This window comes from Rhyacophila brunnea, unplaced genomic scaffold, assembly GCF_057557595.1.
Source record: "Rhyacophila brunnea isolate RB1 unplaced genomic scaffold, BYU_Rbru_1.0 scaffold_2, whole genome shotgun sequence".
Taxonomy (NCBI): Eukaryota; Metazoa; Arthropoda; class Insecta; order Trichoptera; family Rhyacophilidae; genus Rhyacophila; species Rhyacophila brunnea.
The window spans coordinates 38180151-38245735 of NW_028232859.1; the positions used below are offsets into that span (position 1 = coordinate 38180151).

Consider the following 65585-nt stretch of genomic DNA (forward strand, 5'->3'; position numbering starts at 1 on the left):
AATTCCCGTTTTTGCGCGGGTTTTTAAATAAACATTTATTAGTAGCATCTATTTATTGTTACAAAAACCATCTTAACAATTCTTGCTTGGTAGATAAATGCACTGTCGACTATCTAAACCAAAAATGTAATTTTCGGTCTTCAATTCTTATCTGGAGATGAAAACTTTGAAAATAACGACAACATAAATTCGATACAGTAACAGCAATGCTTTCTTTACATTTGATATTTTGAATTTTATTCATGATTCATGTTAATTGCAATTAAGTTTCTACGTCAAAGTTACTTGCTATATTGCATGCATAGATAATATTTTGAACAGTACCCAACTAACAGACCATAGATAGTATAGTATAATAATCTAATAGAAAATCCATAGAGCACATCTTTTTGGTGAGTCGAAAATGTGTAAACATGCAGAAAAAAAAAAGACTCGTGCAGATATTCGTTTCTTGTTCAAAACGTACTACGGGATGGAAGCATCAGTCTGATAACATTTTAAATACCAATAAAAACAACATTGTACACATATTTTTCCGTCATGTGAACTTAACATGAGCGCACATGATGTGGTGGTTATGTGTTCGGGCCACAATGGCCTACTCATCAAGTGCAGAGGTCAGCTACCAATGTCATTAAGGGGGGACATGCTCGTCGAAGGTCAAAATTGAGTTTTTATTGTATATTCAAACCATGATCCTGGACACTCCTTAAATGTTGTAGATGATCTATTTATATAATTTTGAAGCCTTATTATCCTTTATAGTTATTTTAAACATTTGATGACTGCATGAAGTATTTTTGTTACATAAAATAGTATTCTTTTAAACCTCTCGCTCTAATGTTTTAGAATATAGTCATATTTCGGTACATAACTGTGCAGTGGTGTTAAGATTTTTTACATTTATTAATTTTTAAACGCATTTATAAAACCATTAGCATAATTTATTACGAGATAATTTTTGTAAAATATTCACGATAAAAAATTATATTGATAATCTCTGTGATCCCAAATTTGACAAGAATTAGGCATTTTATTATTCAAAAAATCGGCAAGATTAACACATTTAAAGATGATTCTAAAGATATTTATTATAAGCTATGTCTTTGACCATTCAAGTGTGATAAACATCTTATGAATAATGATTGCTTTATAATAATTATTGACCTAAGAATAAGGTAGTGTTTTTTTGAAATACGCCATTTCTTTTGTCATTCCCTAGTTGTTAAGCTACAACATACGGCCGTAGCCATAAATTGACAAACTATAATTGAAGTAGGGAGTAAAATGATATTGACGCGCGTGTTTGAACATGTACCGTTTAAAAAAAAATAAAAAAAAATTCGGTTAGGTACATGTTCAAACACGCGCGTTAACATAATTTTACTCCTTACTTTAATTATAGTTTGTCGTTTTATGGCTACGGCCGTATGTTGTAGCTTAACCACTAGGGAATGACAAAAGAAATGGCGTATTTCAAAAAAACACTACCTTATTCTTAGGTCAATAATTCCTATAAAGCAATCATTATTCATAAGATTTTTATCACACTTGAATGGTCAAAGACATAGCTTATAATAAATATCTTTAGAATCATCTTCAAATGTGTTAATCTTGCCGATTTTTTGAATAATAAAATGCCTAATTCTTGTCAAATTTGGGATCACAGAGATTATCAAAATAATTTTTTATCGTGAATGTTTTACAAAAATTATCTCATAATAAATTATACTAATGGTTTTATAAATGCGTTTAAAAATTAATAAATGTAAAAAATCTTAACACCACTGCACAGTTTTGTACCGAAATATGACTATATTCTAAAACATTAGAGCGAGAGGTTTAAAAGAATACTATTTTATGTAACAAAAATACTTCATGCAGTCATCAAATGTTTAAAATAACTATAAAGGATAATAAGGCTTCAAAATTATATAAATAGATTATCTACAACGTTTAAGGAGTGTCCAGGATCATGGTTTGAAAATACAATAAAAACTCAATTTTGACCTTCGACGAGCATGTCCCCCCTTAAGGATTTGCCATATTACAGTTCTGCTTATATTATATCTCAATAATTCAACTGTTACAAACTACTTAATGCATAACTATAATATTTATTGGCATTAAAATTTTTAGCCAATAAATTGCATATTGACACCCAAATATTTGTTTAATAAATATGTTAGGCTGATTATGTACTTATTAATTTAAGATTTTTTGTGTCAATTATTAACATTATTTTGATTTATAATTTATATGGCTTTCAGATTTTAAGCAAATAGTTATAAAAACAGAATTAATATTCACTGTATATGGGTGGAGGTCCATCGTAAACGAGCATGAGCGATACACATTCATTTTCGACAATTAGTGACATGCTGTAAAATTTTCACTATAATAGAATACATATTTGGTCAAAGAGTAATAATTTTTTTTTAAGGACATGATAATTTTCAATATTACAAGGTTTTTATAATTTTGAACATGACTGTACTTTTAAAGCTGCTATATTGGAAATATGCTGTGAGCCAACAACATCTGCATCAAAAAAAGTTAAGCAAGAGGGGCGCAGAGAACTAAATTAAACAACAAAAAGTAATCATGATTGATGGTAGCAATCATTAAAAAAAATTTTGTACGGCTGTATAATGTATCTAGTGTTTTCGAACCTCTGTTTGGTGAAACCCTTGAAGGATTTTATAAAAACTTAGGGAGCTTCTGACTGATACATATTCAGTTCCAGATAGGTAAACTTCAAAAAAAAGTTATTATAAAGTAGACATGATTAAGGGTGAAGTTCTGCGTCAAGCAGACTGAAAATGAGACCACATATTATTTCATCAGTCTCAAATTTAGCCTATTTATTCTGTGTAGCTTATCTTAAACAGACACATTCATAAAAAATCATTAAAATTATAATACATATACACATCCAGACATTAAAGGCCCACCCACATTGAGGTGCATATCGCGGACTATCACGTGAACTCACGGCGTTAAAAATGTCTATGGTTTCGTCATTTTGCAGAATATTTTGAACGTGCACCATCTCGTAAATTCACTGAATAATGACACTGATGAAGAGTGCCTACAATGAATTAGTAATTTGAATTATTATTAATTATTCATGCTAATTTCAATTAATTTTAACAGCTTCTACGTGTGCGTACGTAAAATACATGCGGCATGACATTCATAGATAATAGAACAGCCTGCAGACCATATATAATAGACAACATTCTCATAGAAAATATGTAGCGCCAACTGCTAAAAACAAAAAAGAACGTCAGTTTGACAGTTTGACGTGACATTCGAAAAGTGCAGGTATGTGGAATATGATAAAAACGTCATGCAGGTGCAGATGCAGTGAAGTTCAACGTGAAGTGCGCTCATTCTTGTTTTAATGATTACGGCAGATTTTTCCAACTGACAATGTTCGTTTAAAGGTTTAAAATGTGCTACGGGACGGGAGCATCAGTCTGATAAGATTTTAAACATCAGGAACAACGACATTACACACTTTTTTCCCCGTAGCGGCAGCCCGTGAGAGCAGACGACAAGCACAGTGACATGCACCTCAATGTGGGTGGGTCTTAAGGGTCAGTGGTGCTGCAGACGCCAAATTGTCACTTATACAAAAGTTTTGTTATTTGCATTCCTTATTCAATTTCTGTCCCTAAGCAATACATGACCTGCTTAGTCGTATGCATCATCATTGTCAGTACGGTTAGTAAATAATAATTCACCAATACTTAAGAGTATTCACCTTCCTTATATTCCGACAGTTTCCTTAAACTTCCACAGTCCAAAATTAAAGGCCTGACAACTTAAAAATAAATCAATACTGTAACAAAGCTTGCATTACTTTGAACAAAAACTAAATTTAGTAGGCCGATACGGTATATTAGTCTACTCTTTCAATCCTTGCTTCTGCAGAAATTTCTCTTCCAAGTGAAACGTTCGAACTTCAATGACTGGGTTAAACCAACCAAAGTTCAAGCAAAAACCTAAATATATTTGGTAGATTTTGTTATTTATTGAATAACCGAAACGGTCAAACAGACAAAAGAGTATATTTGTTATTGATTATTAAAATTAAATTATTACAGAGATGCCTTATGGTATCGGCGCATCAGTCTTCCGGGATAGCTTAATTTTTATGCGCTGCCCATTGCCTCCCTTTTAAGACTCACAACAGTAGGGCGATATGTTTTCTTCACGCCGTGGGATTCATTTGGGAAGTGTGGTGCGTATATGTGAGGCGTCAGAGAGAATCGCTGACCGGCAATATCGATCTCGTACTTGGCATTTTTGTCCATAATAAAGTCTTCAGTAACGATCTGCTGCTTGTGTTCAGGCACAGTCTTATTTGTTATATTACTGTGATTCATCGTGTCCGGTTTCTGAATGAATCCCAGACACACTAATTTGTTGGTGGTAAATCCGTATCTGAAAAAAAAAAAATTTTTAAATATGGTTTATTAACCACCTAACTGACTATACGTACACTTTTTTTAAGATTTGTATTTTATTATTTTTGTTGATTGGGATAAAGGCATTTGAAACTGCATCCTCGGGATCCTATATGCCAACAGAAAACAATTTACAATTTCAACTATTAATAAATCTAAAATGTATCTGAAAACATTAAAAAGATTTTTTTTTAAGTCAAAGATAAACTTACAATTGTAAAAAAAATGTGAATTTGTCACATATTTGGTACATAGGTTACGTTATTATTACATTATTTTTATGGTTATATTTATTATTAAAATTTTGTTTAGTAATTTTTCAATTTTTCACCGTTTAGATTTTTGACTAATTCATAGTTTTAATATTTTTTATATCTATTTTAAAAAACATCGATTTTTATAAAAAATATAAATGTGTATAACTTGAAATCCTTTTTATTTATATGAAATCTTATTTAGGTATGGTCCCAATATTTAAGCTCGATTGTTGAATGCAATTTATGACTTGAAATAAACGTAAATAAATACCCTGCAGATGTAACAGTCCCAACGAACTGATTATTTCTGTATAATGGTTCTCCACCCCATGGCCAAATGTCACACTCCGGATCGATGTTTTCTACGTGGAACATTACTAACTTTTTTGTTACGCCCCTCTCTTTCTGATGCTGCAAGGCATATTTTCCAATAAAATAATCCTTCTGAAAATGTTCGTAAAAAGAGAAAATTTAGGATACAAATTACGTGCAAAATATTAAATACTAAAATTATTTGTAAATAAAATCACCACTAACTAATATATCGACACCTCCTACGTATAATATTGTAACTAACAAAATGACGTTTTTCACTTTTTTTCATTTTTCGTATCCATAGTATGTATTACATATGATGCCATTTACAGAATTTCTAAATTCGTATTATAAGTGCGATTTTCAAGCATTGCATATTATTGTATCTCAAATTTCTTGAAATTTTTCCGACGTGAAGTATGGTAACGTATTTAGCAACACTACGCGGGAAACGCGCGGAGATCTTGCCGCGCGGGTGTATTGTTACTGCTAATTATGATACTTCACTTTGGACGGGAGGTGACACACCGCTACCACTGTGAACTTTCGGTTATATTGTATTTTTGTATGGTTTGGTAAATACTTACTTACTTATCGTATCCGGGATCACACTGCTCCTTTCCAAAACGTTGCAGCGGAGACCGCCCTGTCATTGGCCTTCAACAGGTCCTCCTCAACACACTCAATCCCAATTCGAGGGCAAACCAACATATGCTTCGCATCCTGCACCTCCCCACACTCGCATGAGACATCCTCGCCGGTTAAGACACCCCACTTGAGGTTTGTCTTGCACCTTGTGACACCGACTCTTAGTCTGTTCAGTGCCTTCCAGACATCGAAGGGAAGTTCGTGTCCCGGCGAGGGTTCCTCTGTTGGCTCTATCCAAGGATTGCAGAGTCTTTCTTTCCATTTCTGGATACGACTCTCTTCTGGGAGGCAATCCACTTCCGTTGTCCTTTTAAGGGAGTTTTTTCTGGACTTGAGCATGAGGGCCTCTGCTTGATGTCCATGGAGTGGGTGTCTGGGATCATGCGTCTGCTTCCTTCTTTCGACATTCGCCGCTACTTCTCTTCGTATATCGGGAGGAGCTATGCCTACGATGGGGTATATTTTATCAACGAGGTCAGTCGCAGGCATCCCGATATGATGCGACCTGTCTCGTTGATTGATACATCCACATGTTTGGCATGCACAGATGCGCTCCATACTGGTGCCGCATATTCTGCTGCTGAGAAGCATAGGCTTAAGGCAGACGTGCGCAGGGTATGTGGTTGCGCTCCCCAAGATGACCCGGTTAGTTTCTTTATAATATTGTTCCTCGCGCACACTTTGAGTTTTGTAGTAATGCAGTGTTGCTTGAACGTCAGTGTGCGGTCGAGGAGTACACCCAGGTATCTCGGCGTTGGGCAGTGGTTGAGTTTATCGCCTCTCCACGTAACACGTAGTTCTCTTTTGGCCTCTTTGTTCCGAAGATGAAATGCACATACTTGTGTTTTCCGTGGGTTCGGTTTGAGGTGGTTGCTCTCGTAATACACTGAGAGTTTCTCCAGCGTGACGGATAGTTCATTTTCAACATCTTCGAAAGTCTTGCCTTGAGCTGCTACGGCCGTATCATCCGCGTAAATAAACTGCCTTGTCCTCGATGGTGTTGGCTGGTCGTTTGTATAAATATTATATAGGGCTGGAGCCAGCACACTTCCTTGAGACAGGCCGTTTTTTTGGGATCGCCATCGGCTATTTTTACCATGTAATGTTACGAAAAAACGTCTATTTTGCAGAAATGTCCCTATGAGCGTCGTTAAGTTGAGATCGCCGGTAAGTTCATAAAGTTTTCTCAATAACTTTTTATGATTTACCGTGTCATATGCAGCGGTAAGGTCGATGAATACTACGCCAGTTATTTCTTTTCGTTCATATCCGTTAAATACCATAATGAAAAGATCTAGACAATGTCAATAAATATTGCGCAATATACCCGCCCCTACAGGACTTTAGTGTCAAGAATACAAAAATTGATAGAAAATCTATGCGTGTGAAAAAATGTGTGATTAGGCCAGACGGGACAATTATACAGCGTACATACAATTGTACAGCGTATAATATTATAGAAACGGATAATAATAGTAAAACAACAATGGACGAAATAAATTCTACCCATGGAAACTGACTTTAGGATTCAAGATAAGTTAATATTTTTAATCTTTTTCTCGTACGACAACAAAAAGTATCGTAAGTTATACTTACCATTGTCTACGTCGTTTCTTTGCGTGTAACTATTATTGTATGTAATATTTACCATATTTTACGTCGGAAAAAACTGAAAAAAAATATTGTATTTATCACTATCATTTACGTCGTGCTTATTTTAGTAAAATAAATTGTATGTATTACTTATCATATTATATGGCGACATACAATTTTAGTTGCAACATTATACGCGTGATAACTTTTATAAATTCATGTTTATTTAGTTGTTTTGCTTTTTAGAGTCATCACTGCCTCCAGGTGCTGATTAAAATATGATAATGGAACTTTTAGACATTATTTGTGACGATGATGAGACTAGTGCCAGCGTTGCTGATACAAACAGACTACATTCTCACGAAAAGATTAACAGTAAAAGTAATTGGATATATTATAAAATATAGAGCTATTTTTGTGAAAAATCACCTCAAGAGGTACTGTTATCATAAACTATGAGATTTATAATGCTTTATAATCATTTTTTTTTTTAAAAAAACCTCAATTATAATCGTTAAGGTTTCGGGTGATCGAAATAAAAGTGGTAATATGTTGCTAAATTAGCGATAAATGAAAAGCAACGTAAAGTTTTTACTGAAACTCAGTCGTGGCGAAGTTTTACCATTAAATATCATCTGACGAAATATCAAAATGAAAATAACATGGAGCTGGTTAAGGTCTGCAAAAAAAGTTTCTAGCTACATTCTCTATTTGTGACCAATTCGTATTCACAGCTTTGGACAAGGTGGATAATGAAACTGCCGTTTTAACACCTGATCAACGAAGTCGACACAAAAATTACAATGTTGTATTAACTGATGATATGAATACCAGTGTTTCCGACCATGTTAAGTCCATCCAACCGGTCGAATCAAATTATGTTCGACAGCGATCGAGCAAACTTTACTTAGATGGCGACCTGGATTTTACCCATTTATTTAAACTATATAATGAATGGTATGAACCCATAATATACACACATAAAGCTCAAACAGAAAGGCAGTATCAATTATTATTTATAATCAATGAAAATTTTAAATTGTGTTGTGTCACTATGTCCCTAAAAAGGACCAGTGTGACCAATGTCACATTTTCAAAAACTTACAAGTACGAGTAGCATCCACGGAACAACTCCCAGTTTATGGCAAGAACCGTGCTCGTCAGTTAAGATTATTTGATAAACCTGATGTTCAATCATTACACGGCAAAATTTTATCTGCGAATTTTGACTTCCAAAAAATTTTGAATGCCCTTCACGGAAATTTGATTAAGTATATTTTATTATAAACGTAAATTATCAGTTTGCAATTTCACAGTTTTTCAATTTACACAAAAGGTAGCTACATGATACATATAGCAGGAAGCTGAAGGCAAACGAGGTGCAAATGAGGACTCAAGTTGCTTACTTATTGTGGTCTATAAGCAAAAGAATTCAGGTTTTGCTCTAACAATATAGGCCAGAACAGAAATCGCATTGTTTATGACTTTAACATGACTGTATTTGGTCCATAAATACAATGTTAATGTATAGCACACATTTTTGGAAAGGGGACATACGCAAAATGAAGAGGACTGCGTTCAAGCCCTGATTGAAAGATGTTCGAAAAACAAACAAATTTTTGCACCTCCAGAATGGTACTGTGTAGTTGGATGGACAAAACAAGAAGGAAAACCTGAGGATGTGGTAGAGATCAATCACGTAGACATGTTTGATTTCAGAGCTCTATTAAATTATCATATATGGACTAATACAAATTAATATAAATCACAATGATCCGTTTAAGATTAATTACAAGTGCGACTTGTCCAGCACTGTCAACTCGACCATGGTCGTGAAAAGTAACACATAGCACACGCAACGAGAAACTTCTTTTTCGGTAAAGGTTCTTTATTCACAAATATTGCCAATTCCAAAAGCTAAGACAGATGATTTACTGCATATGTGCAACAATGGAATCATTCCTGAACGTTATCTTGAGTTTTTCAGTGATTTTATACCTGTTAATACCTACCACTGAAATTCCATCAGCAGTTTCTGAGGAAGATTGATTTTATTATTTGTAAATACGAACACCTATAGCAAATTGTGTTTTTGTAGGATGAAAATAAAATCAGCTTAATAATTAATATGTCAGTGTAAAAAAATAGTTGAAGAATGATTTCTTTTTCAGTTTCACTTATTTAACCTGAAGTGCACCCTTCCACTTAATCACCCATTGTTATTCTCTTGTCTGATTTTCCTTTGATATTTGATATATTATTTAACCAAAAACGTTGGTTTGAAGTGATTGTAATCTTTATTTTTTGCTTTTAATTTTATTTCAATATTTACATACTTCCTTGAATTGGATTTTTGATTGAAATTATTTCTTCTCTATTTTTTTTTTGTATGTTTAATTTTTATCATGTCATGAAAGTCTTAAATTTATTTAATGTTTTATTAAATGACAATAAAAGCAATTTTATATAGAGTATTTTTTCCAACCTATCTATCTGACGACCCATACCATAACTTTTAATTATTGTTATTACCGAATTATGATTTTAAATACCCAAAAAATCCTAGGTGAAGGATTGTATCTAACATATACAATATATTTCACCAAAACCATGACGACGTAAATTATAATAAGTATCACATACAACTAAATGCATGTAAGAGGTTCCGCCGTAAACTATTGTATGTGCTTTATACAATATTTCGAACAAATTCTTTTCCGCACTATAATGTTGTAACTGCATTTTCTGATTAACCACAGAAAATATTAGATATCCTTTAATGCAAAACAAATCTATTTATAATTTACAATTGACATCCCAAATTTGGTGCAAAACATTCAAAAGGTCGACTTACACCAAGCTTTTGTATCTTTAAACCGCTCTCCTGTAAAGTTGCGATTTTTTACAATACTCTACGTAGGAGGTGTCGATATATAACACACTATCAAATAATGGCCTGATACTTCATTGTGATTTACAATATGGTTTATACATCCGACAACTACTATTTATAGTCTGCCGTTATTTTTACTAGTTGAAAGCACAAAATCAAGCTCTATAATTCGCCGGTATTCAATTGTCAAATTCAGTAGTCCGCTGCGTACAAGTATACAACGCAGATGAGACAGGTTTATTTTGGAAACTTCTCCTTCGTAAAACATACGTCCATCACGAAGAAAGTAATATATCAGGAAAGAAAGTACCCAAGGACCGCATCACAATTATGCCGTGCTTCAATGCAACCAGGACACACAAAATGAAGCTTTTGGTCATAGGGAAAGCCAGGAATCCTAAGCCATTCAAGAATATCTGCCTCACACAACAACTGGTTGTATCAAGTGATTTACTGTTTAATATTTAGTTAATAAACTTAGTTTATAAATATGTATAATTTAGTAAATACTTGATTTTGATTATAAATAAAACCGTTATTTGCTAGTACAAATTTCTTAAAAAACTATTTTTACGAAATACCTGTTTTAATTTTGACCATATTTTGTATGTATGCACTATAATCCGCCGCTTTCACTAATCGGACACTTGTCTGGTTTTCGGGGTGGCGGATTACTGAGTACTTACTGTATATTAAAAAAATGTAAGCGTGGGAAGCACCCGTGACAGAAGTGGAACTTTTTGTGTTGGTCTCTGTTCTAGGACATGCCGTTATCCACTTTTAGGAATTTTATTATTATTATAGAGACATTCATACATTTTCTTTTCATCTTCCTCTTTCAATCGTTGTTCGGCTGAATTTCGGAAAGTATTCTGAAGTAGTGAGTTTTCGGGACTCCCCATTGACATCCGTGACTGTCTTTCCATTACACTTCAACCGGATTCACTCTACCGATTATAAAAAAACTCTGACTTCAAAAACTTTTCAAGCAATATTTCTCCTCTAAAATTTTCAAAAACTACCTCAAGATAATATCACAGCTTTTAGGAAAAGTGAATATACTTACAGCCAACTTTACCCTGTAACCATTTCCTGCTTCAAATGGCGTCACTGAACTGGTCAACTCCTCTGCCCAAAAAGGAATAAACCTTTCAATCCTCATGAACAGTTGGGTCAATGTGCCCACATCACGTACTCCATAATCTCTACCAACCTAAAATTGCGAAGCATTATTTTTTTAATATCCATTCCATAAAAATATGATAGTATGTAATTATAAATTATGTCCAACAAATAAATAATTAAATCAGATATTTTCTAATCAATGATTTCATACCAATGTTTTGGATAATTGAATTTATTATAGGCTTGATAATAATGTCGGCGGTTGATTTAAAGTGTTCGTGATGAAATAATTATTCATAGAATTATGTCAAAGCTAACTTATTTTGGTAAGAACAAATTTTATTAAAAAAAATTATGGCTAAGCGTGTGAGCAATGCCAACATAGTATTCCTAGAGAGAGGCGGGGCTATTGTCCCACCTAGCCGGCGGTTTAATATAATTTCTAACCGTCATGAGACGATCGTACACGTGTAACGCGTACTCCGACGGGACGTATAGACAGTATCCCGGTTCTCCCGTGTGCGTGAATGCCATCACCATTACATCTGAGGCGTATCCTATGTCCAAATTTTTGAAGGTGTATGGCGCCAAATTGACTTTCGAGCTGGACAACTCATTCATTAGTTCGTGAGACTTCGGTCCGACAACATTGATGACGGTGTACATTGATGTGACATCATTCAAAATAACCGAATTATCGCTGGGCAGGTGTTTGGACATCCAATCATAGATTCTAGTCTGTTGACTGGTCGGGGAGACCATGAAGTAGTCGCTTGTGCCCAGTCGCACCAGCATGCAGTCGTTTTCGTAACCGCCTTCTTCGTTTTGCATTCCGGTGTGCACGAGCCCTCCAATTGGAATGTTCACGTCGTTTGAACATAAATTTTGCAAATAGTTAAGTACTTCATTTTCAGTTGACTGAAAAAAAATACATTGTGCGTCAACATAGTGATATAATTATTACAAGAAAACACAATATACCCAAACCATATTATTATGTAGTTAATATTTTTCAATCATTCCACCATATTGGAGAATATCAACATTATAGTGCCTGTAAACATGCATGGATTTACTTGCAGCAATAGTGTGTATTTTAAACTATCGCGATAATAACTGTTTACACGTAAAAGTGCCAACTGTCTCGCCAATCTTATAATACAAGAGTAAGCAAGATGCTGAGATACCCGGGGTTCCAGCGGCTAGCTCAGGTGTCCATCGAACCCCGGATTCACAAAAAAAAGAGTTAAAACGATTTGAGTGTAAATAAAACACGGCCTTTCATGCTCGTAACGTGGTCTTCTTGTATTTTCTTAATTTTTAGTTTTACAAATTATATTTGGGATTTTTACAGTTGTAGTCGTCAGGTCCGTACGATTTGAAAACCAGACGCTCACTGACATTCTTTCACTTTTTCAAATTTCGCGTACCCACGCCGTCCAGCAAAAAGGACTCTCGTGATTGGCCAAATTTTATCGCGTGAAATTTTATCGTATCCATCATCATTTATACTTTTTTAATTACACCTCCGCCCAGTATATGATTTTCACACACCGGACGAAGGCCTTTACTTATGAATAAGAAAAATTACGTAGTTGAGCAAGGAATCAGATTAGATGTTTTATGAAGCCGTTTCTAGAGGTCAGGGTTACGTTTCGACTTATGACTACTAAATGATTATTTGACACCGGGAGAAGCCCGCCTGTAACAGGGGTGTATCAATGCGATGGTGTCATTTTATAGTACTATTTGACAGGTAGTGAAAATCGGTTAACCTCAAAATGAGTCTATGCACGGTGTATTTCGGTTTTTTACCGGCAGGTTCGCCACTATGATAGATTCCCAATAAGGAAAAAGGCAGCTTTTTGACAAAAATCATAAATTGGGTTAGTGTACAGATAATGTTCTACGTGAAATTCTGAACCATTTGACATAAAGTCAAAAGCAGTATAAAATTTGTTTCAGTATAAAAATCGACACATTGTTTTATGTTTTTTTCACGAAAACGGTAATTAATCTAAACAAAAAGACAGTATAACGAGATTCATAAGCAAAAACACAGCATCAATTGAAAATATATTGGTTTTTGCTTATACCATAAAGCAAATTGTCACCTCAATTAGTAAATCTCATAAGTCCACTTTTGGCCCTTTTAATGATTTAATCTGTTGGTAAATTTTTTGTTACATTTTCTAGGCAACTCTTGTATCTCCATGAAATCATAAATCCGTTATCTATGGTCATTTTGGCTGTAAGAACATCAGTCGAGTCGTGTTGCGGTTGCTGCTCGCGTTAAAACTTATAAACATATTGTATCTACCTACATATTTTAGAATATTTCTTGCGTAAACTTAAACAAATATCATTGAGGTATGTATATTATATACCTACTATAATAATATAAATTTTAATTTTTTAATTCATAATATATGCCGACATTGTTGATTTTCGATGATTGAAATAATTGAAGGAATATAGAAAATTTTAAAATTCCTAAATGAAAAGATGGAGTCTCATTATTGTAGGTCATTAATTAAAAAATTATACCTCCAGCCACAGTGGACTTAAAAAGCAGAGCTGTATAAGTTTTATGTGAACATTTGGTGTAGAGACCAGGGACGCGTCATGCTCTATCAATTCCACAAAGCTTTGGATAAGGAAAATATTTCCTTGTATCAGAGGATAAAAGAATGAATGCAAGGTTTGCGTTGCTTTAATGGTAGGCACTAATATAACTGAATTACAATATGACCTCCGTATTCAAAAGAAATAGGACGCAAGAGATGAGAAAATAAAAGAGATAACTAAGGAGCTTATAATGGACCTGCAGGTGGTATTACTCTGCCATAAAAGTACGGTGTCTAGTCTGTATTATAATATAAAGTTAGTGGTCCATATTCTTTGTCTTTGATTTTAAAAAATCCGATGGATTTTGCTTTGTGTGGAATGAGACGGAGGGTCTATTACATGGAGAATAACTTGCAAGAATAATTTTTTAATTTATTTAGAAGAAAAGTCAACTGACGCCACACCACGGTATGTAAAAAATAAATAAATTTGAAATGGCACAATTCATTATAAATTAAGATTTATCAACGATTGGATGATACTTCCACAGAGGAGAAACAAAAACATTTCGCCAATAACTTTATGCAACTTGCCAAGCCCATTACCCATTTAGATTGAAAATTAAGAAAAGAAAATACACAGATCTTCAAGAACTTAAAAAACCATGCCTGTTGATTTTAACAATTACAACGGCAATATACCATAATATGAAAATGAGTAGATTGATGTCATTGTTACTTTGTTGCATGTTTTTATCATTTTCCTGTACCTACTAGGTTTTATTCTTTTTAGTTTTAATAATGTTGTGTTTTGTTTTCATATCATGAAAATCATAAATGCTTCCAAAAAATATTTCATACTCTAATGCTAAATTGAAATGTAATCTCGTAACTCCAAAAATATACTATAACTATTATGGGTATAATTAAACACTATTTTAGAGCACATAAATTAGTTTCTCACAAAACATCCAAAATGTATTTCAAAATCTTACAATTAATACTAGTTTAAAAATTAAACAGTTTTTTGTCTCTCCTGTAAAGTTGGCAAAAGTGGACCCAAGAGTTTTACTAATTAAGGTGACGAAATGTTTCATCCACATTATTTTAAAAAAATATTAAGAGAAGTTGAAAAAACGTTAATGCCTAAATATCTCAAAATGTAACTTTTGCCAAATAGCTGCCTTTTTGCTTATGGGGGCAGCGTTATACTGCGCAGGCGCAGATATCGGACAAATCCAACTGTCGCATGAAAATTCAGAAGCCAAACTTTTTTGATTCATGCATGCAATCTTACATAATAATACATGTTGACACATGCATTTTCTTGTTATGGCCGCAATAATACGTACTGTCACAAGTAAATCCATGCACGTGTAATGGGGTGTAATTTTGAAATGAATTTCAAGTGTCAATTTATAATCTTTACTATAACACACAGGACAAAATAACTAATACACACACTACCCGTTGAAAAAAGTATTAAATGGACATTATTAAATGTTAATCAACCGAATGCATACCCACAAAATAAACAACTGAGACTAATAGTGGAATTGTATACAAGATGTGTGTTATTATGTTAAATGTTATGAATGCATTCAAAGCATCAAACTAATATTATGTAGATGTAGCAGAAAAGAAAAAAATAAAGAATAGACAGAAGACAATCTCTACAAACCATATTTTTATCATAAAATAATGTAATGTAATAAGTAACATAGTTCTATTAAAACTATGTGTATAATAATGGAGTTATTATAGTAAGTACATATCAGTGGCGAAGGGTGGAGCTAGGCTGTAGACATCCAACATATGTAGTGCACACTAAACTTTGTCAGTCATACTACTACATAAGAATTCATAATGCAGATGGTGTTGGTTAGTTTTTAAAATTTAATTTAATTCTGCTGAAGCCAAACCATAATAGATAAAAAATATTCTTCTATCTATAAAATATTTAAAATTATGCCATTAAATCATACATTATTTTAGATATTTTATAGATAAAAGAATATTTTTTATCTTTTATGGTTTGGCTTAGGCAGGGTTTAGTAGAATTTTAAAAACTAACTTACACCATCAACCCCACTCTCTTGTTCAAGATTGCAAACAAATTTAAATAAGCAATAAACAATGTTGAAGAAACCTTCTGCCAATTGGAGCTTTTTGTGTTTTTTTCACAATCAAATTGCTGAAGCAAGTTCCAGTTTGTCATAAGTGCACTTTTTCCTATGCAATATCAACAAACTACTACTCTGACAGTTTATAAGAAAATTAGTTGTCAAGAGGGTCCATTTTTGCTTAACATTCATTATGTTTAGGCTCTATCTTTATAGAAGAAGGTTTTCTTCAACATTTGGTGTCAATCTACATTATATTATAAGCATAATATGATTTAATAATTGTAGCACTACTACCTATCCAAACGAAACAAAGCATGGCAAACAATTTAATCAATTTGGTGCTGTATTCTTACCTGATCATAGCCTAGCTGTAAAACAAAAAGTGAAACAAATATTAAATTTTAATAGTTTAAAACTTCTCATGTCATTTTAGGATGGATAAAGTACACTAAATATTATGTAGGTCCAATGCCATGGTGAGATTGTTGGCGCACTAGGCAAACAGCGCCTCTGAAACTCATTATGAGGATTTTTAAAAATAAGGGTAATAATATTTCCAAATAATTTTATATTTCTAAATATATCTACTATGCATTCTCTTTGAACAAGAATAAAAGTAAAAAAAAGGGTAAACACAAAAATACTATATTATTTCTTTATACTATAATATTTAGATTAATTTATCATATTTTATGGAAAATTTATTGCAATTGAATTAAGCCGTTCACTTATTAAAACCCGCAGTTACTCTTAATAATCTCTGTGTTACTAAAACTGGATTCTGTAAAGACATCTGGAAGATTGGTAACATTCATCATCGGTAATCGTAAGAATGTGTCAATGCACGACAGAATATCTGCAAACTGGTTGTTCAAGAAACCCACGCATTCGGTTGCCTATCATATCACTATATGTACCGTTAATATTTGATTGTTGTATGACCCTATTACAATAAGGAGTAGATTTATTAATTCACACTTTAAACAGCACTGTCAAATGCAGAGGCCTATTCATTAATCATGTAAGTTTATATTACGTTGTAATATTTAATACCTAGATTTGCTATTTAATTTTAAAGATGACAGACAATACTTGATAAAATATTTGCTAAAAATAATATTAATGTCATTCCCAAAAACTGATGCCCACATCATAATAATAAAATTTAACAAAAAATATGTCCCTGTGTAATTTACCACAATATGATAATGACTTCCAAAACCCGTCAAAAGTATAGGAAAAAAATGCTTATATCGTCAGTGTTTTGTAAAAAAAGGCGAATCAACCATTTTGGTGAAATCGAGATTTTAATGAAAATACAATATGTACCCCACTAGCTTTGTTGTGTAAAAACGGCGAATTTTTATCTCCACAGGAAATTACTTAAAAACGATAATCGACTAAAATTAAATTAATTAAAATTACGAAATAAAAAGCAAATGTGACATATTAGGCCTTTTAAAATATTATATAATAATACCTATTATAATGGCAGTATTCTTTCGAAGCTTTATTATAAATTTGTTAGATATTCTACAGGTAAAAAACAAATAAATGTCAAAAGTTAAAAATCCTCCTCCTGTAAAGTATGTAGCATTTTGGTTAATTCGCCCTTTTTACAAAACACCGACGGTATGGTCAAATTTATTGCAATAATTGGCTCATAAAAATAGGCATATTTTTTCAATTTGAAAATACAGTATACAGTGAAACCCCGATTTCTTCCCCGATTCCACGATTTTCAAGGGGCTCTAAAAAAATACAATAAATGCACCCACGATGGCCGCGCGGCATAAGCGTTGGACAGTCACGCCATGGGTCCCAGGTTCGAATCCTGGGTCTGGCAAGTACACAATATTGTTTTTCAATTTGTGTGAGTCAGGGTATGGACCTAATAGGTTGAGCAAGTGGCTGACATCCATTTCTCGTAAAAAACAAAATCTGTCAATACAAACCTCTACTCTGTGGAGGCCCATATGATCCTATTAGAATCGGACATGGTCAAAAAAAAAAAAATATAAAAAAAATGAAAAAAAACTCGTTTTTCTCCTGGATTTTTTTCAACGTCATTTTCAGTTTCTCAGCTAGAGTTCTAGTTTTTTTCATGGGGGGCATTTTAGTTGCAACTTATAAAAATTTGTGATACAAGATGCGAGGCAAGCCTGAACACCGATCGACCTGTGCAAACAAAGCGACGCGACTGAAAGGTCTGTATGCGTGGTATCATGAACAATTCTACGAAAGTGAAAAGAAAAATATTCAACAAAAACGGTCAATCGGGATAATATTTGTGACGGGACCATATTATTTAGACGATAGATCGAGGAAAACGATAAATCGGGGAAAGGTTAATGCGGGATTATTCAACACATTGATCGCCAACTCGTTTTACGTAAAATAGTTAAAAAATGATTATTTGTTTCTAAGGTATTATTTGATGGGTTATGAATGAATATAATGTTTTCTTTCATTTTGATGATTTTTTTAATGTAAATATTGGTTTTTATGATGTGCCGGCCACATGTGTCCGTCGCGGCGCCAACAGGTTAATTTATTATATTGCGCCGGGCCGTCCATTTCGCCGGTCACCTATCCATATGTGGTGCCACTTCGAGGTCGAATTATATTCAGATATTATAATAAACAGAAAAGGCACAAATACGGAATAAAAGTTTTCAAATTGTGTACCTTAGACCTATACCTGGATACACATATAAACTGGAAATATACATATACATTACAATCATTTTTGTAATACTATTTTTTTTCAATTTACATAATTTCTATAACTTACGTTTTTATAATCTCTGCAATTTTCATTTTAATATCAAGGAAAAGTTTTTGTTCATTACATTCTTTACTAACTAGGCTCACTATGTAATTACATAGTGAGCCTATCTTTAATTACTTTGAAGGAATATTCTCAGACCAAGCTGCAGTAACATACAGAAGAGCCATGCCGACCAACTCATATAGGATAATACCGGCGCTGAAAATCAACTCAAACGTAGGTATTCCTTGCTGGTCACCGGCGACCCCCATGGCGATCAAAGTGTTAACATTGTTCTTATGGGTGTTTGGCGGGACTTTCAAAAATGAACGATCCGTGCGGGAAAACGATTTATGCGAGAACGGTAGATCGGGGTTCCACTGTAATGGAAAAAAGAAAATAACCATTTTCGCTAGTAAGCAGGGCATGTATCACGGGACTCCATGGAAGCTATATTAATAGATTCTTTTAGAAGGAATGGTTGTTAGCCATTCGCTCAAACCATTAGATTCTCACACAGAAACAAATGCAAATTTAAAAAACAACTCTCATTTAAAAAAGAAACCAACTTTAAAACACCCCATTATTGTTTACTACAAAATTTTGAACTTAAATAAGTTTTTAAAATAGATATCACCTCATATGAAGTTAATATTGAATGCTTGATGTTTGAATATTTTAGGTAACGTGCATTGTACTTACTTTTATTTCAATTTTAGAGAACGATGACATATCTATTATGCCAACACCCTCTCGACACGCGAGGTATTCTTTTCTCATGAAATCAAAGAATTTAGGTTTGTAAAAACTTCCAGGTGGCATTTTAGCAACAGCACCGTCAACTAAAACGAACAGATCAAAATTTAGATTATGACTATTTCTAAAAATAACTTATACTAGGCATCGGGATCCACTGGATGTTTTGATCCCGAAATCTCTGTCGACTACAATCTTGTCTAATACAAATCTTTTCAAAAAGTTATACACTGATAAGATAAACAAAAATTATTATTATTTAAAAAAAAAATCATACAAATCAGTGGCCTGAAAACTGTTGATAGAGTAGTTACTACAGCCCAGCGATAACACGGTTGTTTTGAATGATGTCACATCAATGTACACCGTCATCAATGTTGTCGGACCGAAGTCTCACGAACTAAAGAATAAGTTATCCAGCTCGAAAGTCAATTTGGCGCACGTACACCTTACACCTACGAAACCTTACATGTACGAACACCTTCAAATATTTGGACGTAGGATACGCCTCAGATGTGATGGTGATGGATTTCACGCACACGGGAGAAAAAGATGACATTACATAAATAATGTATGTATTGGTAAATTGCCATGAGAGCATACCTATAATGCCTCCTCTTGACGTTGACCAATGCTAGCCTGTAGAGAGCGACATATGCATTGTGTGACCCATAGTCAGCAAATATTAGCTGTAATTCGACGCTGTGCATTTGCGATTGCGGAGGGCGGTATAGAGGAACAAACACATTTTTATCATGTCACGTGAACCCATACATTAAAATCACCATAACATTCAATAATAAAAACTGACAAACTACATAAATATTGTATCAATTATATGTCATGTGGCTCCTTCCAAACCACTAAAAACAAAAATAGGTGAGAACACATGATTCGAAAATGTGTAAATTTGCAGAAAATAAAAGAAAGTTCCATCACACATGAGTGAGGTGACTTCAATGTGGTTTTGATACATGTATGCATACTAGTGGCGAAGGATGGAGGTAGGCTGTCAAGATACGCCCTATAAAGTGCACACTAAACTTTGTCAGTCATATGTATTTATTTTCATTGAAATAAGACTACAATTTACAGATGATGTTGGTTAGTTTTAAAAATTCAATTAAACCCTGCGAAACCAAGCCATAATAGTCAAAAAATACTCGTCTATCTATAAAATTTCTAAAATTATGCAATTAAATCATACATAACATTGAATATTTTATAGATAGAATAATATTTTTTGTCTACTATAGCTTGGTTTAGGCAGGGCTTAATGAATTTAAAAAAATGAACAAACAAGATGTGTAATATGTATTCTCAATCCAACGAAAACAAATTAAAATGAATGAAAAAGTGTGCACATTTATGTCGTATCGTCCAAATATACCAATACCGTTATGGTTTGGGTTGAGCAGGTAATACGTGACTTTTGAAAACTAACCAATACCATCTGTAAATTGTAGTCATAGTTCAATAAAAACAAATATGTATGACTAACAAAGTTTTGTGTACTTTATAGGGCGGATCTTAACAGCATACCTCCAACCTTCGCTACTGATGCACACTGTTGGTCAGTGACGCGACCTTTGTGTGCTCATATGACGTGATAATAATTTGTTTCTACCTTTAGAGTATGAATACTGTGGGTTTGACACAAAACACCCCCTCTTTCTGGCATGTGTTGTAAGCGCGATCAGTCTGAATTTTTTAGATTAGGTAGTTATTTTAGGATCCCTTTGAAGATGGGTTGATAATCCAAAACAGGTTCCAACTCAAATATAAAAAAACCTTATTTTAAAGCCATTACAATGGAGTTCTACAATGAGAACATCAGTTCAATTGGTTAATGATTTTTATATCTCGCTAAAACATAATAAAACAAGTCATTGAATGTGAAATATCTGTATGGATTTTCCCATTATATATCATATTGATGGTGAAATTTTCCATTAATGCAAAAAATTTCATGTTTTCTCCAATCCCGGGATTCTAGGATTGAACATTTTATCTCAGAATCTAATCCTTAAATAGGAGATCAGAATTATATAATTATATACCTATTATTAAAAGAAAGGAATAGTGGACGGCAGCCTCATTATATAATTATGGTGTTGTTATATAAACTGCCTTTTTTGGAAAATTTATTATAAATAAATATATAATTATTGCTTACTGCCTTGTGATGTGTCAAAATAGAGTGCTCTTTCATATGCCATTTTAATGCCAAAAACTGCTCCCCTTTTCTCCAAAACGCTATACAAAGGTGAGCATCTTAATTTCCTAGCATTCTTATATTCACATTGGTGTGGATAAAGAATAGAAAAATGCCTAAAAGAAAATATTTAGAGCTGATATACTCGGAAACAAATAATTCATGCATTCTTTGGATGTATAGGTTAGGTTAGAAAACGCATTTAGTTTACAAAGACAAGTTCACATTTAACGATAATTATTGTATGATTAGTATCGAAATCGTAATTGTATGTGGGATTTTAATAACACTGTTATCAGAGACATTTAAATTGTTATAGGAAACCTGACGCACCACATTTAGATATTTCGACTACACATAATGATAGTCAATTTGCATTTAGATTTCATAAAATCTCAAGAAACAATTTTCATGCAAATAAAAAAAATTATAGATAATTATTTGATTTTGTAGATGTAGACATTTTATGAAAGTTAGACCTTTTAAGAGTAGTGGTAGAGTGCGTATCTGCAAGCTGGTAGTAGGTACTGATGCAAAATTGAATCCTGCAACTTTACTGGTAAAAACCATTTGTTTTCTCGATGTGTCTTTTATCCACAAGGATCCATTAAGTTGAGCTTGTGGCTAACAAAGATTCCTCGTAACTCTGTTAGTATACTTTACATTTTATCATCTGACATTTGAAAGAAAAATCAAAAGTTGGAAAAATACTTGGTACATTACATTTTTTTATTAAGGTTTAGTACTTAACATATTTTGTTTCAAAAGTTTTTTCCGGATGATTTTGTTTTGATTACCTTCCGACAACTTCTCTAGTTCTTTGCTGAAGATACTGTCTGTTATTATGGAGGTCTAAAAATCTGGCAACATTGAATTGTAGGAGATCAATTGTGGGACGACCTTCAATAATCCATTCTGCCACTGTTTTTCCAATACCGCCGCTTCCTTGTAATGAGTTTCCGTTCATTCCGCAAGCAACAAAATAATTCTTGACTTCCGGGGCTTCACCCAAAATCCATCTGCCGTCTGGAGTAAAATTATCCGCCGAATTCAATACATTCGGTTGAACTATATTCTTTAAATGTGGAAGTCTGTGGGTTGCTTTCTCCCAAAGAGGTTCTGAAAGTTATATAATGCTAATGATTGTTACAAAGTAAAATAATATATCAATCATATAAAAGGAAAACAGAAAACTCGAACCGGTCAATAAAATAATTCGGTGTGTCAAGGAAAGCATCTACGTTTAGGAGCGGTCATCTTGGATTCAAGATATCACACAGGTCATCTGCCAGGATTTCAAGCAAAACACTGGGTAAGCCATGATTGTAGAGTACATAAAGAATAAATATTTCTGGTAGCCGTTCAATTTCTTCATTCAAAATCCCACAGACTTATATGCCCGACAACTAGTATTTGAGATCAACCTTTAATGTACATTCGCCACTCAAAATTATTTACGATCAAACTAGAAAATTCAAATGTCCAGTGGAGCTACCCTGACAAAACAGTAACACATATTTGTATTTATCTAAAGATGACACTGTGGCGTAGAGTTCTTAATTATTTAGCGCCTGTACACGTGCATGGATTTATTTGCAGCAATAGTGAGTATTTTAAACATAAAAGTGCTAACTGTCTCTCCAATCTCATTCTTCAAGAGTATGCAAGACGAGATGTTGTCAATTTATGGTAGGTACTATTTGACAGGTTGTAAAATTCGGTTAACCTCTGAATGAGTTTTTGCGCGGTGTAGTTCGTTTTTTTGCCGGTAGGTTCGCCACTATCGTTCTACTGCGCAAGCGCAGATCGAAAAGATCCAAACTGTGGCATGAAAATTCAGAAGCTTTCAAGCTTTTTTGATTCATGCATGCAATCTTGCAACTGCAGGATAATACACGTTTACACATACATTTTCTTGTAATGGCCGAGATAATACGTATACTGTCATCAGTAAATCCATGCATGTGTAAACGGGGTAATTGGCTATAATAGGAAACCATATTGGCGGGAGCAGTAAGTAGTTAAAGTTTTAATAAAATTTATGGAAAAAGACAATGACATTTTTTGATGAATGCACTGCACGTAAAAACCTGATTGTCTCACCAAAATGTTGGGGATCTTGATGAAGATGTTTCTTCCAGTCTCTGGGTACACCCCAATCACCAAAAGCAGGCTTCGCTTCATTCTCAAACCACCCAATGAGTAGGTTACCTTGCCACTCTCTGGCATATGTGTGGCCATCGAAATCCCTGACGCAAGGTAAATTCGGATCGGTATTATTTTCCGCGATGACGTAGTATTGCTCCGCTGGATAAGCTGGTATCCTAACCTAAGAGACGTAAACAGGATTCAATATAAATGCATTTAAAAAATTTTACTTTTATTGATGTCAAGAGTAGTTAAATCAATTATTACTTGCGGATTGCAGTGGAGGCCTAACTCTCGGGCCCACATACCAGCACAATTGATAAATATTTGACATCTCACAACTCCACAGTCAGTTTGAACTCCGTGGACGTGTCCGTTTTCTGTCAGTATTTCTTGCACGAGACAATTCTCATAATACTGAACGCCCCCTTGGCGTGCCAATTTAGAGAGTGCAATACATATAGCCTTCGGATTCGCAACAGCGTCATCCGGCACCCACACTCCACCTTCCAAGTCATCCGTTCGTAGATCTGGAAAGATTCTTTTAATTTCATTGGGACTGATGGCCTCGCAATGCAACCCCGTCGGGAGATTGTACGCCATTCGCCTTTTCATTGCGATCATTCTGTCTCTAGTTTGGGCCAAGTTCAAACTTCCAGTCTGCTTAAGACCGATGTCGAAACCTAATTCTTGCAATTGCCGATAGAGCTTTATGCTATACATTATCAAATTTCGCATAGCTATGGGCTTAAATAGTCCCAAAACTCCAGAGCTGAAGTCAGATGTTCCACTTGCAATTGTATTTTGGTCGAGGACGATAACATCATTCCATCCATTTTGCGATAGATGATATGCTACTGAGTTGGCGACTATGCCAGAGCCGGCGATCACAACTTGGGACTGACTGGGAAAGCCTACTTGCTTGGATGAAAAGTCACTGGACAACAATTTGTATTTATTTGTGGACACACGATACCGATATGGATGAATATATTTCGTGACAGCATGAGATTTCAATGCTCGATTGGATAAATTACAAAGATTGGTGATGGGAATCATAGTGGTGCACTTTTAATTAACTGTACCAACCTAGGCCACAATTTTTTACCACAGTTTCGTGTGCACAACCATGCAAGATGGTGGTAAACTAAACGAACACGGCAAATTATTTTTTTTTACCGAATTTCCTTGAAATTGAGGCTGAAAACCCATTTAAAGTTTTCATATGTATCTAAGCTATGACACTTGACGTATTATACACCTTTAGTCTACATTTTTTAAAGATTGCTTCATTAGTTGAATTTTATTGTTATGAAACATAATGCAAGTAATTCTAATGAATAAATTTATTATTTACACAATTAATAATAGAAAATAGAAGCGCAGCCGCAGATTATTTGAGGTTATATTTACAAAAATAGTTTGAGGATAGCCATACCAAAAATTAAATTTTCTCTAGGTGAATTTAGAAATTTTTGTCTATGGCAATAAAATAAATCTGTAATCGGCCACAGAAATGTACAAAATGCACTGAAAATCAAAAAAGTATTCGTTACAGATATTTTCGGGTTTTTTAAAAAAAATCTAAGCATCAAAAACACCCAAATAGATGGCAAGGACACATGGCCAGTCAGTGATGTCCCGTGGAGTTAGACAGGTCATGCGTCACGCTTAACAAAATATAAAGAGCGGCAAATAAAGGAACGACTACGATCATTACAACTTTTGAAAGCAGATGATGCAGTCATTCTATTAGAAAGTAGACATGGCAGTTTTAAAACATCATAAGGGGGCATCCATACTTGTCAGACTTATATTAAACCACTGCTGTTTGGTGATTAGGTTTCGTGGAAATGTCCTAATCTTACTCTACATTTAGCTGCCGAATACTTTTTGTCATTAAGGACCCACATGCGCCACGTGGGTCAAAATGGAGCTTTTATGGTATTTTCAGAGCATAAACCTGGACATTCCTTAAACGTTGTAGATAATCTCTTTATATAATTTTGAAGCCTTATTATCCTTTAAATTTATTTTAAACATTTGATGACTGCATAAAGTATTTTTATTACATAAAATAGTATTCGTTTAAACCTCTCGCTCTAATGTTTTCGAATATAGTCATATTTCAGTACATCCAGTGCAGTCTTTTGCTGGATAAAATGCCAATAGAAATGGCGTATTTAAAAAAATACCTTCTTCTTAGATCAATAATTATTATAAAACAATCATTTTTCGTAGGATGTTTTATCACATTTGAATGGTCAAAGACATAACCACGAAGCGACCCTGTGCGAAGCCGGGTACTTCATCTTCTTCGACCATGTCCGATCCTAATAGGATCATATGGGCCTCCACAGAGTAGAGGTTTGTATTAACAGATTTTGTTTTTACGAGAAATGGATGTCAGCTACTTGCTCAACCTATTAGGTCCATACCCTGACTCACACACATATTGAAAAACAATATGTGTACTTGCCAGACCCAGGATTCGAACCTGGGACCCACGGCATGATAGTCCAACGCTTATGCCGCGCGGCCACCGTGGGCGTACTTCATAATAAGAGGTAATTATTTTTTTAATATTAAAATATTTCTGTAATAAGTACAATATGGCAATATGAAAATAATTGTAATAGGAGTAAAGCTCAAACAAAAGAACAATAAATTAAAATCGCATCCAAAATATGAAAACGTTATTAATGTTATTAATATGTAGTAAAAAAAAAAAATTGGATGGAACAAACAAAAAAACAACAAAAAACGTATTTTATATACTTAATACCAATGACATATTAAATGGACGACTCACTTCATACCCGGCACGCACGAGAAACTGTGCATGAAAGTCATTCACAGATGTATAGGTAGATGTCACGTGACCATTGACGTATCCGTTTCCATTATGCGATACAAGCTTCGAGAATTTATAGTAATATAACCTTTATTGTAATGGCGTATTAGTGTCATGACTCATTGCGTTAGAAACAGATTCTCGGTTACTTACGACTTCTCGGAGATAAGACGCAAGTGAGCTCAGCGAATCACAGGCGACTGACTGTCCAATGGTTCCTGTCATTCAATTGCATTGAATAAACATTCATCAATATCTTAAAATGGCATTTTATAAATAATAAATAATACTAACACATGCAAAGTGATATCCCATCTCTCTTGGAGTGTTTAGTAGATTTTTTTTATAATTTTTAACTAGCCACATTGGTATTTTGTAACACAATAATAACGGTGGAGTCGAAACCTGACAGTCAGAAATTTTGTATGGGCAGACCCAGCGGTGTCGCCAGACCGCTTGCAAGCAGAATGTTCATTTGAGCGTAGGATACCGATATTAAAATATGAATTTCGCCATCCGGCAGACCCGACACAAAGTGAGTGTCATTTTATTTTCTAGATGCTTCGTCCATATTAATGTCATTGCTTAATACTAATTTAAAAACCTTCGCAGGTGTGCGCACAACAACAAAATGACAAAAGTTTCATCACAATCGGATGAATGGTATAGGAACGCGTACGAATAGAAGAAGATATAATAGAAGAAAAAGAAGAAGAAAATGGTTGTATCAATTCAGAAACTTTTGCGGGCGTGAGCACAACATCATCATCATCATCATCATCATCATCATCAGGGGCGCGACAACCCGGTGTGGGTCCTGGCCTCCTCCAACAGCTCCCTCCACCTGTCCCTATCCAGTGTGGTCGCTTTCCAATTTGGTACACCCAGAATACAGCAGTCACTGGCAGCTCCATCCAACCAGCGAATCTTTGGCCTCCCTCTTCTTCTACGCTCTATTGGATTGCTGGACATCACTCTCTTTGCTGGTTCATTGTCATTCATACGGTGCACATGACCTAGCCATCGTAGTCTCCTAATCTTAATTGATTGAATTGCGCTGCAATCTTCGTACAGCCCGTAGAGCTCAGCATTATATCTTCTCCTCCAATTGGTGCCATCCCTGATCGGTCCATATATACGGCGGAGAATTTTTCTTTCAAAGATGTTCAGGGCTCGTTCATTTCGCAGAGTTAATGTCCAGGTTTCTGAGCCGTATATGAGCACTGGCTTTACAAGTGTCTTGTAAAGAGTGCTTTTAGTTCGGCGAGATAGTATGCGGGACTTAAAATGTCTTGGCCAAAGTAGCATTTATTCGCAGACATGATTCTCTTGTTGATTTCTTCTCTATTTATTTGTAAACCCATTCTTTTGGCAGAGGCTTCTAGTGCTGTGAATGCCTTTTTCAGTGCCAATTCTGATATTATGGCAATGATGTCGATATCATCAGCATACGCCAGCAGCTGCACAGCTACACAGTAAATATCATGCCGCTGCCACGGGCATCAATCTTTGCATCCCGTATCGCCTTTTCTAGCGCAATATTGAAAAAAAGGCATGCCAGAGCGTCACCTTGCCTGAGGCCATTCAGTGATATAAATGGCTCAGATATTGGTATTGATATTGATAATGGTATTGATAATGGATGGCATTGTACTGGTATCATTGTCATCTCTACAAGTTTAATTATTTTCGTCGGAATTTAAAATTCTCGCATTGCTTCGTATAACCGGTATCGTTTAATGCTATCATAAGCAGTGGCGGCCGGTGGTCTTCAGAATAGCATTTTCTGGGAGTGCGCAATGGTTTACCTTCTATACCCAGCATTGGAGCATAGGGCAAGCACAAGTTCGCGCCACTTCCCTCGGTCCAACGCCAACTCTTGCGCCTTCCGCCATGTCAGACCTGCAGCACGTAGGTTGCTTTTGTAGCACCGCTGCAGGGTGAGGGAGGGCCGGCCATGCCAACGGAACCCTTGAGGCTGTACCATAAGGGTATAAAGTGTCACACTCTTTGGCGGCATCAGGAACACTGACGTCCCGTGGGGGTAGGCAGATTGAGCGTCGCTTGGAGGCGGCAGTTACTCGAAGGGCGGCAAATCGAGGAAAATCATTTGGAATATAATATAGAAATAGCTATCTAAGCTTAGTAATAACGAAAATATCTTTCCATTAAAAAAATCAGCTCACTGGTTTTGTCGGGTTCGCGATATCTAGTTTACTTCCGTTGCTCTTCGACGTCCTTGGTGACCAGAAACGACACGTGCAGATTTGCGAATAATTAGTCTGATATTTTGTTAGTAATGTATCCATACAACACATTTCTTAGATATTGGACTCATGAAAGGATGATAAAAATAATGTATGTATAAAAAATAAGGCGGCATTTTGGAGCTGCCTAGGGGCAGCATTTTATCAAGGGACGTCACTGATCAGGAACACTTGTCCTAGCCACGTAAAGGTCGTAAAGCCTCTCTTCATGATAACCTTAATCACCGAAGGCTGCCGTGTCAATAAGCTAAGATAATATCTTGTGTATCGTGCACTAATACGTACCTGAAACGTCGAACTTCTCAGAAGGTAAATTAAATATGTCTGTTTATTTATTCTATTTCTTAAAAAAGTTTTTAAACAGTTAAAATGATTTAATATTAATAAAGAAAAATAAATGTCACGGTTTATGGCTTTACGCTCGAACAATGAATGCGTCAGCCAAATATGAACCGTTCTAAAAACGGATGACGTACGCTTGGTCACTTTGTTAATAGTGAATAGTAGTATGTTTATTTCTTAAATTTCACATTATTATTAATTTAAGTGAAATTATAAATTAAACTAACATTGCGTGGGTAATATTTATATTGTAAATCAGCGTTCCTTCGAACTCAGATTTATTTCTGATGTATTTATATGTCATTAAAAGTATGTTTCTCTTATATTATCGTTCTTATTTGTTTTTCAGCTACGACCTACTACTCATGTAGTGCTGCTGTGGTTTTTTTTTTTTAAATTATATTGAATCTATTTGAGTGGTTTAGAAATAAATGCGGGAGTTGGTATTTTCGTAAAAGTTTGGCGATTCATTAAATCTTAAATGTGAAATTGTTAAAAATTAACTCGCCAACATTAGTTTAAAACAGAAACTGGTGTTTTTGTTTCTAGAGTCCTAATTTCGTGCGCCGATCATAAAGTGTGTAAAAAATGCTACACAAAACGTTACCACAGGAACATTGGACTACCGTTTAAAAAGTATACAATGGCCTCATTGTAATCCTGTGCAAACTGAAAATCCATTTGGATCGCAATCGCTTTGCGCACATGAACGGAGTATTGTTCATAATACTGCTACATGTTCTACTTCGCGAAGGGAGTGATACACATATGAATAACAATGAAAAGTTGAGTGATGTCTTCAAAAATGCAGGCAGTGCGTAGCACTTGGATGGTATTAGAGGAGCCGCCGCTGACAATAAGCTGCCTTAAAATCGATGAACAGGTGATACGTGTTAATATTGAATTCACTGGTCTTTTCTAGAATCTGCCTTAGAGTGAATATTTGAGTAACACATGATCTCTTTCGTCGAAAGCTTCCTTGGTAGTGCCAGAGTATTCCTTCTACAATGGGTTCCAGCCGCTGGAATATCAGAATCGACAACAGTTTATATGCAGAGTTAAGGAGTGTCACCCCTCTGTAGTTACTACATTCTAGTTGGTCTCCTTTCTTATGCAGGGGACAAATCAGCCCATCCTTCCACTCCTCTGGCATCTTTTCTGAAGTCCATACATGGTGGATTAGGCTATGCAAATGTTTGAGCAGGCTTTCTCCCCAACATTTTATTAATTCACTCTGTAGGTTATCTATTCCAGGCGATTTGTTTGTTTTTAACCTTGACATGGCACCTTTTACCTCATTTAATCGTCGCTATAGTACTTGTTTTCCGAATATCCATTTTTGTCAAAATCGACTTTTTAATGCAGTTATATTTCTTTTGTCTAACTACACCGAAATCATTTATAAAAATTGTATATTTTCATGTAGAAACAGAGATATTTTTTTAAAAACTCCGAATACGCCATGTTTCGCAACGATTGCTTTGTGCTTATTTTCCGAATGTCAAATAAAATAGCTCGGTCTCACTCTCGCATATCGCTTTCATATAGCGCTGTCTACTTCTAATGGCGCTCACTTCATATGTGACTGATGTCTGTTTTTCGTCTTTCAAAGCGCGCGATTTTGACTACTATTGTGTTATTTTAAGTTTCTATCGTTTAAATAGTGAATTTATCAAATTTAAAGTTATCAATCTTGTCTGGTACATCACCAGTTCGCTCTGAACTTACAGCAGAGTTATGGAAGTAAGTATTTTAACCTAAATTACTGTATTTTGTACTGAGAAACAGAGATAATATCCCAACGGTCATACGAATTGTACAGTGTGACTCGGCAACTACTGTCTTAAAAAATAATTATTATTAATGTCTATAATCAAAACTTTTTCTGTTTTTAATTTACTTTTTATCTATTCATGCTAAAATGTACGCGAATATTTAATCTCATTTATTAATAAGATGTATGTTTATACCTATTTTTTTTTTGTGGATTTCCATTGAATAGTACATTTGATTGTATTTTCATTAAGTATAATTATAATACTATTGGCTATCCAATAGATATTTTAGTAAATGTACGATCTATTAAGATTAATTCTGGTTTCGTGAGTGAATATATTTTTATATAATAATATTATACTCAGGATAGAATATTCGCAATCAATGGTTATTAAATAACACATGCCCCTATTTTTTGTTCCATGCCAATAAAACATAATACCTAATATGCAATTTATGGTTTGTAATAAGTTTAATTTTATCAAGTTCGATTAAAATCCATAATGAAGCATTATTTGTGACCAATAAAAATATCATTGCCACCGTTTTAATATAGAAATTAGGAAAATTTTACTACCTACATTATTATTACGTAAATCTGTGGATACAGATTTTTTATAACTATAATAAGGTATATAATTTTATGTTGATTCCCAATTTTGTAAACAGAAAATGGTGAATGGCATATTTTATAATTACCTATGAAATTAGCTAAAAACGATCATTGATACAACTTGATCACCTATTTACAAAAAATCATGTACCTATCAGTAAATTTATTAAAAATTACGTAAATAAATATTAAGTTTTTAAGTTTGTACTTTTTGACCACACGGTATACCGTGGTCCATGCAACGATACGCTACGGTCTTACATTCCGAATGTCCTTGTTTTGTTCCGAATATCCACTTTTCGGAGCCAGCGCTGAGAATGATCCGTATATCCACATTGCTTACTTGTAAATAAAACGTATTTTCTCTTAGTTTAATGAATTATACTAATATATTATTCATCAAATCTCTTCTTGGATAATGTGGCAATCATAAAAAGGAGACAGAGTGCTTGATATATAAACTGATATTTAAATATAAGACAGGGAACTTTGTTTTTCGTTTCCTGAACAATCGACATTTGGTCTATTCGGAAAACAAGTACTATAGCGACGTAATGTCGGCGGTTCTTCGTTATCATCCATGCCACTTTGTACTGATTCCTGGTCATGAGTATTTATGTTAGTGTTGCCGGCATCATTATAGGTGGTATTTAAATGTTGATCAAAGAAACCCACCCACCGGGAAAGAATATTGTGCTTTTCTGCGAGTATCATGCCATCGTCATCCTTGCACATTGTGATACGAGGCTTGTATTATTAAGTGTGAAAAATTTAATTATGTTTTTAGGTATAGCCATCAAGATTTATTTTAGACTAAGACTTAAGGTATCTAAACTAATCTGTAGTTTGATTTAAATGCTGTGTCCCATAACTGTACCACTGGCGTCCCATTACTATGTCAAAGGTGTCCCATTACTATGTTTTCTCATTTTTTTCCGAAGAATAAAAATTTCTAATAAATGCTTTTAGTCATATTATTTTAACATGCATTTTCTTAAAATTCATTAAATTCCACATCTTTACATATCAGATAATTATGTTCCCTAGAGGCTAATATTCTTTGATTTATACACTTTTTAAAAAAGTTATTTCCTTAAATGTCCCATTACTATAGCATTCACCCTATTTAATTTTGTCACAACATTGAGTGATAATTTTAGCAATTTTACTGGTTTTTTCGAGTGCGGTGTGAGAAGCAGTATAGAACAGCGGCATAAATAAAATTAGTGTATTAAGGGGACGTTCTACAGAATTGGCCTTGAGAATTGAAAATATGATTTTTTAACATTTGGTCCATAATATCTGGTCTACTAGTTAATATAAAAAGGTTGTGTCAAAGTTGTTTGTGTCAATAAATTTGCTCTATGACTCGATCCGACTCATATTTCATCAGGGCTGTCGAAGAAATAAATCATAAATATTTATAATTTAAAATTTTTATTTATAATATATATTATTTAAGTTTTGTGCATCTAATGCCGGGTCCACACTGGCAACAAGTTAAGTTGCTGGCAACCTCGTTAGATTTTACGATAATAATTATCGTAAAATTTCTTAAGCAATTATGGTAAGTATCGTAAAATTTAATGAGGTTGCCAGCAACTTGTTGCCAGTGTGGAAATGGCTTAATATCCACTGTGGTTCACGTAGTGGCATGGACCTGGGGTTAACTAATTCAGGAAGTCAACACCCATGATAGATTTTTTTCCAGTTTTGGTTGCATTATATTCCAAAACTCTTCTGTAAAAATCGTTTCCGATTTTATAAATGGAAATTTCTCGGTGTACATAGTAAACAAACCTACGAATAAAAAAGACAAGAAGGAACATACTGATTCATCGCAGTAAAATCTGGCAATCAAATTCGCCATTTTTCAAAGCGACGATTTTGCGTAAACAAATATCACGTGGTCTGTACGTGTGCGGCAAACTTCGAATGTATTTGTAATTTTGTGTATTTTATGTTTGTGTATCACGCATTGTCGGCCTTTCTGATTGCCGTGATTTGTACACATTTTCCTTCTTGTCTTTTTTTATTCGTAGAAACAAACAGTATTTTTTATTAGTTATATGAAGTTGACCTTGAATCTGTAATAAAATAATACACAATTAAAAGATTTTGAAATAGAAAAAAACACATTTCCAAGCTTTCAGCCGTGCTCACTCATGAATGTCATTCGTCATTTAGATAAGTATATACACATTTTGATGTTATCTTGCAAAGTGCGAATGTAATGTTTTCAAATAATTGATATGGATTAATTATACCATCGTATTATTTTCTCGAAATCATAAACATACTATAATAGTATTTGAGTATCGACCTATGTTCAATTTGAATTGGGTTATAATAATAATATACCCGTATATATATCAATAGTATGTTTGCTACAAAATCCACCAAGTTATCAGTACGTACTTGCACAGGTTTGATTAAAAACTATGATGAGATTAACATTTTAAAAATATTAATTCTTAATATTATTTTGACAGCCCTGTTTTCTGATCGACGTACATCTTGCAGGTGTTTATAAAATAATAATAATGTTCAGCGGCAGACAATATCAATAATAATAATGTTTCTTGAAATAAAATCTCCGATGATTAGTGATTTTTGCGAAAAGATCGATTTAAATTAACGTACTTACGACGCTGAGGTCCTTTTTATACTAAATTATATTTGAATGTCGGCTCTTCAACCCCCCCTTAAGAATTCTCGTTCTTTACCATGCCACTAAAATCACCCCAAAATTTTCTAGCACCTTAAAGTACAGTGTGGATTCAGTAAGGTAAAAGATAAACATTCATAAAGTGAAGATTGATTGTATGATTCGACCATGTCTGATACTAATAAGATTGTAGCAATCATACCACTCAGCAGGGGGGGTGTAGGATGATGCGCTGGACCCCCCCCTGATGTTGTAAGGTCACGGTGATCGTCTGCTGGCTTCATCTTTCGGGGACATGCTTATGTTGATTGACAACGCGGAATTATTGGCGAAAACGGCGTTTTATTGTTCGGAATACATTTACATTCAAGTTACAGCGTAGAAAATATTTATAAAAATAAATAAATTTAAAATGGCGGTGACGTCGGCGAGAGCGGCGCCGCGCCAACGTCACGCTCGAGAGTTCGAAAACCGAATGGCCCTTTTAGGGGCTGGGATAGTATCAAAGTAGGTAATAACAATACACAACAAATAATTCACAATTCTATAACTGAAAAGATGACAAAAACAGCCTCTGGCATATGTACCTGGCTTGTTGGTAGGTACCTTGGGTCTCATATTTCAGACCTTTTCTAGGTACATGCTTTGAAAAGGGGCTGTGAATTTCTTGGAATTATTATTACTGCATTTCTTAGCTTGGTAGGTACATAATATTTTGAAATATCTAACCAAAATGAACACAGACATATTCTTATAAATAAAATCTTAATATACATAATTTTGAACTAAATACATTAGACATTGAATGGCTTGGAATGAGTGAATTTATAGGTATTTAATTATTATTATGCATGACTTTAATATAAGTAGGTAAGTGCTTTTAGGATGCTCTTTTTTTACGCTAGGTCAATGATTTTTTTTATGCTAGGGACGAATTTAATGGCAAGGCTTCTGATAAAATCATTAATGGTGAGAAAGTAATTATTCTTAATACCCACGTATTCATGGAATAATACTTATTTAGTTTAGACTTTGTTGGCTAAGTTTCTAAAGGGTGACTATAAATTTTTATACGTCTAAGCTTACGGGCTAGAAATTTGTCTCGCAGTCGATCTGCTCATGTTTGCATGAATCCGCCCAATGATGATTCAGGCCTCATGGCCTTGGATCCTCTGAGGATGCCATGGTTTAGGCGGTAACAACTTTAATATGTATGTTTTGTTGTCGAAACAAAATAATATAGCGACAATGATTGTCAGCATTTTCTCAATCATAACGAGATCAGTAGGATGTTATGACTTGTTAATTGCGACAATATCTCTTGTAATATATGGACTGCATTTGTATAAATTGGAAGGACAATGCATGAATCCTCAATTGCTCATCGAGTGTGTCACGAGACGCACTACTATTCGAGGGCTTAGTGTCAAACAACACTATCTACAAAAGTGCAACTTTACAGGAGAGCCAAAAATCGTTATTTTAGATTCTTGTAACTCAACAAGGGAAATGTTTATTTAAAACTTAATGTTAATATTTTATAATTTATTGTGTATTGTACATTTATCTTGCTTATGATGATGTTAAAATGTATAGGGATAGTTTTTAAAAAATATGAAAACAAGGGTAACTTATGTAGTCAGCGTTAAACTTTACTGACGATTTAATAAGAAATTAGAAAAGATTGACATAACGTTGTTTGACTATCATGTAGCCGTAAACGTAAAATAACGTTATCTCAAAAAAAAAAACACTTTTTTGTAGATAACGTTGTCTGACTTTAGGCATTCGTATTGTCAAGAGTCCTTCACTCAACATAGTCAACAGTCATTCCACTCAAATCAAATCTCTCAGTTCATTCATATAATCAATCTCTTGATCATATCAATCTCACCAGTACATTCGTATCCGCGATTATAATCTCACACTGTCATCTTTATTAAAGTATTATTGTAACGATAAATAAACTCTCTCCTCTACAAACCTCCAGGCAACAGCGACCTTTATCTCCTCCACATCTCTACTTCCCAAAAAAACGTATGGGCCTCCAAAGAATGAAGGTTTGTATTAACAGATTTTTTTTACGTTGTTGTTTATTGTTTTTATGAGAAATGGATGTCAGCCACTTGCTCAACCTATTAGGTCCAAACTCATACACAAATTGAAAAACAATATTTGTACTTGCCAGACCCAGGATTCGAACCTGGGACCCACGGTGCAATAGGCCAACATGCGTTATGTCATTATTTACAATATTAAAAAGATACATTATTGAAATTTAATTATTATTAATAAATATAAACATCATGAGTTAATTACTTAATGTATTTTCCTATATTTAGAAAGTATTTTAATTGTTTATTGAAGTGCTTTTAGATACACAATATTTTTTTTCCCGTCTGGTGCGTACACGAATAAATCAGAAGGTTTTCCAACGCGTGAGCAGGCCACATACAGCTGTCCCTGTGAGAAGCATCGATTTTCCAAATTTGGTATAGGAACGCATATGAATAGAAGAGGATGGTTGTACTAATTCAGAAACCATCGCGGGTGTGCGCACAACAACTGCTAGGAACGCATACGAATAAAAGAAGATAGAATGAAGAAGAAGAAATACTAATTCAGAAACCTTCGCGGGTGTGTGCACCACTGACGAAAGTTTCATCGCAATCGGATGAATGGTATAGGAACGCATACGAATAAAGGAAGATATAATGAAGAAGAAATACTAATGGTCTAATGAAAGCCGACGAACGCTTGCAGCGCCTACATTTTTAGTCCCCCGCTAGAAGGGATGAATTTTTAAAAAAGGAAGACAGTCAGCAATTTATCCCTTGAGTGTTAAGACGCGTGCAATCTTTATTTTGAGTTACGCGTCATCGTCAAACAAATATTATTATCCCAGCCTAATAAAAGTGCTACTCCGATTAAGAACGGCCCAGTGTCATGCCCAAAGGTTAATTAACCCCTCAGTGACAGTGCTGTGCAAACCAATTAATTATCACGTGCCCTTAAATAACCGACTTCCATAATTCGCGACAAAGACTTTTTAGCGCAAAAACGCGCCCCATAATAATTGCAATTATCTTAGTTATACTGAATCAATGTTCATCCCCCATGTTTTTCAATGAATAAACGAGTCCGCGCAGACCGCTATACAACCAAACATCTGTGTTATCAATATTATACTTTCTGCCTAATATTATGTGACATCAAAACCTACAAACATGTCACTCTCATCACCAAAGTACCAGGACTTCACTCATTATACCGCAGCAGTGTTGCTATCTTTTTCTATGCTGATTATAGTACAAAGGCGTAAAAAATATAGTATTTCTGATAAATGTATAGTACTGGAACATTTTTCGTCTTGAATCCTTTAAAATTATAGTATTTTGGTATATTTGGCATAAAATTGTAGTATTTTACATTTTTCGCAGAATTAAAATTATAGTATTGTACTATAATTATAGTACGGTTGACATCACTGTACCGCAGTGAGTTCCATGAGGTATTAATGGAGACGTGAAAAAAAAGTATTGTGACAGATAGAAAACGCGTTTTTAAAAGTGATAATATTGAATTTTTTAAGATTGTGCTGGATACAAATCGAAGTATGTTCGGGACTCTAAAAATTTAAGTGAAATCGTTTAAAAATCAACAAAACAGCATTTAAATAAGAAATGTGTGCGTTTTCCAAAATGTCTTAGGATAATAATATAAGGAGATTAATAAAAGTAGAATGAATTTTAATTCATTGATTTATTTATGTTTACAAAGATAGTACATAATTCCAAAAGTAAAATGTCACCATCAATGAATTTATCGTCAATGTTACACACGTAATATTATGATTGATACATCAGACAGTAGATTACAATACAATAAAATATAAACAATAAGTAAGTTTTGAGTTCTAACTGTAGAATCTGTATGACGTAGATACATTACAAGTTTATTTAAATTGACTGACAGTAAAAAATAAAGATATGTACTTATATATTAAAAATAAGATTTCATAGTAAAATGGTACATCGGGAGGGGGTCTGGCGAGACAAGCTGATACAAATGAAGCAATAGCGACCATGAACAATATAATTAGTGACTACTTCGCGCATTGGCATGCGCATGGAGAGAATAATGTAGTGCACCTTTCATTAGCTGTGGTGTTCACTTTAGTGATCAGCATTAAATATAGTACTGGTGACTATTATAACACTATATTATGAACTACATACAGATATACCAAAAGAGGAACCATCTGTGGAGCTAAAAAAACTTAAAGCCATAATCGTTCAGTCTTTCAATAGTGACCAGCATAGATTCTAGCGAAACCAAAGTTCTACATATCTATTTGAATTGTGGGAATTTTTAGAATGTATAACTTTGGAACCCACTGATTTCATACCAGTCATTAATACCTGAAAAAAAAACAATAGTTCGAAGATGGCATACATACCTTGTCATAACTCTTTGGTAAATCATAAATTCCTCATACTAAAGAAAACCTGATGTTTTGATTACAAATATATATGGATGTACCTTGATTATAGATGTATATGGAATAAAAAATACAGTTCTATAAAATAATGCACATTCAGTAAGTCCCTAGTAAAGAAATAAAATGATTCAGAATCCTTTCCACAATGAACATGGGAGTTGTAATGAAACAAAATTCAAAGAATTATGTACCTCTATCCTGAAATATTGTATTACAATAATATATTACATTGATTTAATACTACATAGTAAAATTGTCACTGTTGTAAATATCGGAATCAGTAAAATTTCGTTCTCTGTTCATTCCTGAATGATATATTTTCCTAAACTTTATCAGAGATGTTCAGCAGTTTAATTCTATGTTTAAAAATAAATAATTGCTATTATCATCCTTTAGCTAGAAAGGATTTTTTTTCTATATCTGTCAGTACATACATGAAAAAGACAGAGCAATGACATGTCATTCTATGTTAATTTATCTGTGTACAAAATTTCTATTTATAAGATTAATGAAAAATTTATACAATACAAAGAAAAAATAATACCTGCATCTTAGTTACTTTAAAAAAAAAGCCGCATTACAAAAATATGATTTGCGAAATATATATTAATTATTAGTAAAAAATCAAATCTTTTTAAGAGATTCTACGTTTATGTTTACATGGTGGTATGCAAACTTCAGCTAGTCAGTCATCTTAGAATAAAGTATTCGATTCACTGGCGATATTCGATGATTCTTTTTTCAGAACGCATTTCGTAGGTTAGTTTTGAATTTCACAGGCTTGGAAGGTGATGGTTGTGAGGTGCTCGGTCTCTTGGGACTGAATTTCTTTGGAGAATTCATGACAACATCGACAGCTGTTTGGAACATTTGATGTTCTAAACGTTTATATTCGTCATTCATATTAGCCAGATCAAGGTTAGCATTTAATACTAATACCTAAAAAGAAACAAATTATCAACATTAAACATTTAAACTGACTAGATTTTTACTCGTGTCAAGGGTCCCAGGTTCGAATCCTGGGTCTGTCAAGTACACATATTGTTTTTCAATTTGTGTATGTGTCAGAGTATCGATCTAATAGGTTGAGCAAGTGGCTGACATCCATTTCTCGTAAAAATCTGTCAATACAAACCTCCACTCTGTGGAGGCCCATATGTTCCTATTAGGATCGGACATGTTCGAAAGAAGATTTTTACCGTTTTCATATGTCATGACTGCCACAACTCCGTAATCAGATGTGAAATGAGGCAGTTTCTTAGTAAGCACATAGTTAGAAAACCTTACTACAGTGTCACATTTAGGAGAGAAAACTTAATTTTTGTGTTGTGTTGGTCTTCTTTCAGTAATACGATACATCTATTTATTGTTATGAATGAATTAATATTAGTATCAGTGGTTTTACTAATTTCAGTCTGTAAATGAGTTAAACCAGACTTGTTAAAGCTCTCAATTTTCATTAGTTTGATTCCAATGGAAAAAATTAAGGGGGTTCGGTTCCATCAAATCGACAATTGGAATCGTAATACTGGGTTCCAGTTCTAGTTCAATACTAAATCTATAATTTTGCATAAGTCGATTGCGACCAATCGCAACCACTTAAGGACTTCCGATTCCAAAATAATTAAGGGTTTTTCAGGGTTCAGTTTTGATTCCATATGTAAACAGATATGTTTAGTGACTGTCAGTAGAGTAGTGCTGAATAAATTAGTGTCGGTTCACTGGTTATTTAAAGTTTTAATCGCCTCCCCCTTCTCAAAGCGCATTCTCAAATATTTCAATGTTTAGGTACCAACAATTTCAAATCTCACCGCTCTTAGTAAAAAGGGCAATACACTTTTACTTCGGACTGTTTAATCGCTTCTTTCATATTTGTACGCTTAGTTTAATGGGTATGAATATATATTTACTTCTTGGGTTTTGCATAAGTCAAAAATAACAATGACATAATTTTCTATGTTTACATGATTTAAGATTATTTTATGCAACATAATATTGATAAGCGCTGGACCATACTGTTTTAGAAAAAAATCCCAGCCCCACCATATAACTGGTTAACATAATTCTAAACTAGCAATGTTGGATGCGAAAGTTCCTGGATGCAATTGAAAGTGGATAAACAATGTTATAATATTAATGATGCCCTTTCCTTTCAAGAGTACAAGCCCTCCAAATAGAGCAGAAATATAGAATGATAGGTATATGAATTCACAACAAATTTTCATAATAAAATGCATTAGAAATCTATTATCATACGAAACACTCAGTTTAATTAAATAGGTAAGTAATTTAATATTCATGCATCAGAAATTTGTAATGTATAAGATTGTGTGAATGTGAATAGAATTGTCTTCAAGATTTGGCTTACAATTAGTGACACAGAATTTCTTAATTTCTATTTGTTTAATATGTATGAAGTAACAAACCGGTGCAGGGCATTTGAAGTTTTTTGCATGTATTAACCAATCCTCATGAAGTTTATGCAAGTGCTCCAGATATTCCAGCGGCACACACTGCTCTTCGGAACGAGCTCGCTTTTTGATTCGCTCATGGACGATTGATGGCGTTGTTCGCAAATAAACTGAAATTAAATAAAGTGAGTAGACATACAATCTTCTCAGTGGGGTAGCACCCGTCTCCGAAGTCATGGGTGCGGGGTGTGGCTTCAAATCCGGAACAAAAATTACAAATTGTTTCAATGTTTGTTTGATCCTAAGCAATGATCCAATATGGTGAGTGAATGATTCACAACCATTCCTCATAAAAAAATTGTTAAAACCGCGTTGACACGATCCAAGTTGACTTGGACCGAACGCCATCCGAGCGCACTCGTACGAGACAGCTTCATACTAATTACTCCTATCCAAGCTAATTCGGATGAGTAGGACGCGGTCCGAGTAGCTTGGATAGGAGTAATTAGTATGAAGCTGTCTCGTACGAGTGCGCTCGGTCCAAGTCAACTTGAATCGTACGTCAACGCGGCTTAATAAAACCTTCACTCTGTGGAGGCCCATGTACTCAGTCCGCTAAGGAGAGAAAATAGTAATTTTTTGCCTTAGGTATAAAATCATGAGTGAATCATGGCACCTTACGGAGGCTTAGAGCTTTGAAAACAAATAATTACATTGGATACTGGGTCTGCGGTGGTTTTAAAAATAACAAGGAGATAAGAGAGTCAAGCAAGCACTCTCCTGTCTATGCCCACATCTTGCAGCGGGCCCCCCTACCTATCGCAGGGTGACACTCTTCAGAAGCGTTCTCCAAATGGGGTTCCAGGTAAAATTAAGGGTAAAAAGTGTATTTTCAGTAATTTTATGTATTCTCGAATACACATATTAGTTGTCGAATATTGACACAAAATAATTTAAAATTGTATCACACAACTACATATTTAAAAATCTTAATACTCTTGAAGGAAAATAGCACTGAGTTTTTTTTACCATCAGAGCAAATTTGTGATGTGTATTTATCTCACTTATAAGGTAGACGCACCACGCAGAGCCCCCAGGCCAGAGCCCTGTCAGCCTCCCCCCCGCCCCTTGTGGGGGCCATGCTCCTGTCAAATCTAAAGCAAAGATGCAAGCTGGTTCCGGTGAATCAAAAAATGATATAATTTTATAGATAATTACATTAGTTAAATTAAAGGCAAAAATAACTAAAACGGTAGGTACCGATAAGATCTGCAGGTATATCGATTGTTGATGTAATGAATTGGAACCACTGATCGAGAACAGCTGACATGGCGGGATGCATGGTTTTCGACTGGATGAGATTCTCAACAAAGCAGTAACGGGCGCTGTAGATTGAGCGCTCCATCAGTTTGATTTTGGTGGGAGTCTCTTTCGTGTGCATCAGGAGCATGGATAACGTCACGTATGACTGGAAGGGCATCGCCCATTTTTCAGGAGACTTGTACATTAAATCCTGAAAAAATTAGAAAATCATTACACAACGATAGATAATAAGTTTTATAGCAAAAATAGAATTCATATTTTTTGAATCCGTTAAATATAAGGGGTCCTTATACATCTTATATAATATGAAAAAAGAAATTCAACTTTTACTTGGTAAACATGGGTCATGATAATTTATGTGTGTTGTCACTTGGTATTTCATTACATAATATATACATTGTTTCTAAGACATGTGTTTTGCTCACTTGGTGAGTTTTTTCAAGTATTTATCTTGTGATAATTCAATAACATATCATGATAACCAAGGTGAAATGAATAAGGATGAAAACAAGAGAAACTCTGTTTGAGGCTTTCATGGTTGTTAGCTATCGAATTAGGTTTTTGGGCAGTTAAGCCTAGTTCAGACTAAGCTAGTATTTAGTTGAGTGGCGAATGATTTACTTACCACTAAATGTTTTTGTGGCTGAAAAGTGTCTGAACACAGCAAAAACAAAATCGTGGAAACAATAATGTAATTGACTGAAGATAATGTGTTAAGAATTGTCTCGCGTTATTTGGTATTTAGTGAGTAGTGGTGGGGGCTGCTACTCGACCGAAAAGTAGAACAGAATGGATTGACTTAACTAAATGATTTGACTAAAATTGACTGTTCATACACGTTTAGTTATTAAATTACTCGACACTCGACTAAAATACTAGCACAATCTAAACCAGTCTGATCCGTGTGTTCTTCATCATTCTTTCCTTGACGTTTCGGGTTTGTTGCAGTGGCAATGTATTGCAAATGTATTGAGTGAGATAATGTATTGAAGTGTACTTTTAGGTGTATGAATGTGAACAATTCTATTTAGCTGAGAGCAAACTTTACTTGAGTAAAAGGGTGGAGGGAGAGTGAAAGTGTACAGTTGCTTTTCTTCAAACAATACTTGAGTAATCCTTGGAGTGGAGTTACTCTTTAATCGAAAAATTTTAAATTTGCACATAAAATAACATACCAATAGATTCCAACCATCCAAATTGCGCCACGCTTCAACAGGCTCAGTAACTAAAGTGATATCTTCATATTGTGAAAAATGCTCAAGGAATGTGGTTTTTCCGCTTCCTATATTGCCCTCTACGACAATTGTGAAGGGCTTCTTTTTTGAAACCATTGTTCGAGAAGTTGCCATCGTCTTGATTAAGTTTCCTAAAAAAGAGAATACCTGTATTTAAATTGGACATAGTTATGCAGAAAGTAGCTAGTCCACAAAAAATAAAAAAAGGAGATATGATATAGATCAGATGCGAGAAGGTTTTCTCTACATTCTGCTGAAAATAGCCAAGCCGCAAAAAATTATTCTTGAAATAAAATACTATTTACAATTTGACATTTTACATACATTTTTTTTGAATCATGTTGTTACTAAAGTGCCATTATCTCAGCTCGACATTATTGTGGATTGGCTACATTCTGCATAACTACGTTCAATTGCAATACATATTACTATTGCAGTGGTTGTAAAGGATTGACCATTTTTCTAAAGGCCACAGGCATGCGCTCGATTACATAATAATAAGTATTAAACATGTTAAAATAATTGTCTGTTTCAGAAATGTATAAAATGTAGTATTTTTTCGGACTATCAGTATTTTTCGTTTATCCGTGCCGTCTCTTCCCACCATTAGTCCGGATAATCGGGAGTGTACTGTATATGAACACGAACTGTCAGACAAATTTATGAAATGTAATATAATTAACCGTATGTATGCCACAAGCGTGTTTACACGCTCTACAAATCCGTGCATGCAAGACCGGCCATAGAAAATGAGCGTGAATACACGCTGTACTATACACTAGCCCTGGTCGGTTTTTAAATAAATTAATATATTGCCATCTTTTGTAATCATGGTGACATTCTTAACCGATTTATAAGTCTTTATGATTTACTTTTAATATATTTCTAAATAATGACGTTTCTAAGGTTTTATTTTTTCATAGAAATTTGTGGCCCGCTGGGTACCACCTTTCTAATACCTCCTCGCATTTAAAGGGATAAATTGAAAAATGTATTTATTCATCAATAATAAACGCAATTTGATTTGACTATTATAAACAGAAACAAATGCATATTTAAATTATTTTTTAGCTTCTAAGCATAGAAATAAGTCAAAACCTAACTCAACCTATTTATTTATGAGTTACACACAGCAGGTTGTTAGGTTTTTATTTGATTTTAGGTATCAAAAGACCATTACTTATCACAAAAATGATCACAGTATTAATTAAAATCCCCCAGTGCCATTATCCATTGCTGCACTTGCTTCTATAATTGTCATGTTTATTATTCATGAAATACAATTCCGTATTAATAATTTGTAATTGTCTTATGTTGCATTGATTGGTTGAAACACAATATATTGTTATTTACATTTGAAAATATTAATTTGGGGCCGAAAATCATGTTTTTTTGACAATATGTTTCGTCACCCTAAGTATTGTAAAATTATTAAATACGGTTACAGATGATGGGAGATTACAGATCTAAATATGTATGTAAAATTATGGTAAAACTGCGAAGAAGAACAAGCACAAATGTGGCGCTAAAGTTGCAATGTAAGAATTGACGGTGTATTGCAAGCTACTAGTTCTCCAAACCGCCGCGACTCAAATTATAGTTGTTGGAATCTACCACACTACTTGGGGATTCTATGAAATTAATTAAAGTAGAACTTAAAGTTATCTACATTTATTAAGTTTCTACTTTCTAGAAAATCTGTGAATGAAGTTAACACAGCGCCACATTAAGTCAAACTATACAAAGCATCAAAAACTAGGAACAATTTTTAAGTCCTAGGCAAGCGGGTAGCACATCCGATATTATTTTAGTAATGATTTAGGATGCTGGGTGCACATGTCCAGCACGGTTGCTGTGAGACACGAGACTGGGCGGGACAGAGAGACGACTGAAGCGGTAGCATTTTGTCATATGGCCATCTGAGACATGACTCTATCTGAGTTATACTATATCTATGGTTCTACGTTCGTTAAGCATCAGTAAAACATTCATGCAAATGCCAATATTTTAGATAGAAATGTGCATAGTTTGAAAAAAATTAATAACAATTATTAGTGAAAAATAGCTTGTGTCCATTTAAAAGAATATTGATGATGTACTACTAATTATAATTAGTTTTTTTACCTACAAAGACGTCTTACGATAACTTCGCGCGCAATGGGCCGTAATAAATGACAGCGAATAGTGTTTTCGCGCCTAATTATGTACCCCAAAGTACCAACCAAAAATAATAAATCTGTGAAACACCAACGTAAAATAATAACATGTTAACATGTGGTAGTAATACTTTTTGTCAAGACCAATAACATAGTTTCAAAAACCGAAACTTACTAGTAAACATCATTAATTCCAAGTAATTCCAAGTGTCATTAATAATATTTTGTCAATATACTCAAAATCCAGTAACGTAACGAAATGTCAAAAAGTAAGAGGCATAGATAATATAATATATAAAACATAGATAATAATTATTATATACAGATAAAGCAATAGACTAGGTACCTAGTATGGTATTACTTTCTTTCTGGGAAATTCTTTTACGTATGCATTAATAATATTATGATAATTCGTAGGTAATATTATATTTTATAAAGTATGTAGGTAGGTAACAAACCTATTTTACGTCCTACAAAACATTCGTACCTATCAATCTTGTTATTGATAAAAATTGTCTATGAGAGTATGTAGTATTGCCATAATTATAATAATAACACATATTATTGTCCAATCAGCGCAGACCATGTCATAATTTGTGGTACGGCTGTGACAGCGAGTTTAAATCCAGAGAATTCGATTTTTAGGTTGACGTGTTATTATTCGTGGGTGTTATATTTGGTCATATTCAACGGCGGCGACGCGGACAAAAGTCTCATCATGGTTTCCTTAAATCTAAGAGTACTTATTTCAATAAGTAAGTTTCAAAATTATACTCATTTTCTATTCATAGTGTTTGAATTTCAATAAGTTTGCTCTGCGACTGAAAGCTTAAGCGGCCCGGCTTATTTTTTGGCTTCACACGTCAAATCAAACATAGCGTATAGGTATTTTGTGTTCATTATCTTGTTTTGATTGACTTACAGGCTTCTTGTTATGCGTAAGCAGCGTTGGAGCAATATACCCCTCGAGCGGCGATGTCGTCGACTTGACCCCGGCAAATTTTGACAGAATGGTTAAACAGAGCGATTCTATTTGGATAATTGAATTTTATGCTCCTTGGTGTGGGCATTGTAAGCAGCTCGTGCCGGAATACTCTAAAGCTGCAAAAGCATTGAAGGTAGGTTTCGTAATAACCATACCTAATTGAAGTGTTTTAAGAAAAAATATAGCCAAACTAATTGAAATGCTTCTCTAGGGAGTTGTGAAAGTCGGCGCTGTGAATGCTGATGAACATCGTTCTCTGGCAAGCGAATTTGGTGTGTCAGGGTTTCCTACGATAAAGATTTTCGGTCATGATAAATCCAGCCCCGAAGCATACAATGGGGGTCGCACTGCATCTGAAATGGCTGATGCCTGTCTGAAAGCTGCAAAAGCCAAAGTGAAAGAACAATTAGGTGGCAAATCAGGAGGTGGATCCTCTAAGGTGAGACTCAACATAATTTATTTTCATACAGTAGTGGGTAGATAGCAGTGGCGAAGACTCCATACTAGGCGATTATTTGAAGCCTACCTTTTTATTTTTTATTATATTATTTATGCAATTAAAAATATTTTTTAATTGCATATTGACTTATTTATGTAATCACATTATAGGTATATTCTATAAAATAATTTATTTTGCCAACGAGAGATGCCGTATGTGTAGGAATGTATTACACAGATAATTACAAAACAATCTGCAAAGGTTTTTAAAAATATACCAGTGCGCCGCGCCATCTGTCTTGATGTAAATAAAGGTCGGATTATGTTTCAAATAATTCTCAATTTTTTTCATATGGACTTTACGTCACTCTTAGCCTCGCCCAGTCTATCGAATTGTATGAACTAAGGTAAGTTCCGATCGCAGAGCCTAAAACCGTTTTAGGTCAAACGAGAGCGAGGACTCACCACTGATGCGTACTCACTTCCACTCACAGTCGGAATACAACGATCGAATAGATCGGTAGAATAAATCGAATATTAATAAATAGGTATAGACTGTTTTTAAAAATAAAAAGAACTTTTATCTAATGATTTTTGATGTGTCTAAATGTTTTGAAAAAATACGTAATTTAAACTGATCGCCTAATTTTATGTCATCAGTGAGTTTTTGAAGTTTCATTAAATTAGTGTGTCGTTGTCATTAGTTATTCGTTAATAGTCGTTGTATTATCTTCTTATTTCTCGTAAGTATACCTGATAAGTGTGTTCTTTTTATCAGATCTCTACAGCCTACCTCTTTCCAAAAGTCACCCTTCGCCACTGGTAGATAGTTGATTTTGTATTATTATTTTTTATTTACAAGTTAAACACACAATGTATCACATTAAACACTACCGAACTACTGGCCGAATCCGAACACCAAATGCCCCTCTACCATAAGTTGAACAAACCGATTGCTAAATTTGGCAGTCTATGTTTGACAGATTGCAACTGACAGAATGCGTTTGGTGATATTTGTCATAGGTACTTGTTTTTGTTCCGTGTTTCATTATGATTCAGTGAATTATTTTGATTATTGTCTGATGGTATTATCTATTTTACAATTGATCCTATTACTGTTGCTTCATTTTATTCAATCATAACTGCTTTATTTATACTAAACTTTGCTATCGTAGATGTAGCTAATCTACAATGCCGCAAAATTTCGTAAATGCGACGATGCTTTCGAATTCAAGAGTCTCGCTAGTAAATACACATCAGATGCAGATTCATGAAAATCTAATTAATATAATATTATATTTTTAACAACTCAATTCATATGATTGCGCTGGAATCAATGTATACGTAATAATTATATGGTATACTATCACGATAACAATTTACTTTTATTTGTTTTATTTCCACGTTAAGAGATTTCCTATAAATAAATATTGTAATGATTATATTTTTTATTCAATACTAAATGTTTATTCGGCACTCGGATTATCCGGCCATAATGTAATATAAATCGGAAAAAAAAACAAATATGTAAGTATGTAATAGCGAGTTTAACATCTTTCATTGCCATTATACCACTAGGGAAATCTAGCGGCAAAATGCGAAAAAGTTTATCATTTTTATTCGACAATTAAGCGCACATAGACATTCTCAAGAATGGTTTTAAGCCAGGTGTCTATGAGCAGGGTCATTATAAGGGCGTTTGTGTTTTTCAGATGCTTAGTTTAGGTAATAAATCAATGACTTAGGTCCTTAAATATAATAATAGGCTTTAAATTATATTGTTATATGTTTGATAGACATTTTGGTAATTGTGCCGCAGTTCGTCGCTATAGTACTTGTTTTCCGAATAGACCAAATGTCGATTGTTCAGGAAACGAAAAACAAAGTTCCCTGTCTTATATTTAAATATCAGTTTATATATCAAGCACTCTGTCTCCTTTTTATGATTGCCACATTATCCAAGAAGAGATTTGATGAATAATATATTAGTATAATTCATTAAACTAAGAGAAAATACGTTTTATTTACAAGTAAGCAATGTGGATATACGGATCATTCTCAGCGCTGGCTGCGAAAAGTGGATATTCGGAACAAAACAAGGACATTCGGAATGTAAGACCGTAGCGTATCGTTGCATGGACCACGGTATACCGTGTGGTCAAAAAGTACAAACTTAAAAACTTAATATTTATTTACGTAATTTTTAATAAATTTACTGATACGTACATGATTTTTTGTAAATAGGTGATCAAGTTGTATCAATGATCGTTTTTACCTAATTTCATAGGTAATTATATACTATGCCATTCACCATTTTCTGTTTACAAAATTGGGAATCAACATAAAATTATATACCTAATTATAGTTATAAAAAATCTGTATCCATAGATTTACGTAATAATAATGTAGGTAGTAAAATTTTCCTAATTTCTATATTAAAACGGTGGCAATGATATTTTTATTGGTCACAAATAATGCTTCATTATGGATTTTAATTGAACTTGATACAATTAAACTTATTAAAAACCATATATTGCATATTAGGTATTATGTTTTATTGGCATGGAACAAAAAATAGGGGCATGTGTTATTTAATAACCATTGATTGCGAATATTCTATCCTGAGTATAATATTATTATATAAAATATTCACTCACGAAACCAGAATTAATCTTAATAGATCGTACATTTACTAAAATATCTATTGGATAGCCAATAGTATTATAATTATACTAAATGAAAATACAATCAAATGTACTATTCAATGGAAATCCACCAAAAAAAAAAATAGATATAAACATACATCTTATTAATAAATGAGATTAAATATTCGCGTACATTTTAGCATGAATAGAAATAAAGTAAATTAAAAACAGAAAAAGTTTTGATTATAGACATTAATACTTTGGACGCGGAAGACGCACACGGTGCGTAATGACCAGGCGGCCGATCGATGTAATTAACGTGCATTTTAAAGGGGGCAATTAAAATCTCATTATCTATTCAGCAGCGAAAGCGTTAATAATAATTATTTTTTAAGACAGTAGTTACCGAGTCACACTGTACAATTCGTATGACCGTTGGGATATTATCTCTGTTTCTCAGTACAAAATACAGTAGTTTAGGTTAAAATACTTACTTCCATAACTCTGCTGTAAGTTCAGAGCGAACTGGTGATGTACCAGACAAGATTGATAACTTTAAATTTGATAAATTCACTATTTAAACGATAGAAACTTAAAATAACACAATAATAGTCAAAATCGCGCGCTTTGAAAGACGAAAAACAGACATCAGTCACATATGAAGTGAGCGACATTAGAAGTAGACAGCGCTATATGAAAGCGATATGCGAGAGTGAGACCGAGCTATTCTATTTGACATTCGGAAAATAAGCACAAAGCAATCGTTGCGAAACATGGCGTATTCGGAGTTTTTAAAAAAATATCTCCATTTCTACATGAAAATATACAATTTTTATAAATGATTTCGGTGTAGTTAGACAAAAGAAATATAACTACATTAAAATGTTGATTTTGACAAAAATGGATATTCGGAAAACAAGTACTATAGCGACGAGTTGTTGTCATGAGCTTTTATATTTTTTTTTTACGAAAATAGTTTATTCTATGTCGACAATTATAATAAATACCTTATTAATTGAGTTAGCATTTACTTGTTAGAATTCCAAACAAACGTGTAGAATTTAATATTATTTATATTTTCATTTCTTGTCAAATAATAAATACCCTTTTCTGTCAGCACAGGCTTTTCGATCCAATGTTGATTGAAAATTTTAAATTTTCATACATTTTCATGCATAATTATCACAAACTAATATTATATTAGGTAATATTAGTTTGGGGTAGGTTAGGTTTGGTTTGGTCTAAAAAGAAAGTTATAAAATCTCATGACATCATCTGCGGCACATTTACCGACATTTTATTAAATCTTGATAATTTGAAAGAATAATCGCGAGGTGGTCTGAACTATTGACAATGAGAAAAATTTAATCTTATTAAAATATTCGTATACACTACACGTCATGTGCCTTATGGAATATGTATATAGGTAGGATGCTACTCTTGTTATAAGATTTAATTACATATTTATGTTATTGTTTTCAGGGTGATTCCAATGATGTAGTGGAATTAACAGATTCAAATTTTGATAAACTTGTAATGCAAAGCGATGACTTATGGCTTATCGAATTCTTTGCTCCTTGGTGTGGTCATTGTAAAAATTTGGAGCCACATTGGGCAAAAGCTGCAACTGAACTTAAAGGAAAGGTGTGCTATTTTTGTATTTTATTGCAATCATATTTTCGTTTTCATTCGACTATTGATCATTAATATAAAATAATTACATTAATGGTATTAAATTCTCAATTCTCGTTGGAAAATCATTTTATTAATTAGAATAAAACAATACTTAATATATAGGACCTCATCGATATAAAATTGCGTGGATAGAATACTATATTATTCAGGATTGGCTTAATCCATTAGGCGGATCGGTATTTTATTTTAATCAACTTACGTAATTTGGATAGAAATTACAAAGGAAAAATAAACTTTGTAATTTCGTATGCAGATTTCATTGTTAATTTTTTATTCTTACCTCAGGTGAAACTTGGTGCTCTGGACGCCACTGTAAATCAAGTGAAAGCGAGTCAATACGGTGTACAAGGCTACCCCACCATCAAAATGTTCTCATCCGGGAAAAAAGATTCCGATTCTGTCAGCGAATACAACGGAGGCAGGACGACGAGCGAAATAGTAAACTGGGCTTTGGACAAATTGACAGAAAATATTCCTGCACCGGAACTTGTTCAGGTACATATTATTATATTTAATTATTTTTCGCATTTCCTAACTGAATGTAATTGATTGAGAATAATATGATATTTTAAAACAGGCAATGGTGTGTATTTTGTTTATATCTGTTATGATTTTATTTATCGACGGACAGTATTGTGTGAATCAATTAAAATTTTTTTTTTCCAGATTGTTAATGAGAAGTCTGTGCGAGATGCGTGTAATGAACGGCCGCTGTGTGTTGTTTCCGTGCTGCCGCATATTTTAGATTGCGATGCGGCGTGTCGGAACGGTTTCTTGGATACGTTGAGACTGATGGGTGAAAAATATAAGAAGAAAATGTGGGGGTAAGTTTCGTTCAGAATAGTTTTTGTACATGCACATAATTCGAATGTGTATATTTTAGAATGAATACGAGTTGAAGTGATTAATTAAAACAATTATTTGTCAGATGGATTTGGGCGGAAGGAGGTACTCAGCCAGCAATGGAAGAAGCGTTAGAGATCGGCGGCTTCGGTTATCCTGCCATGGCCGTTGTCAACATTAAGAAAATGAAATACTCTTTACTCCGAGGTTCGTTCTCTGAACAAGGAATTAACGAGTTTCTCAGGTATTATTTTTTAATTCACATAAATTGTTACAAATTTTATTAAAAATCTTATCACTGCCAGCGAATTTTTACTAGGTGGGTGGACACTACCAGATATTTTGGGAATAAAATAAAGCCCTTATAAAATATGAAATAGGAACAGAATGATAAATATTTGTGAAAACTTACCATATCAACATGTTTCTAGAGTTTGTTATGAATATTTTAACACTAAAATCATAAATATTATTTAGAAAATATACACCAACAGTTAATTCAGAAGTTACGACATTTACAAGAACCCGCGAGTTAATTCGTCCGTGGTCTGACGCGACATACATGTTTTGGCGAGTTAATTCGTCTAGCACTGATAAGGGAAAGTATAATAAAACTTAAATGTCAAATTATAATCTATTTTAATTGATCAATCCGTATTTTTAACCTATTGTGCCAAACATGAGAAATTCTCATGTTAGAACAGGTACTTGTAATAAATTTTTTTTATACTATATTATTAGAGCATCTATTGAAAATTTCTGGTATTAACCCGGCACCTGCCTCAAAAATCGTATGACGCACCATAACTACGCATGAATTTCATTATCGTCTTTTTTCTATACTAAAAAAAGCAATAAAAAATATGTCACAGCTCCAGTCGAGAACCCAAAACCATTAAAATAATTTCGACACACTAAAAAACCGTAATAAATCAGTTATAATATCAGAAACACTCGAACAAACGAATGCTATCCAAATTTGAAAGAACTCACCGTAAGACGCCATTTTGTAGCCAATAGTTAGAGCTCTGCGCGGTGTGTACTATTTCGACACTTGTGCATTACGTTCCCACGAATTGAAGTGTTACTAATTTTCAAGTGCATATCGATAAATCACATATTAATGTCTTCGGGTTGAGTCGTAAACAAATATAAAGGGGACCCTTTTAATATATTTAAACTACACAAACACTTAACTTATTGAATATTATTGATAAATTAACACGAACTCAGATATTAAAAAAAAAACAAATACAATAATAAACCTATTTTAAAATTCTTTTGACGTGTGATATATTTTAAAGCAAGGTGACAGACATAACGCAACATCACACGTTGGGCACATATAGCGAGAGAGTTTTGTTTTTTTCGGATTTTTTTTAGAATTCCCGCATACGAAACATCTCCTTCTAGGCTTATCGGTATTTTGTGTCGGTAAAATGTATTCTGGCAAATGTCCCGTTGCACTTTTGGGCAATAATCGTACGGGATTATCGCTAGTTGACGCTGTCGGCTTGGGCAGGGGTGCATTTGAAATTCTCACACAATATTTGTTCATTAATTGTTTTATTACACAGAGTTGAAAATCGCCCAATGTTTTTTTGTCACATTTAATAAATTTATATAAATAAAAAGCATTTAATAAATATAAGTCGATCATGTGGAATGCGACCTTTTTATACCACTTGATCGACTTTCTCATACACGACAAGTTGCTAAGCATCATGTCGGACTTATCTACCGTACCCATATTTTTGTTATAATCTATAACACATTTTGGTTTTTCGATGTTTTCGCCAGTTCTATAGTTCACTTTTCCCGTTGGTCCAAATGATGCATCGTGGAGGGTGGATAGCATGTGAACATCCCTCCTATCGTGCCATTTCAGAGCCAAAAGTGGACTATTGTACTTAGACTCGGTATCTCCCTTTTTCAGTTTGCTGAACTCTGGCATATCTTTACGATTTTTTCTCACTGTACCGCAAGCATTCGTTTTGTGAGAGTGAAGGTATTTAAAAAGCGCCGGACTCGAATACCAGTTATCACACCATAAGGTGTGACCTTTCCCGATGTAGTCTTTCATTAGCGTTGTCACTACCGCACCGGAAATACCGAGATTTTCATTGTCTTGTATGTCAGTCCCTTCCCCACAATAAATTATAAAGTCAATAATATATCCTGTCATTACGTCACACATCACAAACATTTTTATTCCAAATCGATGTCTTTTGGAAGGAATGAATTGTTTAAAAATTAATCTACCCTTAAACACGATTATGCTCTCATCTATGCAAAGATTCTGATACGGTATCATCGTTTCCCTAAAAATTGTTCTTGTGTGTTCTAACAGTAATCTAATTTTAGCTAGTCTATCATTTGAGGCGGTCACACTAGGATCAGAAAAATGAAGCATTTGTAAAATAAGTTGGTATCGATTTCTAGCCATTATTTTCCCAAAAATGTCTGCATGCAGGTAAGGATCGGTACTCCAATGTTCCTCTATCGACGTGTGCTTATTTCGAGTCATCAGCATTGATACGGCAAAAAATGTATACAACTCCGGCACTGACGTGTCTGTCCAATTGTGTGATCGCGATTTCGGTCCAAGGTCTCCCGCACTGTACGAATGGTTAAAAAATGTATTCGTTTGGTTCACTATTTCCGACATTATATTTTTATTCAAAAAATGTTCAAAGAAAAGACATTCGGGAGAGGATTCGTTCAAGTCGTTCGATGTCACGCCAGATCGACAATCATTGAATTCGTGAACTATTGGAATATACGGGCCAGTTCTCCACGACCGCAAAAATTCAATTGGCTCGTCAGAGTCCGTATCGTCGACGTCATGATCAGTCTCATGCTGTTCCAATTCCTCTTCCGACATATCATAATCTGAGTCCAATTCCTCATTAGTACGCACATTTTCTTCCTCCATATTTACGCACTATAAAACTATGAAATGTTTTTAAAATGTTTAACTACAGTATTAGGGAACGCCAAATCACAGAAACCATTAAACTCACACACAATAGTTATTGATATCAGTATTAATTTTCACATTCACTAAAATGGGACACGGTAGACAGTACAAAAAGTATTTTAAAAATCGCGGTAAAATAAAATCATACGTTCAATAGTTAATCATGCCAGTTTTAATGTGATAAGTACACCAGACAGCAAAAAAAGTATTTATCAACGATTGCGGTAAATATTCAACTTGTATGCGATAAATACAATCCCGCGCAATGGCCCGCTCGGTTGAAAGTCTGTCGTATACTGCGCAGTCGCGGCGCGCAGTTCAAACTGATTTCTGTCGACCGGCAAAACTTGGCCGTACGAATTGGTTCGAAACTTTGGTGATTATTTTATATTTAGAACCAATGCTTTTAAAATATGTCATAGGTGGCAGGAGAAGGACAAATCAGGCCAAATTTACGTGAAAAAATCAGTCCCGTATGATAAATATGGACGCGGTGACATCGATTTATACACATGCGCATTGCGAATTTGGCCGATTTGTACAAGGTGTGTGACATCGGCGCCGGCCGGGTTAAATGTGTTTAGAAATAAGTTCGCTACAGGGTGAATGATAAATTAGATAACAGGGATTCTTACCAACCAGTATAAAATACTGGATTTAAAAAATATACAAAAAATATAGTTCAGCATTTTAAATATTTTTTTTAATTTTCCGTTTGTGACATCTGTTAATTAAATCTATAGTCCAATATTTAATAAAACAGTTTCGAATTTTTTTTCAATTTTCGGTCCCGTGGAATTCGTATTAACGGTGTTTTACTGTACAATATTGCAGCTATTTATAGTGAAACCATAAAAATTAAATCTTTGTGCAATGGAATTAGGGATGGCTGATGTGATTATTGTTACGATTGCTATTGCCGACATACATCAAATCTATTGCACCACTTACTCGCTCGGCATCGAATCATATTTTTGATATTTACCTATACACGTTTTACATACACGAATTTATAATTAACCTTTCTAACGCGGCAACTGACTTTAGTCAGCCTATACGCGCGAGTCATCCGCGCGTCAGCTGACTAAAGTCATTTCGATTTTCGTTTGCCTAGTACTGCTTTCCGCCAGGCGCGAATAATTCGAATATTGATTTAATTTATTCAAAAATCATCCTTCTCTTGACATCTATCAATGGATAGCCTAAACTTTTGTTCTATCTAATTTAAATAAATATTTTTCGGGAGCGTGTCTTGAATAAAAATATATCAGTCATCGGGCCAATTCAAATTTGCCGCGTATATAGTGTCTTATCGCTTCTTAGTGCATGTGCGCCGAAGACATTTGACTGACGTGTTTGTAACGATACGAGTTTGCGATATAATAAGTTATATTGTTTTTTAGTGATTGAAAAACTATTTGGTGCGTAAACTGTTAAATAGAATATTCGAAAGTTACATTGATCAAAGTGAATTTACAAAATATTTTTACAAAAGGAATGCTTTTGGAGATTGCATTCATTCGCCTATCTGCCAGTATATTATCCGCGAGTTTATAGTTTCGGAAAATAATTTGAACCAGGTGTCATTTAAATATACCTAGAAGTCCGCGATTTAATATGTCTCTTTGTTTATCATTGATTAACATTTTTAAATACTATTTTCTGGTTATAGTATTAGGTGAAACAGACAAAAATTATTTATTTACCCTAGTTATCAGCCATTTATAAAGAAAAGACACGAACACTCAGACGCCCGTTCCCGCATAAATGCGGAAATTGTCGTATTACGCAAACACCAGGTCCCGCGCTACTGAATTTTTATACACTGCGCGGCAAATCATCGTCTGCTGGTGTGAGACAGACACTTGAGAATTATTTTTTTCGTAATACTATTCAAAAGGGTTTGATTCATGACTACTATTTTTTTTATGTAGAATTCTTCTTATATTTATAGTCGAAAATAACTCGAGTTACTTACTATCACGTCATTATAATAAAATAAGAGATTACCTATTCTAGTACCAGGTTATTGAAGTAATATAATAAAAAAAAAACAAATGAACTTGAAAATAAAATTGTGGTGACTATAAAGCATTTAGAAGTGCAAAAAGTGTTTGAAATTTAATATTTTACGAATTGTAATAGGTATTCGAAAAATAAACCATTTTGTTATATAAACTATGTGTCATTCGATTCCATTCAGTTCGGGGTCAATGGTAGGTACAAACCAGGCACTGGTGGTAAGTACATCACTCTCAAATAGCCAGTAGTTCTCAAGGATGATTTATTTATACTCGGCCTGCAGTGCTGCAATGTGTATGCGAGTTCAAACAAAAGTTACACAGTTTGAGATGTCCTGGATGCTATAAAAATGAGTTATTTATGACTGATATTTTTTCAACACACTCAACAAAAATGCTCATAAAAGTCATAAACCATATTATTATTCATTATGTGTATGACATATTTGTCGAAATGGTAGCCGGTAGACTATAAGAATACTGAACTGTTCTTACACTTGTTAATCTGTCATCGACGCATTAGTCCAGCACCATTTCGTAAGTGTCATGGCGCCGCTCGAGTAAGCTGGCATTTTTTCAATGAAGAAGTCTTGTTCGTGATTTCTTATCAGATTTAGGCGACGAATGTTTATTTTTAGAGTCACATAAAATATTAGGTTCTGTCATAATCATTTTTGAACTTGACTCCGATTTTTTACTACTCTATTTGTGTATGTTTGACTGACATTTATTACGATTTATTGATGCTTGAAATCACAACGCGCACTGTTGTACTAAGTCGGGATTCGTAACGCTTAGAAAGGGTTAAAACACGAATATTCTGACAGTTAGATTGAGTTTTTTGTTTTTAGCTATGTTATTATTTTCTGTCTGATTCCAGAGATTTGTCATTTGGGCGAGGTCAAACAGCACCAGTGAAGGGTGCCGAAATGCCAAAGATATATTCAAGTGAACCGTGGGACGGCAAAGACGGTGAACTGCCACAAGAAGAGGATCTTGATTTATCCGATATCGACTTGGATAAAGATGAATTATAGGTTTTCACCTAACATATCAGATTATTGTGTGTGTATGATTTTGTAAAGCACAAAAATGGTATCTTCCAAAAACTTTTTGAATGTTTGACTGACATACCATCGATGCTTTACACCAGTCAATATGTTAATGAGTGAAATGATGTCAATTGAAACATAAAAATATCAAACAATACTGAAATAATGTAATATTAAATTTGTAAATCTGAGCCTGCTAAAATAATATGCGTTCGGTGTTTTAAGTGAATTTAAGTAAATTACGACGTTTCTGTGTGTTCATATTAATTGATATACTTAATTCATATTGAAGTTGTGCATTAATTAAATTAATTCATCGGTGAATGGATTCACATTTAATTTCCAGGCTGCATTTTGCTTACATGTGTAAGCATGCTAAATAATATTCCAAGGGAACTGTACTTTATGTTAAGTAGGCATCTTAATTCTTAAGCTTAATAATTTAATAGTAGAATGCTCAACTCCATACAATAATGTTATTCCGTAAGCAGCTTCATATATTAGTAAAAGATCATGTATTTTTTATCAATTTAGTTATATTGAGCTATTGTAGTATAAAGTCTGCACGGAATTGTCGCAAAGAGAGCAGTATTTTAAGTTACTGGCCTTTTTCTTCCCTTCAAAGATATTTCACAGTACCAAGGTGCAAAGCTTATCGGGGTTGGTTAATGGCATGCGTGCAAATTTTTCAAGAGGTGTGACCTCTCAACGAACGTAAAGTGTATATTAATACTGCACAGCCCACATGAGGCTGCAGGGCAGACAGGTCATGCGGATCATTCAGTTTACCCCGCTAGAGACATAGTTAGGGGCCGACGATACTCATGCTATCTGTTTATCTTTTTTGTTATTTATCCTATCGACCTGAATTTTTCATCGATCAATCCTTCGTTTGGTTTCGAATTAGAAATGGAAAAAAGTATAACATTGATTTACTTCTCAAGATAATGACAAACAAACAGTCCACTACTTCAATACGAACATGGGCAGTGTGAGAGTCTGATTTTTGTAGCAATGTCTCACAAATATCGCACCTCGCCAAGGCTTTGTGAGCTTTCTTAAAGGGGGTCACTTTACATGCATTCAGTAAGAAATCCTATACATAATATGTAACTAATTTGTAAATGGGAATTTCGTTGGGGTTTTTACATAATATTATATTTTTTGTGAATATCGAATTTTATCATTCAAGTAGATATTTTTTGTCTTTTATTAAAATATTTGTATGTATTTTTCTTTAAATATAATGTTGTTTCTGGCTTTATAGCATTTTCAGAGCACATGAACTGAAAATGCTATGAGTATCAACGTACATTGGTTTTTATTATGAGAATGACATATACATAATATCCTTTTCCTCAAACGTACCTACATAAAGTATACATGACAGCCATATAGCTTATACACAGCACAAGTATACTTGAACAGTGCCAGTTTACGTTTAAACCATCTCGTCAAAAAACGCAACGAGAGAAATGTGATTGGTTCAGGCTTTCAATTTCTTTCGTAGTTCTGTATTACACACATTCACTTATACCTGGGCAAGCATGCATCCACAGGAATACAGTATAGAATTTCTAACATTTTCATGTTGCTTACAATATTGTTTTATTGAAAATAGTTATATATAATTAATAGTTACAGTAGAACCTCGATATAACGGGCCTTGGGTTTTATCGGAAAAAATATCCGGTCAAATGTGAAAATTGCTAAGAACATCTTGTTAATGGTATACAAGTGTCACCGCTTGTAATCAATGGTCTGCGCTTGATAATCACGTCATACCTCTCGCACTCGAATTCGAGTCATATTGCCACCCTGCTCGTAGACTGAACGTAGCACTGACGTTTACAACACTGGCCGCTAATTCACACAGCTGTTTAATTTGTTTACTCGGAAATGAATGGATGCATCCATTACTCCATTTAATAAGTTTACAATAGTTAGAAGTAGACGAAGATGACCCTGGGTATCACATCATGACTGAAAGTGAAATAGCAGATGAAGTTATGATCAAGGAAAATGAGAATGGAAGTGAAGATAGCGATGAAGAAAAAATAATACGCCCAAGTTATCTATCAGTGATAAGATCGCATCTCGACAATCTAATACCATTTGACTATTCGTCAGATAATGAAATTAACATTTTCGTAATTTTATAGAGTTGATTATAAAAAACAGCAGACTTCAAAAGTGCAAAAAAAACTTGATTCTTTTTTCAAAGCAGGATTACTGAAAGCAAATGCGTCGACATCGAGCATTAACATCACTCCACAACGGGTGTGTCTGGGTATATCATCCGAAGACGAATTAACGGGATTTTGTTTGTGTTTTTATATAACGGATTTTCAGGTTTAACTGACACCCCTCACCTGCATTAGCCCGTTATATCGAGGTTCTACTGTACTTTGTTAAGTCGTTCAATGCGCTAACCGCACCTAGCGCGTAGCAAATAACATTATAATTAAATGTGGTCATTAAGTGGTCAGCAGTTAACGAATTTGACATTCCAAATTCATTGACACGGAGACAGTTACTCAGCTCCCCAGTCACAGGTTTTTTTAAACATACATAATTTGGATACACTTCACATATTTGTGTGTGCCAGTGCAGGAGTAGCTAGGTAGGCTATTAAGATCCAATATAAATAGTGCACACTAAACATTATCTTTTTATTCTTATTTGTTTTCATTACACTATGGCTACAATGTGTACACTTTGTTAGTTTTTTTTATCCCTGCCCTTTAGTGTGCACTATTTATGTCGCACCCCTTGTCACTGGTATGTGGACATTAGAAAAAATCTTGGAATAGATAAATGGTGCCGGACATGACGTGGGCATCCATCGGATTGCTAATGTGCTTTACCGATTTAGCCACCTGCACCCTACACCTAATTACGACGAAAATAACTAATAGTCATGTAACTGAACCATACTTCTTCGATTTATTGTAATAACCCCAAATGTTAAAAGCAATAACATTTAAAACAGTGCCACAGCTGAATTTATTGATCTTGATTTAGAATAATGAAATCAATGTTCGTAGTCACGAACGAGTTCCGAGCCTGCTGCACGTGACAAACGCGCACACCTACTAGCGACACCGCGTCTCGAAACGTCAAAAAAATAATATACTCCCAGCTAGACACCATTCATTACGCAAAATGTCATCTAACGTTGAAACAGAGATTATTATACGTTGGTACCGCAAATTTAAGTAGAAGCCGAAAATATTGGATTCATCCGTGAATTAGGCATATACATATCCATGCACAGTGCTTCATTTATTGCAGCAGAACTGATCCAGCACCCCGATAGATTCCAAAATTGTTATAGAATGAGTCGGAACTGTTTTAATGTACTGTTGAATTTTAGGAAAGCCATCAAACCAGAAGAAATCTCTGTATAATCATATAAAAACAGATATTTTTCTATATCTTGAACGAAAGAAATGTTAAACTGTTCGTCTACCGTTTTTGTTAATATGATGTCTCAGTTTGATATGTTGTGTGTGGAAAGACCACTGACGTCTAGCTAGTACAACAAATGAACGCAACGTGCAATCTCTGCGGGCGCGACCGTCAACATTGTAGAAGAGTCGATGCTCAACATGTTGCATTTGTTGTACTGTCGCATTCGACCAATCTGCGAAGCTCGATTTGGCAACGTTTGTTATGTGGATTAACGATGACATCACATCGATGATTTCGACATACATCGAATTCTGATGTGCGAGCCGACTTAAAAATACATTTGTTTTCTCAAAGACAAATGATAATTGCCAATTTCCTTAAAAGTGGCTATAAGGTGATGTTTATGATGTTAAATTTAAATAATGAAACATAGCGTGTGTAATTATAGCTACAGTTCAATAAAAAAGAAAACGGCCAGATTGATACTCTTTATTATCAAAAATATACTTAAGTAAGTTGATTTCACATAATCACACCCAAAAGGGTATTTATTACATTATTTTTTTTATTAATAGGTAAAAATAATCTTATACAGAATCTTAAAAATATTATCAACAGTCTTTTATGTTTGAACTTAGTTTGTTCTAATAATTCATAATACATACCTACGTCCATTAGGAGCATTTCACCTATTTGAATGCTCTTAATTTCAATTAGTCAACAACCAATAAACATTAACTTTGAGGCATTGTCAATGATTTGAATTATGTTAATACTTTGATAATGGAATGTTAGCCATATTACACTGTAAAGTATACCAGTCTTTATTTAATATTAACTTAATCAATAATATCAGACTGAATTTTTTCACATTTCAAAACAATTAACTTTGATTTAATTGAGTTAGATAATCCAGTGTAATATGACCATTAGGCACATACAGGCAGTGAGATTCTAATTAATTTATCAATATTACAATTAAATATAATTGAGTGTTTTTTTGTGAATGTGTGTGTAGTAACACCATAGCACTTATACATATTAATTTGTAATGTTTTTTTTCCAGAGTCAATAGAATTGAAAATTTTATACAAAATATTAACCCTATTACACAACCCTATATTATGAGGTCAAGAGGGTTTAGAATATTTATTATACTCCAAAATGAAATTACTTAGGGAGTATTTTCGTTATGCGATGATCACATAGCAGGTGAATATGTACATGCATTTGTTCAAGGCAGTCAAGCAAAAATGGTCTCATTTGAATATACACAATTCACTGTGGTTGCGATCATCGCCTAAGTGAAATAATACCATTATGGATGGCGATTATAAATGCTTAATAATTAGTCTTCTATACTGGTGACAGCTCCATCTTGTCATAATTACGTTGTTTTTTACATAAGAGAGGATAGAAAATGATAAAGTAATATGCGCCCATTGAGCACACAATGACGCTGATCACCAGTGCAATTAATCCCCAGGCTGAAATTCCAAGTCCCCGCCTGTGTGAAGATGTTTCTAGAACAAAAAAATATAAGTACTATTGATATATTTTAACTTGATTAATAGTCAATATCAGAATAATTTTTCATCACTAGTGTGTGGGCTAATACACACGATGCTGCAAGTTACCTTCAGGATGTGCATTGCACTGTCTCCACATCAGGCAAAACCAAACCGACTTGATCGCGCCAATGTGGCATCTTCCAGTGAAGTGTGTCTTAGCCCTAAGGTGTAAGTTAGCATGATTCGTAACATTGTGGGGAAATAACACAAATGTTTGAAATACATAGTTATAATTTCTCAATACCTGAGTTGAGTACCATCAATATCACACTAAAACATGGATGGCGAACCTATGAGATGATTTTGCATGGCACGCGAATGTTTCATTATGAAGAGAAAAGAAATTACTATTTTACCGACAAAGACAACCTGCGTTAGAGTTGTTCTACAGCGCCAGCGGGCATGCGCACAGTGAATTTTTCGATATGCGGTGACCGGTGTGGCCCTTCTGTATATTACTGCAACTTGGTCTGAGAATATTTCTTTCAAGTCACAAAATATAGGCTCGCAAATATGATGAAAAAAACAATTTTGTTATAAAATCGATAATGTGTTTCTACTGATATAAAAATTTAAGTTGTAAATTAAAAAAAATAAATTATGAAAAATGAAAATTACAAAAATGTTAATTTAATAACGATGTTCTCTATTGAAAATGAAACATCCGTAACAACACTTCGAATCTGTTTTGACTCATTGTAGTTTTAGCAAACTGTTGACCAAACATCCAGTCTTTTGACCAATAGTCACTCACTTTAGGTAATTTTACCAGACCTATATTAATATATAAAACCAGGCGAAAAAATATTTTTATCTCTTCTTTATTTGTCGGTTTCCAATCACGTAAGTGAGATGCGATTTTCAATGTTATATTCTGAAGCACCTGTCGAGCATAAAAATCCGTCGGTAAAGCTATTCTTTCAAAAATTTCATCTGGTACTAGGAGTTTATAAAAGTCTTCGGGCTTACTTTATCACTATACTTTACTGATAACTAATAAGATTGATCCGTGTGACTGATTGAAATCGAAACAAATAAGGTCTATTCTAACCAAAAAACAAACTAGTGCGCCAAAATATCTTGCGCGCAGTTTATCTATGCGCACAGTCGCCGGCGCAAGTGCGAGACAGGTGATCGGCGGATTGGCCGGCCCGGCGCATTTCAATAAATCCATTATATGACGCCGCTAAGGATACATGTGACCGGCACATAAAAAAACCAATAATCCTCATGAAGAAATTATCAAAATAATAAAAAAAAATCGGTGTGTACTTATGTACGCGCGATAGAAGTTATACTTCTTTGGTGTAATAAAATAAAATAATCACGCACCGCAGTCAAAATTCACATCAAACAAAAATATTCAAACAGTTCGAAAATAGTTTTCACATAAACTAAATATGTAATACCAAATAAAAGTAACGTACCTATCACACTTAAAAATATTAAGCTTAGTTTTGACAGCTAATCACATATAAAAGGAGTAGGTACAATTCACAATGCGAAAGAATATTTTTCACCAAGGAAAATGGTCACTATGGTCGGCTATGATCACATCATTGCGCAAGACGTCATGTTTCAGATCAAATAATAAAGTATGATATGAGATAGAATTGACATTTTAATAGCCCCATATTAATAAAAACTAGAATAAAGGAGGGCCGCTTATTGGAGTGCCGCTGGTTTATTTATAGACACTTTAACTTATATCACTAAATAAATTATTTCTCGTTTTTATTTTATTTTGGACAAGAATAATAAATTCGTTTCCTAGGCAACGGAACAATTCTTCGTACATATAATAATAAATTCGCTGCCTAGGCAACGGAATAAACTATAATATTGTACTGTATAATTGTCACAATTGCATTATCATACTGTGGCGTAAAGGCAGATCTAATTCGAAA

General features: G+C 34.1%; 3 protein-coding genes across 5 annotated transcripts; 1 reads left to right on the plus strand and 2 right to left on the minus strand.

Moving 5' to 3' along the window:
- Window positions 1–2045: 2045 nt before the first annotated feature.
- LOC147072280 (pyruvate dehydrogenase phosphatase regulatory subunit, mitochondrial-like) lies at window positions 2046–25345 on the minus strand. Of its 2 annotated transcripts, XM_085947767.1 has the most exons (10): window positions 24156–25345; window positions 23844–24069; window positions 22538–22859; window positions 21702–21856; window positions 19472–19611; window positions 16353–16367; window positions 11754–12224; window positions 11248–11394; window positions 5004–5176; window positions 2046–4452 (listed from the first exon to the last, which is right to left on the minus strand). In XM_085947767.1, exons 1-10 carry the CDS (start codon window positions 24945–24947, stop codon window positions 4161–4163), a joined length of 2733 nt encoding a protein of 910 aa, XP_085803893.1. In that variant the 5' UTR covers window positions 24948–25345; the 3' UTR covers window positions 2046–4160. The 2 variants fall into 2 exon arrangements, with proteins under 2 accessions (XP_085803893.1, XP_085803894.1); XM_085947768.1 differs by lacking the exon at window positions 16353–16367 and having other exon boundaries at window positions 19457–19611.
- A 12806-nt stretch (window positions 25346–38151) lies between these two features.
- Window positions 38152–46312, minus strand: LOC147072281 (deoxynucleoside kinase-like). Of its 2 annotated transcripts, none has more exons than XM_085946468.1 (5): window positions 46210–46312; window positions 43819–44009; window positions 42581–42833; window positions 41336–41490; window positions 38152–39848 (listed from the first exon to the last, which is right to left on the minus strand). In XM_085946468.1, the coding sequence occupies exons 1-5, from the start codon at window positions 46220–46222 to the stop codon at window positions 39651–39653; spliced, it is 810 nt and encodes a 269-aa protein (XP_085802594.1). In that variant the 5' UTR covers window positions 46223–46312; the 3' UTR covers window positions 38152–39650. The 2 variants fall into 2 exon arrangements, with proteins under 2 accessions (XP_085802594.1, XP_085802595.1); XM_085946469.1 differs by lacking the exon at window positions 46210–46312 and adding an exon at window positions 46003–46058.
- A 404-nt stretch (window positions 46313–46716) lies between these two features.
- CaBP1 (Protein disulfide-isomerase A6 homolog CaBP1) lies at window positions 46717–60005 on the plus strand. The gene is made up of 8 exons (XM_085947773.1): window positions 46717–46789; window positions 46959–47152; window positions 47231–47458; window positions 51585–51746; window positions 52083–52292; window positions 52464–52621; window positions 52726–52884; window positions 58522–60005. The coding sequence occupies exons 1-8, from the start codon at window positions 46753–46755 to the stop codon at window positions 58676–58678; spliced, it is 1305 nt and encodes a 434-aa protein (XP_085803899.1). The 5' UTR covers window positions 46717–46752; the 3' UTR covers window positions 58679–60005.
- Window positions 60006–65585: the final 5580 nt, after the last annotated feature.

Bases quoted from the DNA above. Each gene is read 5' to 3' on its own strand.
- LOC147072280 (XM_085947767.1), bottom strand. From the start codon at position 24,947: ATGATTCCCATCACCAATCTTTGTAATTTATCCAATCGAGCATTGAAA. The intron at 24,070-24,155 runs GTAATAATTGAT...TACGTCTCTTAG, and splicing joins GCCTCCACTGCAATCCGCAA to GTTAGGATACCAGCTTATCC. The intron at 5,177-11,247 runs GTAAGTATATTC...GAACATTTTCAG, and splicing joins GTTACAGGGTAAAGTTGGCT to AAGGATTATTTTATTGGAAA.
- LOC147072281 (XM_085946468.1), bottom strand. The intron at 42,834-43,818 runs GTATGTTATTTT...TAATTTTTTCAG, and splicing joins TGGATGGTTGGAATCTATTG to GATTTAATGTACAAGTCTCC. The intron at 41,491-42,580 runs GTACCTACCGTT...ATTTAATTTCAG, and splicing joins TATACCTGCAGATCTTATCG to TTTATTTGCGAACAACGCCA.
- CaBP1 (XM_085947773.1), top strand. From the start codon at position 46,753: ATGGTTTCCTTAAATCTAAGAGTACTTATTTCAATAA. The intron at 47,153-47,230 runs GTAGGTTTCGTA...ATGCTTCTCTAG, and splicing joins AAGCTGCAAAAGCATTGAAG to GGAGTTGTGAAAGTCGGCGC. The intron at 52,293-52,463 runs GTACATATTATT...TTTTTTTTCCAG, and splicing joins CTGCACCGGAACTTGTTCAG to ATTGTTAATGAGAAGTCTGT.